The following is a 72,089-nucleotide window of genomic DNA, read 5'->3' as shown; positions in this document are numbered from 1 at the left end:
TAGGAGGATATTACATGTATGACCTGCTCATTTGCTGCGAGACGTCTAGGGCTTCTGGGACACTGTTTGTAACGCCCTGGTTACCCCAGAACAGTTACGGTGAACCGAAAATTTAACTCGCTACCCGAGTCCTTTGGTTAAAAATGTGATTCTAAGTGTTATTAACATGCTAAGGTGGAAAACGAATAAAAAAGAAAGGATATATTTTATTTAACACATAAAATTGTTCATGGGCCCATAAAAACATTTACGAGTTATTTACAACTCAAAATTATCAACCCGCCGACTTAAGCAGCAAAAATAGGGTAAACCCCCTAGTTCCTCTGAGAACTCCTTGGCCGTGGTGGTCAAGCAGCCGCATATGTACACATCACCACCTAAGCTCTCCACTCAAGGTTGGATGAGCTTTTCTTTCCCTTTACCTGCACCACATAGCACCCATGGCCAAAGCCCAGCAAGAAAACACCATATAGCATGAATATAATATCAACAATGATCGTAATAATCATTCAGGACTTTCAGTCCAAAACAGATGAGTGGCAGTCGCAAAAGTCACTAAGGTGGGTTCTGTTCCCATTAGCCATGTGACGATAGGGTCATCGAGGCTTTACAAATAAGTGAACCTTTCACTAGCTTAAACAGGATAGGTGCTTGATGACTAGTCACCAACATAACCTACCTCATGACCATAGAGTCATAACCATGGGATTCCGCTCCCCAGCCATGTGACAAGCTATCACCTAGGCCTTTGGCCCTGGCTCTGAGTAACTAGTCTTAGACTATTCAAGCGCTTATAAGTTTCATCGACCTTAGGGTCAGTCCAGCATTAATTTCCTTAGAGTCATTCAACACTGATATTGATTAGATCTAATCTTTATTCGGCCCTGTGTTTAGGATGTTTATGTCGTTTCTGACTCACAGGTCAGTCTTATGCGACCAGTGATGTCCCTGACTAATCAGTGCCATACACAAGTAAGCAAGCTCTGCTAAGCATTTAATATGCAATCAATGTCCACATTTAACAACCAACATGCCTCAACAACAATCATGCATGTCATATACACAGGGTGCAGTTTTCTTACCTCTGGTTCGAGTGAGAATTAATATAAGAACGACCCTTGAGAACGATCTGTCTTTTGTCCCTTAGCGGTTACCTGGTCATAACCAATTATGGGACTCCATCAATAAAATGAATAATAAAATATTCTTGGACTAAGACCTAGCCTTCGAGACATCGAATCCCACTAAACCGGGTAGTAGGATCGATCCCGAGGCCTAAGGTTTGAATCCCTAAGTCAAAAACACACTTTTGGCCAAAATGGCCCTCAAGCGCCGTGAACCTTCCCCAAGCGCCGCGGCCCTTCCCAAAAAATAGAGGCAACTCGCCTCAAGCACCTGCCTCAAGCACCGCGGCCCTTCCCCAAGCGCTGCGGCCCTTAGGCCTCTTCAGCACCACCTTCTTCTTCAACAAGCTTGGGCCGCGACGCTCTAGAACAGAGCCGCAACCCCACCCAAAACTCATCCAAAAACCTCTGTTTTTCTCCTTCAAACATATTTCAAAACCTTATAAAAACTCTCCCAATATCATTAAGCAATGCCACCAATTATTACCACAACTTATCCACCATATAACCATCAAAACCAAAGTGAACTTCTTCCAAAAACTTCCATTGATTCCAACTATTTATATCAAAATCCATAGGTTGTAAACTATAAGAAAACAGAGCATAACCAAGGTTTCATGGATAAAATCTTACCTCAAACTGGTTTTGAATCCCTTTCAATGAATGAACTAAGTCTACAACCTCCAAGCTTTGATTTCCTAGCTTGATTCTTCAATTTGGGATCACAAACTTCAAAGGAAGCAAGAGGAAAAATGATGAACGTGAGGGAGGAAGCTTGGCTCTGTTTTGTTCTATTCTTTGTATAGGTTTCTACAGCCAATAAATCGTATATATCCATGCCAAATGACCTTAATGCCCCTAGGTCATTTAAAAGCTTCTAAAAACTCCCAAGGGTAAAACCGCCCTTTTCAACCTTTCTTGTTAATCATAATTAACGCTCTCCAATTCCCGCTATTCTCAATATTCTCAAACACCAATTATTCTTATCCCGTTACCCTTTAATTCCCAGTAGCGCTCTAATCACCGAAATACCCCGAGCCCCGAGCTTAAACCTGTTATGACCAAATCGATAGTTTATATTCAGATATCGTCTCATGCCGAATAGCTCGAACAAATCTACATTATAATGTGACCTCAACAATTAATCACAAGCATGCACCAAAATATACAAATATGCCATCAACGGGCCAAATTACCAAAATACCCCTGTAATCAAATGTGGACCCACATGCATGCATTTAACATCATATTATAATATAATTTACATAAACATGCATATAATCATTTAATGGTGTAATAAAACAATTATGGCCTTCCCGCCTTGTAATGCCTCGAATTTCCTAATAGGGTTTAGGACCTTGATTAGGAGGCCGAGAGGGCCATAATTGATTTATCATGGTATTAAATGATCATATGCATGTTAATGTGAATTATATTATTATATGATGATAAATGCATGCATATGGGTGTATTTATAATCATAAGGGCATTTCGGTAATTTGGCCTATTGAGGGCATACTTGTAAATTGGGTGCATATTGTAATTTGTGGATGAGTTTTTATTATTAAAGAGATATATTCGAGCTATTCGGCATGAGATGATCATAGATTATGAGTTAGCGGTTTTGTCATAATGGGGTCAAGTATTGGGTAATAAGAATGTTTATTTGATGATAAATTGGGAGTATTTGAGATCAGGATGAAATTCTGGAAGTTTTGACTATAATGTCCCCGAGGGTGTTTTCGGGACCTCGAGCCTTAGGATTTATTTGAGGTTACTTAAGCTTGAAGTAGCTTGTCAGATGAGAACGTACGTTAGAAAGTCTCTCTCTCCCTTCCCGATAGCCTATTTTACCGTTCGAAGCTTTCTTAAAGGAATTTCGAGTTCTAGGAGTTGAAATCAAGCGAGGGTCGAGGCATAGCGATCCTAGGAAAGATTAGAAGCTTCTTAACCGAAGGATATGACGGAAAACAACCCAATCAAAGGTAATCTAAGTTTGAAGTTTTGAGTTTCTAAAGTTTTTAAGCTTAGAATTGGACTTTGTGAATTGTTGAGGTTTTTGTTGGTTTGAACCTTGGGTTTTGAGGGTTATGGAGCTTTGGGAAGCTTGGGAACTTTTTTTTGATGATTGGGGAATGTTTGGGTATGATTCTGGAAGCTTTTAGAAGTTGAAAATACGTTTGGGCATGGCCCAGGGTTGGGGGTCGCGGCCCTGTTCTTGGGCGCCGCGGCCCTAGCTCGATGAAGAAGGAGAAGGGTTCTGACTTGGCTGAGCGTCGCGGCCCTTGGTGGGGACCGCGGCCCAAGGTGCTAGGGCCGCAGCCCTTGCCCTGTTTTCACCTCGTTTGCTCGTTTTGACCCTGGGAACTTAACTATAGGCCTCGGGAGTGTTCCTACTACTTGGATTAGTTTGGATTGTTGTCCCGGAGGCTAGATTTTGGTTTGGTAACCTATGTTGATCATTTTATTGATGGTGTCCCATATTTGGTTATGATTAGGGGATCGCTAAGGGCTTAAAGGTTGATCGTTCTCAAGGGTCGTTCTTATATTGGTTCTAGCTCGAATGCGAGGTAAGAAAACTGCACCCTGTGTATATGTGACATGCATGGCTATTATTGGTGCATGTTGGATTGTTAAATATAATGCATATGATGCACGAGAAACATGTGATTAGGACATGCTTTACATATTGAGTATGATATTGTTCAGAGCTTGAGCCTCTGTGTTCGTGCATAGTCCTAATTGTACTAGTACATGTTAAGTAAGCATGCTGAATACCTTGGTTATGGATATTGGATATGTGATATGTGTTTGGTGGCATGAATTGCTTATGTATGGCACTGACTTATTAGTTAGAATCGGCAACGGTGTTAGATCCATCTGTGAAGCTGTGATTTATTAGTCAAGTTCACAAAGAGTTGAACACTAGTCGTGTTTTACTGACGTAAGAGTCAGAGATGGCATAGCGTCATGAACCCCGAGCTAAATGAAGATTAGATCTAATCGATATCAGTGTTGAATGACTCATATGGGGTATTAATGCTGGACTGACCAGAAGGTCGATGAAAATTATAAGCGGTTGGCTAGTCTGAGACTAGTTATTCAGAGCCAGGGCATACGACCCCGGTGACTGTTTGTAACATGGCTAGGGAACGCTGTTCCACAGTTATGACTCTAGAGTCAAGAGGAAGGTTATGTTGGTGACTAATCACCATGCACCTATCCTGTTAAAGCTAGTGAGATGCTCACTTATTTGTTAAGCCCTGGTGATCCTATCGTCACATGGCTAAAGGGTGCTGTTCCCATATTAATGACTTTTGATATCTGTTAAGCCCTGGTGATCCTATCATCACATGGCTAAAGGGTGCTGTCCCCATATTTGTGACTTTTGTGATAGTCACCTATTTGTTTGGATTGTTGGTCTTGAATAATTAATACAATCACTGTTGATATTATATCAAATTATGTTGTGTTTTCTTGCTAGGCTTTGGCTCACGGGTGCTATGTGGTGCAGGTAAAGGCAAAAGAAAGCTGGACCATCCTTGAGTTGGAAAGCTTAGGTGATGACGTGTACATATGCAGCTTCTCGTCCGCCACGGCCGAGGTTTAAAGGGGAACTAGAGTTAAACCCTTTTTTGCTGCATAGAACGACCTGTTGTAAATATTTTCTTGTAATAGACTCTGAAATTATAATTTTGGGATCCCAACATATATATTAAACGTTACATCTTAACCAAAATTTTAAATCCCTAAACTACTAATCATACCTAGTTACACGATTTTGGCCAAATGACTCGATTAGCGAGTTTAGCACTGTTTACAAGGCACACCGTAACGGTCCCTGGAGTTGGGGCGTTACACGGCCTACTAATCCAGCCATTAAACCACATTAGGGATTTCAGGGCATTACACTGTTCATCCCAATTCTGTCGATGTTGCTGCATGCTACCTCGACTAGCATGAGAGGGTTGACGCTGCTTGTTATTTCTACCAGGATTTTGAGGCTGTCTTTCTTGCTGGGCAGCTTGGTGTTGTTCCGACTGCTGTGAATTTCTCGGGTTTTGTGGGTTCGAAGGACATTGGTTATGCTTTGATCGTGGGTTTTGAGGAGGTTGAGGGTTCATCAGTAAGTTTGGTTGGGGGCTTTGTGCAGGTGGCAGTCCTCGAGTCAATTGAATGGCTGCTTCTAAGGCCACCGTCGCGTCTCTCTCTCAACAATCCATGTCTGCCTGTCTCTCGTTTAATTCTCGCCGATGCCGGTCGAGCTCCATCTATTGCATCACCATTGTCTCAGCCACGTTTTCTTGGTTAGCTTTTAAGTTGGCTAACTCATCCTACAACATTCCCAAGGCTGTTCGCTGGGTTTCAGCGTCCATCTCCTCCACTTCCTCTTCCAATTCCACCCGTCGTTCCTCATCTGTAACGCCTGGTGGAGGAGGTGGATTTTGTGGATTCTCCATAGTCTGTCAAGCTTGAACCATCATCCTAGTGTTCTTAGCCATTTGTTTTTCTTGATATCCTTGAGTTCATTCTCAATGAAAGCACCAAAATGTTGACCCTTGATTTGATCAACGACACGGAGTCATGAAAACGATGTGAAAAGTATGAGTTGAATCAAATATGACAAATGACACCAAGATTTTATAGTAGTTCGACCCCTATAATTGGTAATGACTTACGTCTACTTAGTGTTTTTATTAAAATAAAAGACTCCAAAACTCGCGATCAGTGAACTAGGAGTCAATGAGTTTCACAAGTTCTCAAGATGGATACAAAGATTGTGTATATAAACACCTTAGCTCTTCTGAGTACAAATTCTAGCGTCTGCAATAAATAAATCCTATGAGTCCTATATAAGCTGATGGATATACATATGGGTCATGGGTCGTCCTCTAACTTGCATTACAAACAATAATTTAAATAATACTTTTTACATTTAAATTAGAAAATATCCTTGAAATATCTAACTTATAATCGTATTAGAGCGTTTGTCTCGATCAAACGAAAAACTTTGACCACATGTTTTCATCCATCTTCTTTCCTTGATGCTTAGCATACTCTTTCGTCTATTTAGCTGCAAAGTTTCTTCTCATAACCTAGTCGTAGGTGGACTTTGATAACCTAATCGTAGGTCCACCAGACCTTTATTAATAATGAGTCACATGCTGTTCACAGACCTTTTTAATGCGCCTTGTCATCGTACTAATATTTAGGAAAACAATCTCATAAAAAAAAAAAAGGACAGATGGACTCACAAAAATATGTGAGTTCATCGTGGTATCCCATGCCCTCCCCTACTGTATCATCGTCCCATAAATATCGATATTCTGTACAGCTCCAATTCCAAACGTCTCCGAGTAAGGGTTTATCTTCTTCTTTTGGTTAAACTAAACCCAAGCCTTAAATCCCCTTTCCACCTTCACTGATGAAAACCCTCCTTTCACCTCAGCTATCAAGAATGATTCTCTATCGACCTGTTGTAGTGCTCCAATTTCGCAACCTATCGCCTTTATCGTCTACATCAAAGTTCCTCTCCCAATCCAGACACTCTTACTCATTTCTCTCCCGTTCTGTCTCACCATCTTCTTCTTCTTCTTCATCTCTTCGAATCTGCTGGTTTTGGCTGATAAAACCGCGCCACATACAGTGCAGGGCATTTGGCACGGCTGTTACAACTGCCTTCAACGACGGGGTGGGAAGTGATACGTTTTACGCCGAGGATAGCGTTTCATGGTCATCGCTCGGCGTTTCGGATAAGGTTTCTCGAGCGCTTTTCAATGCCGGGTTCGGTCAACCGTCTCTGGTTCAGGTACCTTTTTGGCTCATAATCATGTTCTGTCGTATCGGGTGTTTTTGCCCGCCACCTGTTTGGTTGCTGAGAAAATTACACGAATAACGTATTTGTTATGGTTTTCTTATTTGGTCATGCACATTTTCTTTTCTTTTTTTATTATTAGGCTGCTACCATACCGTCTATCTTTACTGGAAAGGATGTGGTTGTTGCCGCTGAAACTGGAAGTGGTAAAACGCATAGCTATCTTGTCCCTGTAATTGATAGACTTTGTAATGGCAAAGTTGATTCGGGGAATATTGCACCTGAACAAGCAGAGTCCCCATCCCATAAGCTTACTCTTGTTCTTTGTCCAAATGTAACATTGTGCGAACAAGTTGTTCGTATGGCAAATGGTCTTTGTGATGACAATGGCCAACCACTTCTCGTAGCTGCAGCTGTCTGTGGACGACAGGTGATTTCCTTTTTATTGTTCTGTTCTGGTACAGGATTACGTGTTTTCTGGTCTGGCCCGTGTATCTGTTAGAGTATGATTCTCATTCTCCGATGACGTGCGTAGTTGCGTTTTGAAATTGCCCGCATTTTAGTAATATGGTTCTCTCTGACTGTAGGGGTGGCCGGTCAATAAACCAGATATAGTTGTGACAACTCCTGCTGCACTTCTAAATAATATTGATCCACACAAACGTCGTCAGATGGCATTTTTACGTGGTGTGAAATATGTGGTAAGTTTTGTGCCATGTATCTCTGTTTTGTTCACTTCACATTGACGATACCATTTTAGCTTACGTGCGAGAGGGTTGATATTTTAATAATCAGTATGTGTGTGTACTATCCATTGCCCTGTTAGGTGTTTGATGAAGCCGACATGCTTCTCTGTGGGGGCTTCCAGAATAAAGTTATACGCCTTATACACTTGCTACGCTATGATGAAAAAAAATTGTCTTGGTCAAAAGAATCTACACCTAAATTGCCTATGCACTTGGTATTTGATAAATCATCAGAACACAATTCAGAGGATGATGAAGATTCAACAACGGGAATCATCTCAGATGAGGAGGAAACTTTTGAGGATGATGTTGATGACTTACCCGAGGAAGTTGATGCTGGACCTGCCAAAATGACGGAGTGGAGGAGAGTGAGAAAAGATTATGAACGCAGTAAACAGTACATTTTTATTGCAGCTACACTTCCTGTGAATGGAAAGAAAACTGCTGGTGCAGTTTTGAAAAAGATGTTTCCAGATGCCAACTGGGTCAGTGGGAACTACCTCCATCGTCACAACCCCAGGTTAAATTCACTTTTTGTTGACTAGTATTTTAAGTGGGGTATCATGATATCACCAACTTATGCTGTTTTTGAATGACCTCATTTGATCTGAAGAATTTAGTAACTTTTACTTTCACATGAAATAACCATTTGGATCTTTCTTATTTCAGATTAAAGCAGAAGTGGATTGAAGTCTCAGTTGATAGTCAGGTTGACGAACTGTTAAGAGCTGTGAATGAAGGTTCCAATATTAAATCTGTTGAAGGTGGTGGTCAACGAACCATTGTTTTTGCAAATACAGTAGAGGCTGTAGAAGCAGTGGCAAAGATATTACTAAGAGCTGGGATTGAATGTTACCGCTACCATAAAGATTGCTCATTGGAGGAGCGCTCAAAGACATTAAATGATTTTCAAGAAAATGGTGGTATTCTAGTGTGCACTGATGCTGCTGCACGTGGTGTTGACATTTCAAATATCTCACATGTTATTCAGGTCCGTCTACTTTTAGCAAGTCAGTTATGATCCTGCCTATTTGTTGGTTAGAATATTAGGCATTTGGAAAGCTCCTTGCAAACATAGGAAAAGAGGGAATTTAAGTGAATGTCTTAAAATGCTTTAGGAAATTTAAGTTAATGTAATAAAGGCTTTCTTATGGATGAAGATTAGAAAGGAGACATGCTTTCTTATGGCCTTAGAGATGAAAATGTGCAATTATGGTATATGGTAATTGGAAAGGAACATTCTTGAAGAAGGTTTATTAATCTAAAATGAAATTGAACTGTTGTATTTCTTTTCTTATAATACCAGGCAGACTTTGCTACTTCGGCTGTAGACTTTTTGCACAGGGTTGGTCGCACAGCTAGAGCTGGTCAATATGGACTTGTCACTAGCTTTTACACCGAGTCCAACCGGGACTTGGTTGCTGCAGTTCAGTCCGCAGGGGAACTTGGGCAGTCTGTGGTAATTCTCGAACTCACTATTCTGATACATGTGAAGAGGCATTTTTATCTTTAAACATTAGACAACTTTTAGTTTTCATATTTCCTTCTGCTTTGATTAAAATGGTGAATGGTTTTCATTGGTGTTTTCTTTCCTGCAACTTAATCTTTAAAATTTCAATAATTTTGTGTAGCTCCTGCTTGGGAACAACTTGGAAAATATTGATCGCATCTTTTATTTATTTTTTAATTTTTTTCTTTCTTTTCTATCTATAAATACTAGGTAAAAGGGGGGTGGGGTGGTTGGTGTGGGGGGCACAGAACTAATATACTAGAAAATTGTTACACAAGTTTAAAGGTCCAAAAGAGATTATTTATTAACATGTTGTCCGAATATATAAAAATTATGTGCTTCATATGTACATACAATGTATGAAATAGCGTTTAAAGAACCCATTGTTTCTTCGTATTGATGTGCATTTGTTCTCATTTGGCTAACAGGAGACAGCGTTCAGCAGGAAAAGAAGCTTCCGGAATAAACTCAAGAAGAGAGGTAAAGATTAACACTTATTCTTTCTTTATTTATTTTGGATAAATACTTTTAGGAAGAGTTGAACCTGCACTGCTCACTCACATTCTATGACCACCTAACCACTTGAGCTAACCTAAAAGGATGTTAACTGGGAGCGGGGTGGGGCTGGGGATTGCTCCTTCATCCCCACCACCCCATTCATCCCTTCCCTGCCTAATGATGCGTTGGGTACCTGATATATAATAATATTTTTTAATTTAAGCAAATTTTATATATAAAGAATATATATATATATATTTATATTTATACAACCATCTCACACAAGATCTTTTAAAGAAATAACACAAAACAACAGTCGAAGGGTATTCAAGAGACCCAATAGTACAAAGTAGATTTCACTGTTGGATAGTGAGATTGAATTGGATTAAAAAATACAAGAAAAAAGTATAAAAAAATAAAAATAAGTTTATTATTTGCCAACAATAAATTAGAAGAAAACAAGTTTGATGCAAAGTAGCAAGTCTTTTTTCTTACCATGGAAATTTCCATGAAGATGGGTATTGAATATGATAAAATTATACTAAATTTTTTAATGGGATTAAGTTACCCCAAACTAGGAAGATTATTTGGATTGTGGATTAATTTTTTCAATATCTTTTGATAACAAAATTACATTGTCCAATTCAATCACTCTCCAAACGAGACCTTAGAACCTTTCATAACAAACTACCTGCTTCCTGCCCAAAATTTCATGGTATGTGTCGTCCAATTGATGTGCATCACCCCAAGAATCTCTAGCCTCTAAATGTCCAAAATGACATCAATGCTACACATATCTAGTAAAATAAAATCCTTTACTTCGAGACCTTGCATCACCATCGTAATACCTTTACAAAAATGTCTTGAAATCTCATCGAAGTCCTAGTAACCAAGAATGACCCCATGTGGCAATTTGCTCATTGGAAATGAAATTGTGCACAATTCCACTTTGTTAGGCCACCTATTCATATTACTTTAGAAGGAAAGAAAAGAAATAGGTGCTTGTTGGTAATGAACGGTCTTTTAATATTAGTTAGTTGCCTTTAGTATTGGCCTAGGGATTATTTGTATAAATAGCTAGTCCTTGTTTGGTGGAAAAGTTGTTTACAAAATTGATTTGTCTAGGTCAAACAAGCCTCTCCAAAGCTTGGGAAGTTTGTCATTTTCAACCAGATCAATAAGTTCGTGACTGAGACATGAGAGTTTGACCTAGCTCTTGGGATTGCTAGATACTCTCTCATTTTGACACCTATTTTTCTTATAATTTATTAAGGGTATATGTTTGGAAAGCCATATTATAATTGAAATTGATTGAAATCGGAGGTAATGACTAGATTTAACATGTTTATTTTATTAGGTAACTATACTCTAATCATGTAATTAGAGGTAATTAAAGTCTTAATTACATTCTTCAATTCTCATAGTTCCACAATATTTGAGTATAATTACTAAATAATATCAGTTTTAAATAGTAATTATTGCAAAATATTATTTTATTATGTAATTAATGACCGTCTTGTCAAACATGACAATATGATTTCATATATAATTACCACTTGATATTAAATTACACCTTCTATTTTAAGATAGAGTGTAATTAGGAGCTTGTACACTCTTGTACATTTTATTCTAAAATAGAATGTTAGGATTTTCACATATTCAATTTATGTCATTTAATTAAAAGATAGTTATTAATTTTTAAAATTAAAGAATTAAAAATAATTTCTAGATATTAGATAGTTAATTAATTAGTTAGAATTTCTCTAATTCATATTTTGAACAACTGAAAATTAGTTAGTGATTATATCATTTTTAACCCTCCTGTTCTCATTTGATAAATACCAAAATATTATCCTATATTTGATAAATCGGTACAAGACATACTCTTACATATAATTTTTAATCCTATTTATTTTAATATTTAGAAAATATACATATTTTAAGTGCATAAAATATCTAATATATATATATATTTAAAAAAAATCAAAATTGAATAATAATTTTTTGAAAATTGAAATCTAAGTTTAAAGATAAAAATATTTAAATAGTTTTAATTAATTGAAACCTAAAATTTTAAGACATTAATAATTTTATTTATTTTTAAATTTGGATTTTCTTTGATACATTAAATTTGGATTTTAATTTTTAGAAAGTTAGTATTAAAATTTAATTTATTTATATATTACATTTTATGTAATTGAAATATGTATATTTTGGTAATATTAAAAATAAATTAGATTAAAATTAAATTAAGGGTATATTTTTAGTTTGATTTGTCATTATTAGGTAGTATTTTTGATATTTATAAAATGAGAGGGTTGTAAGTTGGTATTGAGGCAAACAAGAAAGTACTAAAGTGGAATAATCTCAATTATTTAGAAATCTTCTGTAAATAGTCAGTCAAAGATTCCAAATTCAAATTTGAAATTTGATCATTACATCTTTTTCAAATATTTAATTATATTATGTGAATTTGATTATTTAAACTAATTAGTTTTATACAAAATGATACATACTCATTATTGGAAACAAACTTTGTCTAGAAGTAATTCTTATCTGCAATGTTCTTGTGTAGTAATGTGTAGTAATTGGGAGTAATATGAACCTTTAAATTTATGATTGATCAAATTCCTTAATTAATTATTTAATTTACTAATTTCAAAGTTTCTCTATATTATAAATTAGGAATTCACTTTTGTTTATTATATTAAATTATACTCGGATCTGTTTAGTGATATGATTATTATATATATTTATACAGTTCAAACCTTTCGTAATTGGTTCATAATTAGAATTGTATAAAAATACTATTTTGTTCCTTTATTACTTCTTTATCATTATATTCACTATTGACTAGTTTAATCTATAAACTAATTAATTGTATATTAAAATACTCAAAATCTTACAGTTTTTGAATAACCATTTTTTCCAACTTTTACATGATGTGTTGGATTCCATATTTATAGAATACATATTCAACCATCGATCTCATCATAAAGCTTAATTATGATGCTTGTTTGTAAACAAAGCATAACCTATGAATTAAAATATCCTATTAGCATAAACATGAGTCTGATACTCAAGATTCAAATAGATATGCATATGATTGTATGACTTAATTTGAATTTGTATTACTAACGATATCTCAAGTAAGAATGCAATTCAAATATAGTCCAGTCTTATGTTAATCGCGTAACTCTCTACTTTAATGTCATTATATTAGTGATCCGCTTTAAGATCACTACATTCTTTATACCAGGGGACCACACTTCCACTAATAGTAATTAGTTAAAGAATCTCACTTTAACTTGTTAAAGTTTATTTTATAACTTTAATCCTCTTGTAAATTATATATACACTCAAAATTTTATGATATTTATATTATACAATAAACATATAATCAATTCAAATGTAAAAAAATTAACTTTAATTTATTTATCAAAAATAATACTGATATCGTCCTCGGAGTTTGTACCCTTGGGGAAAATTGATAACCCTGCTCTAAAAGTGACCACTTTAAAAAATTGAGATGAATAGTCAATTACATGTTATGTACGAGTAATGCCCCTCTTCAAAAAAATTTGCAGTCAGGTAGAGCTTTAAAGTCAACTTGTTGAAAATACCTACTTAATCATTCCAATCCAATTTGATTTGTTATGATTTTTTGTACGAGCTGTAACCAAAATGTTATGTTTTATAGCAGCGTCTGCGAAGATCACAGAGAATACAGCTTCTATTGGGGAGACTGTTATATCATATTGATTAGGTTCCGAGGAACTTGACACTTGAAAGTAGAAATAGGCATATGATGATATTAAAATCTTCATGACAACATGGGCCACATCGTGAATCTGTATCTCAAAAACTGATTTTGACAACTGGCACATTCACTGTGGAAACGACTTGATACCTTTGCTGTGGACAAGCAATCTTGTGCGTATTAAATACGTAGTTCACATTGGTCTAATAACAGTCTTCAGTATTTTCAAAGCATTGTCAGGGTCTCCTAGCCCTCGTACAAGACTGGGGTGGCTCCATAAATGTATTTATATAAAATTTACGAGTTCAGTACTTTCAGAAATTACGACAAGGCTAGTCGGTAGATATCAAAATTATATTTGTTTGGTCTCTAAAATGCCTCATTCAGGCTGACATGCAATTCAATTCGTACCAAGAAAGTTGAAAAATGTAATGACATTGCCTAATCTACAACTTTTGACACAGATGTTACCTTATTTAACTGTTTATTCATTAATTAATTTCTTTACCTTTTTACTGTTGCATTATTCTTCACCAACGAAGTCTTTTAATCCTCCTAGTCGTTTCCAAAGAGGGTAAATCTTTGGAAAAAGAATAAGCCCTTAACATTTACAAATCATTTCTCTTTTATTTATTTTCTTATTAACCATAAATAACTCAACTACTCGCTTTATTTAACAATTATATTTTCTCATTTACAAATATAGTGTTCGTTTTCCTCAATTTTTGGGAAATGATGTATTTTTCGAACTGCACTTGTAGTTTTTTAAAATATATCATACCAAATCAGACCCCTAATGTTGCAAAACCAAACCATTTAAGTGCAGCATTCGTTTGGAACCACAACTTCGACATCTTTTGTTATATCATATATTTCCTCTTTTTTATATTTTAAAATTATAATTTCTGAATTGACGATGAAGCATAAAAACTTGCCCGAGCCCACCCTAAACGAGCACTTTAAGGAGTTTAGCTTCATATTGTAATGCTTCAAAATGGTAAAGCATTTTGCTAGATCTTGAACATGTCCCCCAACCTTTTAAATTTGACTAACATATCATAAACACAGACCTCCATGTTAATACCTATTTGGTTCTTGAACATCATGTTTACCAATTGCTGATACGTCGCACCAACATTTTTTAGTCCAAAAGGCATTACTTTATAATAGTAGAAGCCTATGTCGGTTATGAAGCTGGTATGCTCCTCATTGGGAGGATGCATGCTAATTTGATTGTACCCTGAGTAGGCGTCAATAAACGTAAGAACCTCATGCCCTGCAGTAGCATCGACTAGCTGGTCGATTCTAGGTAAAGGAAAGTAGTCCTTGGGACATGCTTTGTTCATATCTATGAAGTCAACTTAGGTCCTCCATTTTCCATTGGGCTTTGGCACTAGAACAGGGTTTGAAACCCACTCAGGGTAAAAGGCTTCTCCTATGAACCCATTCTCCTTTAGCCTCTCAATTTCTTCTTTTAAGGCTTTTGAGTTTTCTTTGTCGAGCAGCCTCCTTTTCTGCTGTACGGGTTTGAAATTTTCCTTGTCAATGTTCAAGGCATGGTTTATCACAGTAAGGTTGGTGTCCACTGTAACGTCCAAAATTTGCTAATAAGGCTTAATGCCTTGAATAGTGTGCCGGGAGGGAAATAATTTATTTAATTATGTGATTACGTGATTAGTTGTGATGTGTGCATTAGTGCATGATTATTTTAATTAAATGATTATATGACTAGATATGCATGTGTTAGGTGAATTAAATATGCACGTGGGCCTGTTCTTGTTAATAAGGGCATCCTTGTAATTTTGGCCCGCTGAGTGCATAAATGTGATTATATGTGTGTTGTGCTTGAGACCATAGGATTGTGGAGATATATTTGTGATGTGTGATTCGAGACGGTTCTAGGGAGCGGAAAAGTCAAAGCGGGGTCGAATACCCAGCTCGGGGTGAGCCTAGGGGTATTTTGGGGATATAGTACGTGTTCGGGATTACCGGGTAACAGGTAGTGATTTATCGATTATTTGGGGATCTCGGGATTAAATGGGGATTTATAGGACTATTCGAGTAATTAGTGGGAATGTGGTAAAAGACAATTTCGCCCTTGATGGTGTTAGAAAGGCTATAAGGATAAGTTAGGGGCATTATGGTCTTCTTTTTAATCAAGAGATAGGCTCAACCTTAGGAACTCTGTGGAAAGAACCAAAATCAGAAGAAACAAAACTCTCTCTTTCTCTCTCAAACACCTCTCTCTCACTAAGCTTGGAAGTGTTGCTGAATTTTGAGGAGATTTGGCTGAGGATTTGAGGAAGCTTGAAGCTTGAAGCTTGAAGCTTGAAGCTTGAAGCTTGAAGCTTGAGGTGTTTGGATTTAGCTCAGGGTTGGAATTATAGTTGAGTTAAGGATTCTGTTATGATTTTTGATAGTATTTCTTCTATAGTTAGAAGCTTTTCTTGAGGTTCAAACTTAGGATCTGATTTTGGGTTTTGGATGAGTTTATGAGATAAGTTTTAAGGTATTAATACTGCTGATGTGTTTTGATATGAATCCTGGACATAATTCTAGGTTTAAGGTTTGATTTAGGTGGATTTTAGAGGATTGGCTCGTAGAAATTCATGGAATTTTATGGGTTTTGGGCTCGAGCCACGACCCTGTTCTTCATGTGTCGCGGCCTGTGTGTGCGAAGAGGCTTGAGGAACCTTTGATTTTGCCCAGGTGTTGTGGTGCAAGCAGGGCGTGCCGCGACCCGTGTCCCCTAGAAGAGAGCCTGGAGGCTCTCTGACTTGTAGCGCGTTGTGACCTTAAGGGGCTGGGCCGCAACTCAAATAGGAGATATTGGCCATATCAGGGTTTTAAGCTCGGGAAGGGTTCTACTACCTAGTTTAGTAGAATTCGAGGTCCCAGAGGCTAGAATTTTATTATGAAGTTCTTATTTGGTTTAGGGCTTGATGGATTGTTATTATTATTGCATTGTGACTAGGTTTTATTGCCAAGGCTCGGGTTTAGGGGATCGTGCTCGAGATCGCACTAGTTAGACAGTTCGGGACACAGATAAGAAAACTGTTTGTGCCCGTAGAGTAGGGCATGGTCCGAGTATCTGTGTTTAATGCTATGTATGAATATTTGAAATTGTTATGACATGTTTGTGTGATTATGATTGTACGACGAAGGCCGGGAATGACAAAGGCTAGGATTGACGAAGGCCGAGATCGACAAAGGCCGAGAATGACTATAAGCATGCTGAATGTAGGCCGCCATGGCATGGCCATCTAGGGTGTTGTACTCACCCGTTCGGTGAAGACCATGAACCCAATGCCTGGTAAAGCACCTGGGCCGACATTGGCTGTTATGTGAATAGTATGTTATCTGTTTAAGTTGTTCTTTTACTAGATTGAATTGTATATGCTATGTGCGTGAGTTTTCTTGCTGGGCTTTGGCTCATGGGTGCTCTACGGTGAAGGTAAGAGCAAAGGAAAGGAAAGGCTGACCAAGCATGCGTTAGAGGGCGTGGAGTGGCGCGTACATGTTCGACCTATCTGGCCGCCACGGTCGGGGTTGTTTGAGGGACATACTATAAACACTTAACTTTGTTGCTTAGGTCGACTATATAGTAACTTTTGAATTGTAAATATATTTTGCTATAGTATTTTGGGATTCCAGTGTATCAATTTTATAACTTTAATCGATGTCCAAACCTTTTATACATAATTTTGATTAAATGAGTCTTTATTCTGATTTAATCACACTTTTTAGTCTAAAATCTCGATTAGCGAGCTAATGGAACATTTTAAAATCACATGGTAACGACTCTAGGGTAGTAGGGCGTTACAACTTGGTATCAGAGTGTGCCAAGGTTTATCGTTCCTAGAGATTGACCGAACATGTACGCTCTTTGCCAGAGACAAACTCGAATCGGGGTTGGTCGGTATTATGTGAATTACCTTTTTAATTGCTTGTCTAAATTATCCTGTTTGCCTGATAATTATAAATAGAGCATGATGAACATATCTATATATATATTATGCCAGGGCATGACCCCTTTGATTGCTATATGTTTATGCAATGTGTGCAATATGTTGATTTGATGTGGTATCTGACTGATTGGACTGGGAGATGGTTTTTGGATGTTTTTGTCGTGCCTGATGTACAACGTCATTGATTGCAGGCATATTGAAGTTATGTCTTAGCAATCAATTAGATTTCATGACAATATGGCCGTAGATGACCACCAAGGTCAAGACCCTCCACCTGCCTCACAGAACTGGCAACGGATGTTTGCCGAAATGCAAGCTAGACTCCAGCAAACGAAAGATGAACTCTGAGAACTGAGGCAGCAGGTTCCTCCTCGGGGTGTTGGGTTACAGATTCCATAGGCTGTGGCACCAGTGCCAGCCCAGCCTGCGATGGAGAACAGGTGGGAGCCTTTGTATGAAAGGTTCAGAAAGCAACACCTTCCAACCTCTGAGGGCGGTCCAGACCCACTGCGGGCAGAGCAATGGATGAATATGACTTCTTCTATCCTGGATTTCATGAGGGTGGAAGGAAATGAGAGGGTGGCTTGTGCCAGCTACATGTTGAAGACGCCCGCATCTGGTGGGAAGTTGTGTCCCAGAGCAGAGATGTGACAGTTATGACCTGGGATTAATTCAGAGACGTCTTTAATGAGAAGTACTAAAGTGTTGCATTCTAAGCTGCAAAGATGGACGAGTTTACTAACTTGACCCAGAATAGAATTCCTGTTACAGAATATGCTCTGAAGTTTGGTCGGTTGGTGAAGTTCACGCCGAATTTGGTGCCTAGTGATATGGCACGGAGGGATCATTTTGTACGAGGGCTGAATGTGATGATAGCCCGAGATGTTAAGATAACATTGGATTCAAGGACTACCACCTATGCCCAGGTAGTGGAGAAGGCCCTTGCAGATATGGAGAGAAGGCACCACAAGGTGCGATGCTCGGAGGATGGTACCTCCCTTCACTGGTTCAAGTTGGGGTAGTGGCCCCATTGAGCAGAAAAGAAAGGCCCCAGATTCTTTTATTCCTCCTAGCCAAGTTAGGAGGGCACGAGGTGCTTTTAGTGGCTGTTAAGGCGAGGGAGAGAATTGGAGAATCTTCCCAGAGTGTCCACGATGCAGACGACGACATTTGGGGGAGTGCAGAGTTAGAGCATGCTTCATCTATGGGAGCGTCAATCATCTGAGGAAGGACTACCCACAAGCCAGAAAGGAAGAACCGAAGAAGAGTGACAACCTCACTCCAACTAGAGTGTTTACCCTGACCCAGACCGAGGCTGAAGCTAGCTCCTCGGTCGTGACAGGTCATATTCCTAGTGTCGATTCTTCATTTACTGTATTGATTGATTCAAGAGCTACTCATTTGTATGTATCTGCTAGGGTGATAGACTGTTTGTGTAGACCTTGTGATTTGTGTGCTAGGGGATTCAGGACTTTGTTGCCAACTGGGGAACTTGTAGTCTCTAGGAGATGGGTTAGAGCATTACCGGTAGAGATAAACAGTAGGGAGTTGTCAGTGGATCTTATTGAATTGGTGATGGATGACTTTGATATGATTTTGGGGATGGATTGATTATCAAAGTATAGGGTGACAATAGATTGCAAGCATCGGATGGTGACCTTTGAAATGGAAGGGGAGAAACCCTTTGTGTTTGTGGGGACAGTGAGTGGACCACGAGTGCCTATGATCTCTTCACTGGGGGCTAGAGACCTAATGCAAGAAGGTTGCATATGATTCCTAGCAAACATAGTGGATACCTCTAGGATCGTTTCAGTTGGACCGAGTGAGACTCGATCGATGTGTGAGTTTCTTGTTGATTCCCAATAGACCTGCCAGGGTTGCCACCACATTGAGAGATTGAGTTTGTTATAGAGTTGGCGCCAGGGGCGGAGCCAGTATCGAGGACACCTTACCGAATGGCTCCAGCAGAGTTGAAGAAACTAAAGATTCAGTTGCAAGAGTTACTGGATCTAGGATTCATCAGACCTAATTTTTTGCCATGGGGTGCTCCAGTGTTATTCGTCAAGAAGAAGGATGGGACATTAAGGATGTGCATTGACTACAAAGAGCTGAATAAGTTGACAATTAAGAATAAGTATCCACTACCTAGGATCGACGACTTATTTGATCAGCTACAGGGGAAGATGGTGTTCTCTAAGATTGACCTTCTGTCTGGCCACCATCAGTTGAGGATTAAGGAGGAGGACATACCTAAGACCGCGTTCCGTACGAGGTATGAACATTATGAATTCTTGGTTATATCCTTTGGATTAACCAATGCCCCCACAACCTTTATGGACTTGATGAATATGGTTTTCTGGGATTACTTGGATAAGTTTGTGATCACATTCATCGATGATATATTGGTATACTCCCAGTCAGAGACAAAGCACGAGCAACATCTTCGTTTGGTACTACAGTGGTTGAGAGAGCATAGGCTATATTCTAAGTTCAATAAATGTGAGTTTTGGTTGCCCCAAGTAACATTTCTGGGCCACATTGTGAGTAAGGCGGGGATTTTTGTGGACCCAACCAAGATCGAGTCAGTGAGAGACTGGCCCAAGCCGAGCAGTGTACCAGAGGTTAGGAGCTTCTTGGGATTAGCAAGGTACTATCGGCAGTTCGTTGAGAGATTCTCTAGAATAGCCACACCGTTGACTGAGTTGCCATGTAAGAAGACCAAGTATGTCTGAACAGATTGATGTGAGAGCAGTTTCAAGGAATTGAAGCAGCGAATGGTCACCTCTCTGATATTGAGCCTTCCACCAGACAATGAAAAGTTTGTAGTCTACTGTAATGCTTCGAGGAAGGGTTTGGGGTGTGTATTGATGCAAGCCGAAAAGGTAATAGCCTACACGTCGAGACAGCTGAAGGAGTATGAGCAGAGGTATCTCACTCATGACTTGGAACTGGCAGTGGTTGTATTCACACTGAAGGTATGGATGCACTACCTGTATGGGGAGAAGTGCAAAATATACAGTGACCATAAAATTTTAAAGTATTTCTTCACCCACAAGGATCTGAATATGCGCCAAAGGCGTTGGCTGGAGTTAGCGAATGACTACGACTATTAGAACGACTTATACGGTGGAGCACTACGCTGAATTGTATGTTAAGGAGATCATGCAACTCCATGGGGCTCCGAGGTTGATAATATCCGACAGGGACCCCACCTTCACCTCTAAGTTTTGGGAGAGCCTGCAGAAGGCTATGGGCACGCAATTGCGGTTTAGTACAGCATATCATCCTTAGATAGATGGACAGTCTGAGAGGACGATTCAGATATTGGAGGATATGTTATTGGCTTGTGTGCTGGACTTTGGGGGATCTTGGAGTAAGTATCTCCATTTGATTGAGTTTTCTTATAATAACAACTATCAGGCGACCATCGGAGTGGCTCCGTATGAAATGTTGTATGGGAGGAAGTGTAGATCACCCATTCATTGGGATGAGACGGGTGAGAGAAAGTACTTTGGCCTTGAGGCCGTTCAGAGGACTAACAAGGCGATTGAAAAGAATTAGAGCTCAGATGCTCGCCTCCCAGAGTCGAGAGATGAGTTACTCACACTTAAAACGCAAGAGTGTAGAGTTTCAAGTCAGTGATCATGTGTTTCTTAGTGTTTCTCCTTTGAGACGAGTGAAATGATTTGGAGTGAAAGTGTAACGACCCAACTATTATAAACTTGGACCATTAGAAACTACTATACTAATCTTAAGAAAACGTACATATGAAAACACCATAACTTTATTTAAAACTGTAAAGTAAAGGTTTTAATACATAAAAATCTCACTTAGGATATGAGATCCCATTGTTTTGAAAATAAAACAAAACGCAACTTAAATAAATTGGTTACAAAATTAAGTGCGGAAAAATAATACATAGAAATCATAACTAAAAGACTTAAAAACTTCATCCTCGAATCGAATGCGCAATCCACCAATTCCATCCTGCCTCAATACACATCCTCAAGCTGCCAAGAACCTTTCCGGCCGCCATAACTATTTTCTTGCACATATAAAACATAAAGGAATGAGCCTAATGCCCAATAAGGAAAATCTACTATAAGCATGAAACATATACATACACATAAACTATAAACTATAACTATAATCATATAACTATATAAATACAACATCTATTATAATGGCCATCATACTTCTTGGGACTTGCTAGCTAAGCAATCATATGCCCATAAATTTACAGGGTTAGTTATCTAAACAGGTCATATAAATTTATGGGGCTGTTATCTAAACAATCATATGCCCAAGGAATCTATTATTGAGACTTGTTATCCAAAGAAGTTATTTATTTGTTATCTAAACAAATTATGTGATTGTTATCTAAACAATTCATATACTAACTAAAATCATATCATACTTACAACATAAACATATATCAACAACATAAAAGCATACAAATCTACCCTATTTTCCTTACCAAAATACCGGGATGTGAGAACAAGATCGGGACTTTGGAACACTCCTAAAAACCATAATAGAGAGGTGAGTATACTAAGGAATAGAGATGAAAAGAATAACTACACCATCGAAATGATACTTACCAACAAGAATCTTATGTTCAAGATCTTAGATGCCTAACCAAGAATAGAGAATACGAGTTAGGATTTGAGTAGAAAAACTATAAGAACAATACAGAAAGGAACTAGAATTAGGAATACCTTGAATGCTTCTATGACCGAACTACACCTCGAACCAAAATATACTATAAACCTTACTTCCCAAGTGTTTATTAAGCTTATAATGATTAAGCTTATAACCCCAATCCAAGTGTTTAACACTCTAAAGTAATCCTAGCAGCTTGTAGGCTCTGAACTCAGCTTGATGAATGAAGAAATGGTTGGGTACCAGGTCCTATTTATAGAGTTCAAGAATGAAAAGATCTTCATTTAACTTGAATAAAACAATGGCTTTTTAATTGAAAAACATTTGAATAATCGTTCAGCAGAGGCTGAAGACTCGATCAGAAAGAATATGGACTTATCAAGAGGTTAAGGATTAAAATGAGCTCGGTTTCAAAATCGTTTGAAGACCATGCATCACAGCCGATATGTCGCTTGTACTGATGCTCCCAAGGCTTGTTGAGGTGGTCGTGCGAAGCTACGTGTTTTTCGTATTCCCGTATGGCGATATATCGCCCCCTAGAGTTGCGATATATCGACATACGCTGAAATATTATACACGTAATTACACTTTTTCAGCCTAATTTAAATTGAGTAAACAGCCTTTGACTAAGTCCTTTAACAATTTCAAAGCTGCTGGTAGACCCTAGGATGTTCAAATATTGCTTTTAATAAACTTATTCCTCAAAAATACTTAATTCTCATTAAACATACACAAGACAAATGTTAATATCTTATTGGGTCTATCTAAACCTTATAGTATAATAAATATCACCTTCATAATCAATCATATTAATTAAACCTTAGGTTATAATTAATATTCTTAAACTATAGGTTAAACTTAGAAAATCTACAAGTGTTACTACGAGTGTCCAACCAAATCCCAGCTTGAACCTAAAATCCACAATCATAAAAATACTACAACTATTACTAGCTATTACTATTACTACTACTATCTAACTAGCTAAGTAAAGTTCTTGGACTCTACAATTCTCCCCTACTAAAAAGAATTTTGTCCTCAAAATTTACTTACCAAATAAATCCGGATACAGGCCTTGCATGTCCTCCTCCAACTCCCACGTTGCCTCTCTTTCTGAACTATTACTCCATAGGACTTTGACTATTGGAATACTCTTGGACCGTAACTGCTTCATCCCTCTATCTAGGATGCTAACCGGTCGTTCCTCGTAACTCAAGTCTTTATGGAGTTCTATCGTATCGTACTTGAGGACGTGAGATGGGTCTGACACATACTTGCGTAGCATTGAGATGTGGAACACGTTGTGACTATCTGCTAGGGCTGGCGGTAGGGCTAGTCTATATGAAACTGCTCCCACTTTTTCCAATATCTCAAAATGACCTATAAATCAGGGACTAAGTTTGCCTTTCTTCCCAAACCTCTTTACACCTTTCATAGGAGATATCTTCAGAAAGACTTGATTTCCGACCTTGAATTCCACATCGCGTCACTTGGCATCCACGTAGCTTTTCTGACGGCTTTGAGCAGCAAGCATACGCTGTCTAATTAACACTACTACTTCTTGAGCTTTATCAGGGGTTCACAACATATTCCATGTTACGTATCAGATCCTACACATGTGCTGAGCTATGAAAACCTAGAGCTAGATCAAGAGTTGTCTTATGAGGAGAAGCCAATTCAGATTCTATACTGAAAGATAAAGTATTGCGGAACAAGACCATTGCCTTGGTGAAAGTGTTGTGGAGAAACAACAAGACAGAAGAGGCAACTTGGGAGCTTGAGTCTGATATACGGGGTCGATCTCCCTAGCTATTCAGGTAAATTTCGAGGACGAAGTTTCTATAAGGAGGGGATAGTTGTAACGTCCCAAATTTGTTAATAAGGATTAGTGCCTTGATTAGTGTGCCGGGAAGGCAATAAATTGATTTAATTGTGTGAATACGTGATTAATTGTGATATGTGTGCATTAGTACATGATTATTTGAATTAAATGATTATATTACTAGACATGGATGTTTAGGTGAATTAAATATGTTGTGGGCCCGTTCTTGTTAATAAGGGCATACTTGTAATTTTGGCTCGTTGAAGGCATAAATGAGATTATATTTGTGTTGTGCTTAAGACCACATGATTGTGGAGATATATTTGTGATGTGTGATCCGAGATGGTTTTAGGGAGCATAATAGCGGAATAGTCACAACAGAGTCGAATACCTGGCTCGAGGTGAGCCTATGGGTATTTTGGGGATATAGTATGTATTCGGAATTACCGGGTAACTGGTAGTGATTTAACGATTATTTGGGGATGTCAGGTTTAAATGGGGATTTATAGGACTATTCGAGGGATTAGCAAGAATGTAGCAAAAGACGATTTTGCCCTTGGTGGTGTTAATAAGGCTAAGGATAAGTTAGGGGCATTATGGTCTTTTGTATCAAGAGATAGGCTAAGCCTTAGGAACTCTATGGAAAGAACCAAAATCAAAAGACAGACACAACTCACTCTCTCTCTCTCACTAAGCTTGTAAATGTTGCTGAATTTTGAGGAGATTTGGCTGAGGATTTGAGGAAGCATGAAGCTTGTGGTGTTTGGATTTAGCTCAGGGTCGAAATTGCAGTTGAGGTAAGGATTATATTCTGATTTTTGATAGTATTTTTGCTGTAGCTAGAAGCTTTTCTTGAGGTTAAAACTTAGGATCTAATTTTGGGTTTTGGATGAGTTTATGAAATAAGTTTTGGGGTATTAATACTGCTGATGTGTTTTGATATGAATCCGGACATAATTCTAGGTTTAAGGTTTGATTTAGGTGGATTTTAGAGGGTTGGATTGTAGAAATGCATGGAAATTTTGGATTTTGGGCTCAAGCCGCGACCCTGTTCTTCAGGCGTAGCGGCCCGTGTGTGCGAAGAGGCTTGGGGAATTTATGATTTTGCCCAGATGTTACAGTGCAGGCTGGGCGCGTCGTGGCCCTGGTACCCCAAAAGAGAGCCCGAAGGTTCTCTAACTTGTAGCGCGCCGTGGCCCTAGGGGGATGGTAGTGGCTCAAATAGGAGTCATTGGCCAAATCAGAGTTTAAGCTCGGGAACCCAAATTTAAGGGCGCGGGAAGGGTTCTACTACCCGGTTTAGTAGAATTTGAGGTCTCGGAGGATAGAATATAATTCTGAAGTTCTTATTTGGTTTAGGGTTTGATGGATTATTATTATTGTGTTGTGACTAGGTTTTACCACCAAGGCTCGGGTTTAGGGGATTGTGCTCGGGATCGCACTAGTCAGATAGCTCGGGATACAGGTAAGAAAACTGTTTGTGCCTGTAGAGCAAGGCATGGCCCGATTATCTGTTTTTAATGCTATGTATGAATATTTGAAATTGTTATCCCATGTTTATGTGTTTATGACTATACGGTGAGGGTCAGGAACGACAAAGGTCAGGATTGGCAAAGGCCGGGAACGGCGATAAGCATGAAGAATGCATGCAGCCATGGCATGGCCATCCAGGGTGTTGTACTCACCCGTTCGGTGAAGACCGTGATCCCATTGCCTGGTAAAGTACCTGGGTTGACATAGGCTGTTATGTGAATAGTCTATTATCTGTTTAAGTTGTGCTTTTACTGGATTGAATTGTATATGCTATGTGTATGAGTTTTCTTGCTGGGCCTTGGCTCACAGGTGCTCTATGGTGCAGGCAAGAGCAAAGGAAAGGTCGACCAAGCATGAGTTAGAAGGTGTGTGGAGGCGCGTACATGTTCGACCTACCTGGCCGCCGCAGCCGAGGTTGTTTGAGGGACATAATATAAGCACTTAACTTTGTCACTTAGGTCGATTGTAAAGTAACTTTTGAATTGTAAATATATTTTGCTACTGTATTTTGGGATCCCAGTGTATCACTTTTATAACTTTAATGGATGTCCAAACCTTTTATACATAATTCTAATTAAATGAGTCTTTATTTCGATTTAATAACACTTTTCAGTCTAAAACCTCGATTAGCGAGCTAATGACACATTTTAAAATCATATGGTAACGACTCTAGGGTAGTAGGGCATTACACCCACCATGTCCTTGTGCGATCAGGTGAACATGTCTTGGTTCTTTCTCAAAAAACTTATAGGTTTAGACTTGACTTTCGCCACTGAGTTTTTTCTAATTTTTACTATCTTAGTTGGTTCGTTCTTGTCGAGTGGAACTTTCTCTAAGCCTTCAATTATTTTTTCATGTTTTGGATAAACAACAGGGAAGCAAACTTCAATTATCTACTTCCAACCTCTGGGACAAAGAAGTTTCCAAATGCGCTGCTCGTGAGGAGGAAGAGCTTGCTTCTTCTTCCCAAAGAGTCTTGGTCCAGAGATTTCCCTTAATCCTGAGGGCGACCAGGGTCAGGATCAGGTCGAGGATGATCCAGTCAACTAGTAAGGCGAGAGTTCCTTAATCGATTTTGTATATTCTAGTCACTCGGGCCATAAGGTCCGTGGTGCAAAGACAATAGCTGACCGAGCAGTGTTTAATCTCAGGTGTTATTGTTATATTTTTCTTGCATTATCTACAATATGCTGGTCGTTAATTTGACTAGATACAACAATAATTGTATATATGTTTTCTTAGGTACAACATTTTCATGTCATACTTGTCATTTTTTTCCTCTTTAGTGTTCGAACAAACAAACGAAGCACCAACACTTTATAAATTTTGAAAAAATTTATAAGTACTACTCAATTGCTCTTTTTACTCTTTTTCTTATGTTATGGCGGTATGTACCCTATGTGCCCCCCAAGTGATCAAGGAGGTAAGTCCTCGGTCACTTGCCATATAACCAAAGTCTGTTCGAACTTAACCCAGATGTTTGGAACATATCACATAGAAAATATAGAAAGACAGTGGAATCATACGTGTTAAGCAATACTTGTGATAATCATAACAGTTGGCAAATTGAATGTACTAGTACACTCCCTTGTAGATAACTTGTAATAAATTGGACAAACTCGTGTTTGTACAAACAACCAAAAATTAGTTTAGGCCTTATAGATAAATGATCATTTTAAAATGGGAAAATCGTACCTTTTGATAAGTTAACAATCATAAAAATAAATGGTCGATATAAAATAGACATTCGTGTCTTTCGACTAGTTTTGTAAATATGATAAATATATGGTCGCTTTGATGTGGGAAAAATCATGCCTTACGACCAGAAAAACTCAAAATAAAAGAAATATAGATGACTAATTGTTTACCAAGCGGGCAAAACGTGTCATACGATTAGAAAACTCAAAATAAAAGAAATACAAATAACTAATCGATTACCAAGTGGGCAAAATTGCCTTACGATTAGTAATCTTAGTCTTATAAAATAAAAATAAAAAACTGGTTGTTATAAATGGGCAAGTCGTGCCTAAAAACCAACTTTACAAAGTTTATATCACAGAAAAAGTAATTGATTGTTTGAAAATGGGCAAATTGTAAATGGGCAAATTGTGTCTTACAATCAGTAAACACAGACAAGAGAAAAGTAGCTGGTCGCGTGAAGATGGGCAAAAACGTGCCTTATGACCAGAACTTTTAAGAAAATAAAAATTACTAGTGGTTATTCAATGGGAAAAACGTGCCTTGCAACCAAAACATTCATGAAATTGATAAATTACTGGTCGTTTACAAAATGGGCAAAAATGTGCTATACAACTAGTAAATACAATAAAAATGGGCAAATCGTGCCTTGTGACCAGCCTTGCATTAACTCATAATAAATGGTGCAATTTCGCACTTGAGTTGTTTATGTATATCTGATCGAATTTGATTAGGCTAGTGCATCAGGAGTTCTTGCAGTAGCTGGATTTTGTTCAGTAGGTCATTGAATATATCTTCGCATGGCTTGATGATTTCGATGAATGAGTAATGCAATTTAATTTTTAAGTTGATTACACTCATTAGTGTCATGTCCATAATCATTATGGAAACAACAAAACTTGTTGGTGTCTCTCTTGCTTTTGTCCTTCTTGATAGGATTTGGTTTCCTATAGAGCACTTCAACATGTGTAACTTTATAGACTTCTGCTTGTGACCCTAAGAGTGTGTAGTAGGTTGTAAAACGAGGAGTGTATTCGCGTGGCTTATCATTGGTCTTTGCCTATTTATTGTTATTGTTATTGCCACTACTAGAATTGTTATTTCGTTTGTCACCATTCTTATTATTCTTGTTACCATTACCATTGGTTGTTTGGTTCTTTTTAGGTGCACCGGTATTTTTGGCTGGAGCAGCATTGGTGCCTGCTTGGTTAGCCCGATTTGCTATTTGAATAGCTTCTTTCAAATTAATGAACTCGTCAGCTTGATTTAAAAGCTCTCTAGTTAAGTAGACTGTCTTTCTTCTAAGATCAGTCCATAGAGGACCTTCTACTTGTATCCCATCCATGATGGCCATCCATTTTCCATCATCACTGATCATTTTTGACCTAGCAACTTCTTGCTTGAACCGCTGCACATAGTACTTAAGGGTTTGTCAGGCCCTTAATTGATGCCAACAAGGTCGTTGAGCTCAGCTGGTGGGATACGAGCAGCAAAGAATTGTGAGTAGAAGAGTCTCACAAATGTATCGCAGTATGTAATAGTTCCTGGTTCTAGCTTGAAGAACCATTGTTGAGCAAAATCAGCAGGGTAGCAAGGAAAATTCTAGAATATACATCATTTGTTACTCCTCGAAGTTCCGTTTGTATTTCAAAGTTGTTGAAGTGTGAAATGGTTTCTTCTTTTCTAGTATACATTTTCCCCATTCGCATCTTCAACATCAGAGGGATTGTAAGAGCATTGATCTGTTAAGAGAAAGGAGTTCCTTTTTTTTTTCTCTCTATATCAATATCAGTGAGTTTTGGAGCAATTAGCTCCTAAACCATCTGAGTGACGGCATCTAGTTGCGTTTGGATTGCCGGAGTAACTAGTGGCACAACTTCTAGAGCAGCGACAAGGATTGTAGCAGCTCCTACTTGTGGTGCAGGTGGGATTATTGGTGCAGCGAGTCCTTCAACATTAGAGCCATTGGCTTCCTGGAGCTAGTCAAGGACATCTCGCAGGTCGGGCCCTCTATTCTCAAGTCTATTGAAGATGCTTCCTCCTCTAGGTTGCCCTAACATTCTGGCTATCTGCTCGAGGAGGACCAGGAGGTGGTTTCTCTAGACAGTTTGCTGGATCTTGTTGCCTTGGTGGGACAAACAGTCCTTCAGGCTGCACATTTTCCATAGATGGGATATCTTGAGGCCCAGGTGGCCTTGGAAGAACAAATTGTCCTCTTGGATGCCCATCATTGTGATGGTCGTCATAATATTGATAGTCACGGGGTTGGTAGTATCGACTATCCCCCTCATCATCATAACCATCTCTGTATGTTGTTTGATATTTACTACTGGCTTCTTGATCATTCCTCCTTCTATTTCTTCTGTGAGGATGACCATAATTGTATCCAACATGTCAAGGTGGTTGGCCTCAGTTCCGGCTAGCTAGTCTTTCATTCCTTGGTTGTTTGAATTACTGACCAACTTCAGGATAAGGAGGCTATCCTCTCCTTGAGGCTGCATGCCTCAACTATTCATTAGCAGGCCTTCCAGTTCAAAACAATTTTCTAGCACAACCTTGCTCTTTGTTGGGCTGCACTTGCTCATCTTGATGGAGTTTCCACTGCACTCTTGGCTAAGCCCCCCTGTTGGAGTGATGAATCCTAGTTGTTCCAAGAGGAACTACTTGGTTTCAGGACTGTGCTGGTTGTACCGGGTTTGGATCTCGACCAACTAGTCGTTGGGTTTCAGGATTCGCCTGACCAGTGTTTTCAGGCTAAGGATTCACTGGTCGAGGTCTTGTTGCTTGATCCTGTGACAAGACAACCTCTAGTAACCTTGCTACCTCAACATTGCGACGATCAACTTCCTCTTGACGGGCCTCAAGGGCTTATTGCCTATGATCAATCCAGGCTTGGAAAACTTATCTGTGCTTATTGAGGGATTTTGCTTCAGCCTGTTGAGCTGCTTTCTCACTCTCATGCATGAAAACAAATTGAGCCTGCATTTGTCCCACGACTTCTTTAAGCTATTCAAGGTCGGTGTTCAGATCTTCCCCTAAGTCCACATGGGGTTCATCATGCCCAAATGGCTGGTGGAAGTAGGTTTCCAGGAGGAGGAATCGATAAGTGGGACGTAAAGGAGGGATTTGACTGCTCGAGGGGCGATCAATATGTCAAGTGTTAGGGTTCCCCCTTGTGGTTCTTGACTTTGGCTTCTAGTAGTGATAGCCAATATCTTAGATGGATCTAGTAAAGTGGGATCTTAGATTTCAACTCTCAATGAAAGCATCAAAATATTGACCATCATTTTGGTCAATGACACTGAGTCAATTTATACGATAGAAATTAATAAAACGAACTTAAATAAAGTAAGTGACACAAAATTTTATAGTAGTTCGGCCCCAAGAGTTGGTAACGATCTACGTCCACTTGCACTTTTATTAATAAAAGAATTCTTAGACTAAAGATCAAGAAGAAACATGGTTCAACTGAGTTTCTCAAGTCTTAGAGAAAAATAATACAATTAAGTAGGGTTTTGTATGTAAAGTGCACACAAATCCAGCCTCTTTTTCCATAATGACTGAGAAAGATCTCTATTTATAGAGTCTCTTGATGGGTTATGGGCCCTTATAAATTGATCTAGGCCCTACACGTGTAGTGTAGGATTGGTATAATTGATTACAAATTCAAATAATCCAGAAAAAATACATTTAAATATCATTTACATAAATATCTTGGGATGTTTTGCAATATCTCGTGAAATTCGGATCTTCAGGTTGAAACATCTCGTATGTTGAGCAAGTTTTTCGTCGAGCAGCTCCAAGGGTTGGCACCAACCTGCTTCTTCTCTTCAACCAGACTGCAGCTCTTCGCACTAATGATGTCTACTCTAGCAGCTCCATAAGATGGTATCAATTGTTTTCTCTTTGGGCAGACTTCTATTCTAGCGGCTCTAGAAGATGGTACCAACTATCTTATCTCGACCAACTTTTAGAATTTGACGTCGTTTACTGCCACATGTCCTCTTCAAATGCCACATCATCGTGTCCAAATTTGGATTAAACACTAGCCAAATCAATCACCATCCTAGTTTTTAGTCTTCTCTTCTAACCATTAAAAGTTTCCAGCGTTAATAATTTGGCATCATCTATGGGAAGATTTCCAAGAAGTCTTTCATGCAGTCACAAATCTTCGAGGAAGAGAAATGTAACTTCTACAATGGTGAAAAGGTCGTCTAGGCTACAAGACATAGAAATTATCGTAGATGACACTCAACTTTGCACTATGAGAAATGTACCACCTACTCCTCATGAATGAGTGACTTCTTCAAAAGACCCTTACTAGAACGAGGAAGATGTCCCTGGAAAGAACATAGGCCTCCCAGATATAGAGCTACCGCCTTAAGTCACTCCCATTCCAACATCTCATGCACCAAGAGGAAGACTTCAAGACCCATGACCATTAACTCGCAAGAATGGGAAAAGCCATCGAATGGTGTGCTAGGTGAGCTTCAGCTCTCGAATGCAAAGTTGTGATGTTGAGATAGAGGAGTTGTAGATGAGAAATATGTAGCTCGAAAACCACAATGGAGAAACATGCAAGAAGTTTTTAATTGCATATTCTAAGGGAAATGTAATGCCCTGCTACTAGTGAGAAGGCTCAATTGGGAGATAGCTTATGATAACAAAATTAGTATGATAATTCAAAATAATTAAACACAAGATAACCTCATAATTAATGGAAGAATAATAAAAATTAAGTCAAGGGAAAGAGAGGACCTTTATTGAAAGAAACCCTAGTTACATAAAATCATAAAGTTATAATTTTATGTGATCAAACAATGGAGATAAACATGAATGCTTTACAAAATAGAATTTTTACCCAAAAAACTCTATTCCTAGCCTCCTATAAAAGATTGCTTGAAGCTACTACAATTGCAGAATGAGTCTTAAGATTAACAAGCCTTGGTCTTTAAACAAGTCAAACTTTCTTGATGAAGATCTTGAAGAAAACTAGTAGTCTTTGTGAGTTAGAGAGAGAGAGAGAGGGGGTTTTAGAGAGAGTGAAGAGTGATCAATTAATCAAAATATCAAATGAACCTCTTAAATACTGTAGGAACTTGTCGTTAGTGTTAACCAATGAGATTAGAGCATTTTCAAATAAGTTTTGGAGCCCAAAACACTTAACTGTATGGGTTTGTACGGATGGCCCACGTGACGTCACCCTCATGCAGGCGTTGTGTTGCCTGTCTGGGTTGTCTTAAGCCAGGCAATGCATTGCCTCTCAATAGGTGATGCAACGTCTATTACACTGACTTTTGACCTCGTACATTGACCCAAAACACCTTAAAATGCCTCCAAATTTTGAGGGTGCTCTTATATACTCCAAAAAAAAAAAACCATTTGGATCCAAAAAGAAATTTTTTAAGTGCCTACAAAAAAATTCAACCCGCTCATGTTGACTTTAGTGAAATCGTTATGATTTTGTACCTCTTTGTGCATAACTAATTTTACTATGTATTTAACCAATCCCTCACTTGGTTAAATACATCCTCCACCTCTAACTCAAACGATATTAGTGAATAAAATAAAGTACCTTTCGGTTTGAACTTTATCTTAGTGAAAATTATACAAAGTTTTATCGAAATGCTAAGTATTCTTAAAATATTGAACCGAGCATTCCTAGTGATAAAATCAGTAGTATCTCACACACCTCTACCTGATTACTCATCTATTTCCCACTTTCCGTGCTCACCACTATTATGGCCTTGTGTTCATTCATTCATGAATCATTCAGAGAGAAAACTCCTACCCTCTTGAGAGGCGGCTCCACCTCTCGGTTCATATAAGTGAAATTCTTACATCATCTTCGCTACATTTAGAGAAACTTGCTTCTCTTCAACTTAATTTTATTAAAAGCCTTTGGCTTAACCTTCATGTCCGATAGCAACAAACATTAACTTATTCTATATGGGACTCTAATTTGTTGATGCTGTCAACTATTCCCTTATTAATGACTTGTTCTTACCCTTTGAACTCCACACTTGATGTATACAAGCTTTGAGTTGGGTTGCCATCATTGGGGAATATATTTGTTAGAGTTTTAGTCACATCCCTTTGTTTGTAGAACGAACCAAATCTCTCCCTAGAGGTCTAGTAAATGGATACGCTAAGTTCTCACACAATTTGACATACAATATTGATATGACTCTCTTATCAATCAACTCTCTCACGTGGTCATATCGTAGACTTATGTGTCTATACTTTTCATTGTATATTTTATTGTAAGCTCTAATCAATGTGACTTGATTTTCACAATGTATTGAGATTGTCGATACATCAACTGCGGTTAAAGGCATCTCCATCATGAGTTCTCTAAGCCACTCGACCTCTTTGCCCGTTGTTGCTAAAGCTACAAACTTAGAATCCATGGCTGAGTTACATATACCTGTTTGTTTGTTAGATCCCCAAGAAACCACATCCCACCAAGAGTGAACATCCAATCAGTTGTAGAGAGATTATCTCTTACACGGGATATCCAACTTGCTTTGGAATATCCTTCAAGTATCATTGGGAACTTTGAATATTGGCGGTATATTTTTTTGGTCCTTTTGAGGTATCCAAAACTTTTTCTATGACCTTCTAATGTTTGACACTTGGATTGCTATTAAACCTACTTAGTTTACTAAACTGCAAGTGCAATACCTGTTATTGTACAATGTGTGACATACATTAAACTCCTTATTGCACTTGCGTACTTTAATTGAGTCATTGCTCTGCCTTCATTCTTTTCAAGTTTTTGACTTGAATTAAAGGGTGTGTTTGCCTCTTTGATATTAAGATGAACGAATTTGTCAATCATCTTCTCAACATAGTTAGCTTGACCTAAGACATGTTCATTCTCATTTCTTCTAACTTTGATACCTACTATGGTATCAACCTCTTCAAGGTCTTTCATCTTGAAAGTAAAAGATAGAAAACTCTTTATTTCTATTATGCCTTTCATGTCATTACTTAATATCAACATATAGACACACTAGAATGACATAGTCATCAATAGTCTTAAAGTATAAGCACTTGTCCGTGATATTGTGTCTAAACCAATTCGAGACAATGACTTCATCAAACTTCTCATGCTATTGTTTAGGTGCTTGTTTTAAACCATATAATGATTTAACAATTCTACATACCTTATAATCATTTCCCTTTAGAACAAATCCTTTCGGTTGTTCCATGTAAACCTCCTCATCGAGGTTACCATTTAAGAATGCTATTTTGATGTCCATTTGATGAACATGAAAGTTATGTATTGTGATAGGATAGATTTTTAATACTTTTTAGTCTTAGTTTTTTTAGTTTTATTATTATTATTATTTTATATTTTTAGTTCTTTTTATGTTTCCTTGTATTTTTTAGGTTGTCATTTGTTAAATGAATATTTGAGAAATATTTCAAAACTTATTTGAAATATTATCTTCAATCAAGAGAAAAATAATATAAGATATATATTTGAATTGATTGGAGAAGATAAAGGAGTATTCAAGCTTAAATTGTTGGAAAAATCTGAGATATTTTGAAGCTTAGAAATTTTCGGTATTTTGACAATATCTCCTTACTCACATATCCGATTTATATGTTCTTGGTGACGTTGGAAAGCTTATTCAATGACCTACGAAAGTTTGTTTCACAAGAAAAGTCAAATTCAGACGTTTACTTGGTGATATTTGTCTAAAAGATTACACAAGATTGAGTTATGAGATTTGAAATTCAAATGAAGATATTTTGGAGCATTATGAAGTAACAAGTGGAAACATCTTAAAAATATTTTCACAATCTTATCACTATAAATAGAATGTTTTAGATAATTTTAGATCTCTCTCTTCTCTTTCTCTCTTTCTTCTTTTTCTATTCTTTTCCATGAACTAGTTTTTTTTAGGGTGTTAATGGATTCTTCTTGAAACCTTATGATTATTTAGGGTAGATTTTATGAATTTCCTATCAATATTGTGAATTGTTTGACTTGTGTTTAATGCTTGTGAATATTTGATCACCATTTGCATGATCTATATGATTTTAACCTGAGATATGCGAAGTGAAGGATAAATATGCTATAGTCAAATAATCATAGATTTATATTGGACGAGAGTACCTGTATGATTTGTGTAGCGTAGGGATTACGTGTTTAATGTCTGCAATATGTTAGTTTACCACAAAGATGTAGGATATTTCTTATTGTAGAGAATTATAAGTCCTAGTAATAATATAATTTACAATTGTAATATGCTATCACAATCCTAATCCTTAATTAATATTTAGTATTGAGTTCTCTATTGTTCTATTTTATTGTTTTAGTGTTTTAGTTTTATAAATTCGGAATTTATTATGTCAATCAATTAGAAATAAAGATTAATTTTTGGTAATTAGTGACAGTTCTCGTGGGAACGATACTCTACTTACTAATTTATTACTTGTTTACGATTGCGTGCACTTGCGTACATAATTTACCGATCAAGTTTTTGGCGCCGTTGCCGGGGATTTTATTATTAATATCAATATAGTTTATTTTTATTTTAACTTAGTTTTATGTTTATTTTTATTAGTTAACTTATGTTTCTTTACTTTGTTTGATTTGCGAGGTAAAAAAAAAGTTCCATCAAGATTATATTGTGGGTTTTCCCAACAACATGCAGAGCCATTTTACTCCGCTTGGAGAAGATTTAATGAATTGGTGGAGGGATGTCATCACAATTTCTCAAGGGGGTGTCTTATACTTTTCTTTTACAATGTATTAGAGGATGCAACAAGATATTGGGTAAACTATGGAGCAGAGGTAACTGGTGAATATTTATTAAGAAGATGTCATAAAGATATAATGGAGTTGTTGAATGATATTGCAGATTTTGATTAAAATTGGTATTGGGATCCTTCACTACAAGGTTGGAGTCACCAATATCCTCCATCATTCTAAGTTCCTAATATTATACCCCAACCATTCGAGCATGAAGAGCATAAACCAGAAATTGAAGAAGCACTGACTCAATTGAAGAACACTTATTACATGTGATTTAAATGATTAAAAGCATGTTTTATGATTACTTGGATATCTGTGATGCATGACTATGTGTATTAGTATGCATGTAGGCCCTGATAGGCTAGAAGGGCATATTCGTAATTTTGGCCAATTGAGGGCATAAATGTAAATAACTGTGATAAATTGTTGAGACCGCATTATTATGTGGATATATTTGTAGCTTGTGACTCGAGGAGATCCTAGTGAGCAGTTTAGCGAAAAAGTCACAACGGAGATTTATACTCGGCTCGGGGCGAGCCTAGGGGTATTTCTGGGAATTTAGGAAATATATTGAAGTCTATTTTGATATTGAGGAATATAATTGGTGATTAGTTAGGTGTCAAGAAGTAAGCGGTAAATATTAGAGACATTCGAGGAATTAGCGGGAATTGGGTGTAATGACCAAAATGCCCTTAGAATGATTTAATGGCTTAGGATTTATGGGAGGGCAAATTGGTCATTTGAGTTAAAAGTAGAGATAAGTATTATTTTGCTTTATTGTCTTAGTGGAATGTGTAGAAGGTAGTAGAGGTCTGAAAGAAGGATTGAGACAAAGGAAAAGAAAAAAAAAAAAGAAAGAAGGAAAAGCAGAGGTCCTCCTTTCTCTCTATCGGTTTAGGACTTCTTCCCCATTTCTTAAAGGAATTTGGAACTAAACTTCAGAGAAGGTTTAGGCTAAGGCTCAACACTAGGGTTCTTGATTTGTCTTGAGGAATTGGCAGTGGTTGTTCATCCATTTGAGGTAAGGTTTTGAGGTTGTTATTCAGTTCTTGGTTTTTGGTGTTGAACTGGTATCTAAGCTAAGTTTCTGTGGGAATTCTATGGAATTAAGCCTAAGGATTTGATGAGGTGAAGGCTAAGGAAGTGTGGAAGATAACCTAGGTCGAATTCATCCATTAAAGGTAAGAAGTTCTAGCTTTAAGTCTTGAGATTTCTGTTGCACTGCTGAGTTTTGAGCTTTAAGCTCAACAATGGTGATTTCTTTATTTTGGGGTGCATGTGATTGAGTTTTGTATGGTTGGGTCATATGGGGTGAGATATAGATGTTGGTAGGCTTGTTTTGGAGTTTGGTTGAGGTTTGGAAGGATTTTGGAGGGTTTTGGATTGAGGAAGTTCGAAGAGTTGAAAACAGGGTGTTGTCTGGCTGTGACTAGTGCTGTAGCGCTAGCCTTAGGGTGCTACAACGCTAGGCTTGGGTGCTTGGGGCATTTTTGGCTTTGTTTGTAGCGCTGTAGCATCCACTTTAGGGTGCTGTAGCGCTACCCTGTTCCCAGAAGGGGATTTTTGGGTTATTTCCTAGGGTTTTTGCCTAGGGGCTCGGGGTTTGATTCCACCACCCCATTTGGTGGAATTAGAGCTTCCCGAGGGCTTGGGATTGGTCCCGAGGCTAGGTTTTGGAGTTGAAGTTTGGTATGGTTCTAACTTGTGACTGTGACTAGGTGTATGCTAGGGGTCGGACGGGATCGTGCTTAAGGGTTGAGCTGAACAAAGCTATCGAAATCTAAAGGTAAGAAGCTGCACCCGGTTATGTGTTGATGATGGGACTAAGAGCTCCCTATACATGAATTGTGTCATAGATGGTATTATGCCATGGGACATGTGATAAACGGCCTAAGAGTGCCAGAATCAATATTTGCGCACAGGGCGCGGCTCGGCCACTGGTAGCTATGGACAGCTTAATATTCACTGAGCTCGGTTTAAGCGGGCCGAAGTCAGTGGGGTAAAAAAGGGGTGCGACCTAAGGGCGTCGACCCTGTTTATTATTTGAATTGGTTATAAATGTTTAACGATGAGTTTGGTATGCTGAATATCTATTTATATGAACCCTATGGATTGTTGGGTTTATGGCTATGCATTATGAGTTGCTTGATTGCTGATTTGCAACTTGATTGCTTAATGATTATGCTCTGTTATCTGGTTTCTTGCTGGGCCTTGGCTCACGGGTGCTATGTGGTGTAGGTAAAGGTAAGGGCAAAGTGGGCCAGTCTTGAGATTGAGAGCTTTGGGGATGAATATACATAGTTAGCTAATCGGCCGCCACGGCCGAGGAGTGGTACAGGACGAGAAAAGCCTAATTGTCTGTTTTACCCTTAGAGTGGCTAGTAACTGTACTTTTATCCTGAAATTTTGTAAAGTGTCTTTTAACGCTACTACTTTTGGGATCCCATGTAAAAATGTTTGATTATAAAAAATGAAACTTTTGAGACCAAAATCTTTTAACCCTAGTTCAACTGTAGTTTCTGTAACACATTTATAACAAAATGACTTTATTAGCAAGTCTTGCACATTTGTAAACACACAGTGTAACAGTTTTGGCTATCTAGGGCGTTACAACTTGGTATTAGAGCGTCCTAGGTTTAAGGGTTCCTGAAGACTGGTTGGACATGTACATTCGCCATTAATGACAAGCTCAACTCAGGGTTTGGTAATTGTGTATACATGATTATATGTTTAAATGATTAGAATGGAATATGACTGTTGCTATTTGCTTGATCAATAGGGAGCATGAGATACTGATAGGGCCTGGCCCTTGACTGTTGTGTGATGATATTCAGGCATGCTTACTAGCATTGCTATGCATGTGAATGGACATATATATGGATACTTGGATAAAGTGTTATATCTTGATTGTTTGTGAATGTTTGAGTCCCAGTGGTGGATCATGAAAGGATTATTACCCTGTCATCATAGTCTGACTGCCAAGTCGTTAATTGCAGATTAACTTGATAACTATGCGTCTAAGAAAATCTATGCGACTAGCCAGCACCAGGTCTGAGACTAGAGATGATGGCCAGGGCCAGACCCCTCTGCCTGTCCCTGAGAATTGGCAGCAACTTATGGCAGACATGCAAGCACGACTACAGAGCCAGGATGAGCAGATTCGAATTCTGCGATAGTAGGCTCCATCAGGGAGTGCTGCTCCTATTATGCCACCTGCAGTGGTACCAGTTGTACAGCCGGTAGAGGTTGGGAACAGATGGGAGTCGTTGTATAAGCAGTTCAGGAAACAGCAGCCCCCAATTTTTGAGGGAGGACCTGATCCACTGAAGGTCGAACAGTGGATGATCATTATTACTACTATCCTGAATTTCATGAGGGTAGAGGGACATGACAGAGTGGCCTGTGCCACATATATGCTGAGAGAGGATGCTCGTATCTGGTGGGAAGTGGCATCACAGACCAGAGATGTTACTACATTGAGTTGGGAAGGATTCAAGGACCTATTTATTCAGAAGTACTATAATGTTGCCATCAGGGTAGCAAATGTAAATGTGTTTGTGGGGTTGGTTCAGGGCAGCATGACAGTTACAGAATATGCCCTGAAGTTTGACAGACTTGCGAAGTTCGCACCAGATCTTGTGCCTACTGATGCAGATAGGCAAGACAGATTTATCAAAGGGATTAATGCTATGATAGCCCGAGATGTGAGGATTACAACAGTTCTTGGGGGGACAACATATGCCCAGGCTGTAGAGAAGGCTCTTAACGCTGAGGAAGCAGAGAACAAGATATGGAGGGAGAGTGCAGCAAGGTGGGAAGGCCGCAGGGCGATGCCTCCATATTCTGGGTCTGGTAGGGGCTGAGGCCCCAGTGATCTGAAGAGAAAGACCCCTGATGCTTTGACCGCTCCTGGTCCTGATAGGAAAGAGCGGGGTACTCAGGGTGGCCATCAGGGAGGCGGTGATACATGGAGAACCTATCCTGAGTGCACGAGGTACAGAAGACGCCATCCGGGCGAATTTCGAGCTAAGGCCTGTTATGTGTGCGGGGTGGTGGGACAACTCAAGAATGACTACCCAGCAGTGAAGAAAGGAGATGCAGGGAAGGTGGACAGCTTGACTCCAGCTCGAGTGTTCACCCTACCGTAGGCGGAGGCCGAGGCTAGTCCCTCGGTAGTGACATGTCAGCTTTCTAGCACTGGCTCTCCTTTTACTGTATTGATTGACTCTGGTGCTACACATTCATTTGTTTCTAGTAAGGTAATTGATAGACTGTGTAGACCTAGTGAGTATTATACTTTGGGGTTTGGGACTATTTTTCCTACAGGAGAACTGGTAGTTTCTAGGAGGTGGATCATAGCACTGCCAGTGATGGTTGATGGTAGGGAGTTGTCAGTAGACTTGATTGAGTTGAGTATGAAGGACTTTGATATGATTTCAGGTATGGATTGGCTGGTTAGATATGGAGGTACTATTGATTGCAGGAAAAAGATGGTGACCTTTGAGCCAGAGGGCGAGGATCCCTTTATTTTTGTGGGAGCGGTGCATGGACCCCGCATACCCATGATATCAGCGCTGAGAGCCAGAGATCTGTTACAAGGAGGATGTATAGGTTTTCTGGCTAGTGTGGTGGATACCACTAGGGTTTCGCCAACAAGACTGGAGGAGACCAGATTGGTTTGCAAGTTCTTGGATGTGTTTCCTGAGGACTTACCTGGGTTGCCACCGCCTAGGGAGATCCAGTTTGTTATTGAGTTGGCGCCAGGGAAAAAGCCAGTGTCGAGGGCACCATATAGAATGGCACCGGCAGAACTGAAGGAATTGAAGATACAGTTACAGGAGCTTCTGAATTTGGGGTTCATCAGGCCTAGTTAATCACCATGGGGTGCTCCAGTTTTGTTTCTGAAGAAGAAGGACGAGACATTGAGGATGTGTATAGACTACTGGGAATTGAACAAGTTGACTGTCAAGAATAAGTATCCCCTACCAAGGATTGATGACTTGTTCGATCAGCTGCAGGGTAAGACGGTGTTCTCCAAGATTGATCTTCGATCTGGTTATCACCAGCTGAGGATCAACAACGAGAACATACCGAAGATGGCCTTTCAGATGAGGTATGGGCATTATGAGTTTTTAGTCATGTCGTTTGGTTTGACCAATGCCCCAGCAACCTTGATGGATCTAAAGAACAGGGTGTTCAAGAACTTTCTGGATCAGTTCGTTATTGTCATCATCGACGACATCTTAGTGTACTCTAGTCCAAAGGCAGAGCACGAATTTCATCTCCGACAGGTTCTACAGAGGTTGAGGGAGCGCCAGTTGTACGCCAAGTTTAAGAAATGTGAATTTTGGCTACTAGAAGTGACATTCCTTGGACATATTGTTGGTGCTGATGGGATTAAGGTGGATCCATCTAAGGTGGAGGCAGTTAGGGATTGGCCGAGGCCAACGAACGCCTCGGAGGTGCGGAGTTTTCTTGGTCTAGCGGGTTACTACAGACAGTTTATGGAAGGCTTCTCGAAGATAGCGGCACCAATGATAGAATTGACACGAAAGAATTTGAAGTTTATCTGGCTGGACAAGTGTGAGAAAAATTTCCAAGAATTGAAGCGACGACTTATTACTACACCTGTGTTGAGTCTTCCTTCGGGGGAAGGGAAGTTTTTTGTCTACTGTGATGCGTCAAGGTTGGGTTAGGCTGTGTGTTGATGCAGAACGAGAAGGTCATAGCTTATGCATCACGACAGCTGAAGGAGTATGAGCAGCGGTATCCTACCCATGATTTGGAGTTAGCAGCGGTGCTATTCGCACTGAAGGTTTGGCGGCATTATCTATATGGGGAGAAGTGCGATATATACACCGATCACAAGAGTCTGAAGTATTTCTTCACACAGAAGGACCTGAACATGAGGCAGAGACGTTGGCTAGAGTTGGTGAAAGACTATGATTGTGATATTCTTTACCATCCGGGGAAAGCCAATGTAGTGGCGGATGCATTGAGCCGGAGAGGCCCAGGTCAGTTATATAGTTCAACCCAGATCTCGAGAGAGTTCGCTGATGAAATGGTCAGGGCGTAGATAGAATTGGTGGTACGCCGATTAGCCAATATTACTCTACAGTCGACTCTGCTAGAGCGGATTAAAGAAGGTCAATTGGTAGACGCTCAGTTACAAAAGGTTAGAGAGAATGTCTTAGCGGGAGTAGCTAAGGACTATTCTATTTCTGAGGTTGGTTTGCTTCGGTATCAGGGACGGATTTGTGTTCCAGCTGATGAGGGGATCAGATGAGAGATATTGGATGAGTCACATATGACGCCGTACTCACTTCATCCGGGTACCACGAAGATGTTCCAGGATATACAGACATTATATTTGTTGCCCGGGATGAAGAAGGATGTGGTGGAGTATGTAGCCAGATGTTTAACCTGTCAGCAGGTGAAAGCTGAGCATCAGTGACCGGCGGGGTTACTTCAACCTTTGGGTATTCCCGAGTGGAAATGGGAGGATATTACGATGGATTTTGTGGGAGGTTTACCCAGAACAATAGGGCTTCATGACTCGGTGTGGGTGATAGTGGAAAGATACACCAAGTCAGCCCATTTTCTTCCAGTGAGGTCGACATATACTATGGATTAGTATGCAGAGTTGTATGTGAGGGAGATCATACATCTCCATGGGGTTCCTAAGTCTATAGTGTCAGACCAGGATCCTATCTTTACCTCCAAGTTTTGGGGTAGTTTGTAGAAGACTATGGGAACTCAGTTGAAGTTCAACACAACCTTTCATCCTCAGACTGATCACTACTACAAAACTGTACTTAGATGACACACACGAGACGACGATTTTAGTAGACCTGTCTTCTTATGTTAAAAATAAACATACGACGACTGACTCTCTAGAACCGTCATGCCATGCACAACAAAACTTACATTAGACAACAGTTCTTAGAAGAATGTCGTCACGTGTTTATTTTTAACACAATTAGATAGTTCTACTTAGACTGTTGTCTTATGTGCGTCGTCTTATTATTATTATTTTTTAAGGCTTGTTGAGATTTTTTCCCCCGAACTATTACTAATCCAAATCGTGCCCCCCGAATTTTTTAATTGGTTAAAAATCCCCCCTTAATTATTCACGTTACTGAAATGTGGGGCTTCCTTCCAATTTCGCTAATGGAATGGTGATGTGGTAGTTTGGTGGCCGATGTGGTATTGCCACGTCAATGCTTCGTTTATAATATAAATAATAAATAGGATTCTTGCCCCCGAACTATTACCATTACTAAATTGTGCCCCCTGATTTTTAAAAATTTACAATTAAACAATCTTTTGAATATTAAAAAAATGAAAAAAATCATTAAAATTAAAAAAAAAATTGATGGTGACAAAAAATTGACTTGGGTGTTGGACATGCGTTAGAATGAGGGTAGTGACATCGTCGACAGACTGGGCTCATACGGGTCCCTTGCGACATTCAACTTTGGTGTCGCCTATGTCACCTTAAGTTTTTATTTTGTATGATTTAATTTAAAAAAAATGATTTTTTAGTTTAATGTTTTTAATATTTTCTTTTAAATATTCAAAATATTTTTAAAATTTTAAATTTTTGAATTCGATGGGGATAATTTGGTAACTGTAATAGTTTGGGGGGTAGAAGCCTATCTATTTTTTAAATTATACACGTAGCAATCCACATCAGCACTCCAGTGTCGCCATATCACTATTCTGTTAGCAAAATTGGACGGAAGTCCCGCATTTCAATAACATGAATAGTTCAGGGAGAATTTTTAACAGGCCAAAAAATTCAGGAGGCACGATTTGGTAGTCGTAATAGTCCGGAGAAAACTCCTAATAAGCCTTTTTTTTTTAAAAGGGTATTAATATATTTAATATTATTGGATCACGTATATATTTTAATATTTATAAAAAATATTGTCTAGACATATCTATTAATACTTTAATTAGTTGTTAAATTTTTATATATAATATTATACTTTTAATTAATTATATTATATTAATAATACTTAAAACTTAAATCAAATAAAATCATTATATGTCTAATATTAAGATATGCTACTCATGCATATGTTTCTTATTATTTTTTAAACTAAAAATAATTTATATATAAAAAAAATTTAATCCACTTGTAACAAAAAAGATTATTCCTTAAAAAAGAAAAAAAAATGTTTGCATGTTTAATATGTGACATAATTTTTTATTTGAAAGTAATGAGTGACATAAATTAATCGTGTATTATAAAACAAATGAGATTGAAATACATAGCCACTTAGCCCCAATTGAAATTAACAAAACAAGAAAAATCCCTAATCTTTTTATTCTACCAGTTGGCTACTCTGAAACTCACTCAAAATCAGCCTCTCAATCGTTTTTCTCTCACGCTCACCTGCTCACGCGCTCGATCTATTCTCTCTCACACTCAGCCCTCTCGATTCGTTCTCTCACTCAGCCTCTGCAAGAACTCAGCTCTCGTCTTTCTCTCCATAATGTCGAGCTACTCTCTTTCACACTCAGCCTCGGCAAGAACCAGGCGACCCCGCCGACGCAAGAACTAGGCCACCATGGGGTAAACTAGGCAGACCTCCAATTGTTTATGAGGTAATTTTTTTTTTAGATTCAATTTAATATGGAGAAAATACTTTAAATATAGTCATTGTATTTTTTTGTGTTGGAATTATTTTTAATTAAGAGAATCACTCTGCAACCGAGAGTTTTATGTGTACATAAAAGATTGAAGTGTTGGTTCTTGTTGAGTTTTAAAGTACTTGTTTGAAGAGTTGTTGTTCTTAATTCTTTCCTGTGCATACCAGTTGTTTGTTTCATTGTTTGTACTGAGTTTGAGTGCATAAATGTTTATTATTGGTGCTAAGGCGTCATTACAGGATCTTGATATTGTGTAGGAATTATTTTTGGGTGTTCAAGGTGTCATTACAGTTGAGAGTTGTCTTGACAACACCAAGATTGATTTTTTTCTTCACTGTTTTGGAACAAATGTTTTTTTCAAAAATTCAGAGCAAAGGGATCAAAGCTGATACAATAAGAGAGACAATCTTGTTCTTTTTGGATTTTAAGGCATTTGTTTTTAGCTCATGATTATAGACCATAGAGACAACCTTTATTCCTTTTGCAACATTTTCCCAATGATCATTACCACCTTTCATTTTCCATAGCAGTTCAAATTATGTACTTTCTTACTTCATGGTTATTCAAGCCCTTGCCATTTTCTTTTTTCAAGTGTGAATATGTGTTTATATGAAGCATACATTAGCAAGAAGGATATTCATTTGTAATTGAACAACATAAGGTTATCAATACGGCTTTAATCCAAAGGTAAACACACTTTTGTTTTGTCCTGTTGTTTCCAATGTTGCTTCTCTATTGTAATCCGTAATAATGAAGAGGTACTACTCCATTATTGTTTTTACTTTAATTCTCCATTTTTGTATTGACTGTACTTCCTAGCTGGTTTCCAAAATTTACATCTTTGATTAAAATATTACAGAGAATTTAATGGAAGGAACATGTGGGGTATTCATTCATTTTTATTTGTGGGTTATAATAATATTATTGTTCATTGATATGAGTAAGTCATGAGGTTTAAAACAAAGTGTAAGAATAAAGATTTGATCACCCTTTTTCTTTTTTCTTCATGGGAAAATATTTTATTTGTGAATTGTGATTGAAGCCATTATAGAATTCTAGAAACACAAAATGTCAAAAACTATTTGACGTGCAAGCAACTTCTTTGGTTTTTTTATCTTGTTCTCTTCTGAGAAGAATAAGTTCGAGGGTGACTTTTACATGGCAGTTTATTTGGTTTGCATCTTTCCAAGTCTCTTGAAAACTAAAAAGAAATTTATTGTTTGTTTGTTTTCTTGTTTCTTGTTTGTTTGATTTTCTTACACCTTTTTTTCTTCTTAACTTTGACACATTCATGATTAATCTGGATTTATGTCCTTAATTTGCTCTGATGAAAAGGTCAGAGGGTTTTGTTTATTTTTTCTTTTATCTTTTTCAAGCCATGTGATTGTGAATAACTTGATTGAATAAAATTGTAAGGCTTTGTATGAGTAAACTAAATTTGTTTTATAGGCCAATTTTTACATATAAATCATCTTTCTTTTTCCTACTGTTATTTCTTGATGCAAAACTAATTGAAACCACATCATATTGAGTTAGAAAAAAATATACTTTCACATGGTATTCCTTTGAACAACAAATGAAGTTTAGCTGATTTTTTATGATGGACATTTTCCTTTTTTCTTTTTCTATTTTTTCTATTTGCTATCTTTGATGCCTTTTGTTATGTGTTACTTTATTTGGTTTGGTTGTAATGTACTTTGTTTTTTGTCATGATAGCTACTATAGTTAATTCAATGAATGAGTTTCGTCTCCTCTGCTACTACCTCAGGTTTGTATATGCATGAATATCCTTTTGCAATGGCATCTTTAAGAGACTAAAATTAGATTAGAAGTGAGTACCATATAAAAAAGTAAGAGAATGAGAATTGGTTTAGTGTTCTGACTTTCCTTGCCTCTAAAAGTTGTTTTACTTAAATTTTCCTAGAATTTTTAATGGTTGTCAGTAGATTAATATGATTACCATTACCATATGTATTTACATTTTCTTTCTTCTCATTGCTACATTATTAATCTGGCAGGTTCTATGTTACATTTCTGTGACCTTTAGTTATTGTTCTAAGAAAAACTGTTAATTATTCACTAGCTCACTTGATGTGATTTCTCTTTTTGTTTCTTAGACATTCAAGAAATGAGGTCAATTCCATGTTCAAAAGATTCTTAATGCATTAATCCATGTTTCAACCATTTTATCTGAGAGAGTTTGGATTATATGTATGGAGGAGAGATTTTATATCTAAAAATTGTATTTCTTATTTTCATTTGGTATTATTATTTTGGAAGACGAGTTAACATGTTCTTGTGAACCTAAGTTTATTGTTATTTTAATGGAAAATCTAAGTTAGTTATTTGATGATATCAAACTGGTATTTTTGGCTCTGTTTGTGCTTGTTATAGCATTATGTTGTGTAGATGCTTACTGCTTTAATGATACTACAATAAAGAAAAATTATAAGTGTTATCAAAACTAATATATTATAATAATTCAAACTCTTATAAGCATAAAATTGTGTTATGCAAACTATTTTTATAGAATGTAGAAAATGTGTTATTATAAAGTGTACAATAATACTGTTTTATTAGTACAAAAGAAGGGTTATATAATTTATTATAAAAAACATATTGAAGCACTTGTCTATTAATTAATGTAATACTACAAGTATATTGTTGCAGTAATTTCTTTATTTTAGCACATTCAAAACAACAGTTTTATGTGATAAGACATGGTTTTAATGATGGATAAATTGTATGACTGTTGTAACATACTTTCTTTTTTTAATTGTAATTTTTTTTCTACAATGGGTGGAAGTGTTTATAAAATATCTATTTTAGTTATACATAAAATGACTTATATAGTTGAATTATTTGTAACATCTAATTTATGGTTCATGTTTAGTATAGTGAGGTTGAGACAAAAACTTGTATTGAAGATTGGTTTGGGCATAGAAGAATAAAACTAGCATTATTTTGGTAAGTTTACTAAACTATGAATTTACTTTGATTTTATCTAAGGTGCACATTATGTATGGTTTTGGGAATTTTACTTTTAATACTTGATTATATTATGTATTGTTCTGGGAATTTTCCGTGTGCAGGAAGTTTTTATAAAATATGTATAGGGGAGATGATGCCTAATTATTAAATTAGTTGATGATCATTATGATGATATGTTGTAATTGAACATGTGTCCTGGGAATTTTATGTGTGTAAGAAGGTTTTAGTCAAACTTATAGAAGAGGTTTCGCCCAAATTTTCAAAAAATGAGTAGGAGTTGGATGGCGAAAGATAGGTTATCAAAAGAATATGAAGATGGAGTTGAGAGTTTTATTGAAATAGCCTTGAAAAATACAGTGGATCCTAAGAGAGTTCATTGTCCATGTCAAAAGTGTTCTAATTTGAAAAAAATAGATATAAAGGAAATAAAAAATAATTTGTATTTCAATGGAATTGACAAAACTTATGTTAAGTGGATATGGCATGGAGAACAAGTTGAGCCTACCCCCACAGTACACAATGAAAATAAATAATTTGCTCAAGTGTTTGATGACCCTATAGAGATGGTGAGAGATGCAGATGATCGATTTGTGGATAGGCCAGAAGAATTTGTAAAGTTCTTAGGAGATGCAGAGAAACCAATTTTTCCAGGGTCACCTATGTCAAAGTTGGTTGTTTTGGTAAAATTATACAATTTAAAAGCTGGTAGTGGTTGGAGTGACATAAGTTTCACAAAGTTGCTTGATTTGGTGAAGGAGATTTTACCAAAAGACAATGAGATGCCTTCTTCCCTCTATGAGGCGAAAAAAACTCTGTGCACTTTAGGAATGGATTATAAAAAGATACATGCCTGTCCTAATGATTGTGTTTTATACCGCAACAATTTAGAAAATGCAACCGAGTGCCCTACGTGCAAGACATCGAGATGGAAGAGAGGTAAAGAAGGTAAGAAAAGGATTCCCGCTAAAGTATTATGGTATTTGCCACCGATACCAAGATTTATACGTTTGTTTCGGAATCTAGAACATGCTAAAAGTTTAAGATGGCATGAGGATGGAAGGATCAAAGATGATAAACTACGACATCCAGCATATTCATTAGCTTGGGAAACTATCGATGAGAAATGGCCTGTAATAAAAAAGGATCCTAGGAATCTTCGGCTTGGTCTTTTAGTTGATGGCATCAATCCATTTAGCAGTATGAGCTCGTCTTACAGTTGCTGGCCAGTGATATTATGTATTTACAACCTCCCTCCTCACCTTTGCATGAAAAGAAGATTCACAATGCTGACTTTGTTAATTTTAGGAAGTAAACAACCTGGAAATGATGTAGACGTCTATTTGGCACCGTTGATAGATGATTTAAAGTTGTTGTGGGATGGAGTGGATTGTTATGATTCTTTTAGTAAAGAAAGTTTTATACTGAGAGGGTTACTTTTATGGACAATTAATGATTTTCCAGCTTATGGAAACTTGTCGGGGTGTTATGTTAAGGGTTATAAAGGATGTCCAATATGTGGGGAACAAACAAGTGCAACAAGATTGAAGTTTTGTAAAAAGACTTGTACATGGGGCATAGAAGGTTTCTACCTGCAGAGCATTATCTTTGTAATCAAATGAAAGCCTTTAATGGTAAGCAAGAACTACGAGGACCTCCACCAATAATGACTGGTGCAGAGATTTATGAAGAGATTCGTTTGATAAATAATAGATTCGGAAAACCAGTCATAAATACTGAAGAATGTGAAGACATTGAAAGTAGGGTCAAATCAAAGGGTAAAAGTAAGATGAGTAAGAAATGAAAACGTAGCAAGAAACATCAAGTGAGCAATGATGATTCTGTGAATAATACACGTTGGAAAAAAGAAATCAATTTTTTTTGAATTGGAGTATTGGAGACATTTGTTAGTCAGACACAATCTTGATGTCATGCATATTGAGAAAAACATATGTGATAGTTTGATAGGAACTTTACTCAATATTCCTAGAAAAACTAAAGATAGTATATCTGCTCGTCGTGATCCCGTTCTAATGTCTGAATCGAAAAAAGAGCTGGCTCCTAAAGTAGAAGAGAATCGAACATATTTACCTCCAGCATGTTACACATTAAAAAAAGATGAGAAACACCAATTTTGTGAAACATTGGCAAAGATTAAGGTGCCAGATGGTTTTTCATCAAATATTCGAAATTTGGTTTCCTTGAAAGATTGTAGACTACAGGGTCTAAAGTCTCATGACTGTCATGTGTTAATGCAACAAATGCTTCCAATAGCTATTCAAGGCTTATTAGAAAACCCCGTGAGAAATGCTATAACCAGAATGTGTTTCTTCTTTAATGCCCTTTGCTCTAAAGTTATTGACGTATCAAAGTTGGAGGTTATTCAGTTGGAAATTGTGAAGACTTTGTGCTTTTTCGAACAATATTTTCCTCCATCTTTCTTTGATATAATGGTTCATTTGGCAGTTCATCTAGTTAGAGAAGTTACCTTGTGTGGGCCGGTTTGTTTTCGATGGATGTACCCTTTCGAGAGGTTGATGAAAGTTTACAAGGGTTATGTGCGAAATCGAAGTCGTCCAGAGGGTTGTATAGTTGAATCTTATATAGCTGAAGAAGTAGTTGAATTCTGTTCTGAGTATATGGTCAATGTTGACTCAATTGGAATTCCAATAAGGGCAAGAGAGGGAGTTGTATAAAATAAGGGTATCAACAATGGAAAACCTACTTTAATGGAAAAAGAAGATTGGGAGGTTGCTCATCAAAATGTCTTGGAGAATATAGTTGAGGTTCAACCTTATATAGAGTAAGTACATTATTTAAATTAATTTTTTTAACTTAAACAAATATTTTTAGTGATTATTATGTTGTAGTAACAATATTATTCAATACAGAGAAAATTTGCAATATCTAAATAAGGAAAATCGAACAAAATCTAGAAAGCAGATTCAAGATGAGCATCATTGTACCTTTCGACATTGGTTTCTTGATAAGGTGATGTTTTACTTTAAAATGAAAACTCCAATATAAACCATTTTTAACGATTGTTTGCAAAATGTAATTAAGGTATTATTCATTAATGTAGATTCAGAAAGAGTTGATTGATGAGTTGCATGAAGTTACCGAAACTTTGAGATGGCTTTCATTAAGTCCGACTTGATTGGAAATTAAGCACGATGTGTTTATAATTAATGGTTGTAGGTTCAACACTAAAGCTCATGATGATGTTAGGGTCACCCAAAATAGTGGTGTAAGTATTGTAGCTCAAACCTTGCAAGTCTCTAGTGTACGTGAAAAGAACCCTATATATGGTGAGATGAAATTTTATGGTGTCATTCAAGAAATATGGGAGCTTGATTATCGTGAATTTAGGATGCCGATGTTCAAGTGTGATTGGGTAGACAGCAAAAACGGTGTGGAGAAAGAGAAGTTAGGTTTCATTAAAGTTGATTTGAATAAAATAGGACATAAAAAAGACTCATTTATAATGGCAAGTCATGCTAAACAAGTGTTTTATGTTGAGGATCCTACTTCATCAAGATGGTCAATAGTGCTTGCTTCACAACCAAGAGACAAAGTGCATGATGACGATCAACAACATGACTTTTGGTGAATTACAAACTTTAGAAAAAGAGTGTGGTTTTATCCCTGAGTTTGAGGGAGTTGAAGCAACTGTTGGGCCATATGTACGAAAAGATGGTGATGGAATTTGGATAGTAAGATTTCATCTTTATGAATGACATATAATATTATCTTTTACTATAAATTTTCTTCGTTGATCTTAATATTTCTTTTACTTAAAAATTTACTTAATTGATTTTTACATTTTCTAATAATTTGTGTTTCATGTGTTGACAGGATCATGGACCCATTTGATGAGCACCTTGAGGAGTACCTAGAGGGTGATGATGAGCAAGCTGATGTTGATTCCATCGATGAGCAGACTGATGGTGGTTCCATGGATGTTAACCACGAGGAGGAGGATAATAATAAAGAGAACACGGAAGATAAAAAGAAAACACATAAGCGGACATGAGGCATAGTGCGACTGACGAAGATCATAGTAGATAAAATTAAAGGAATCAATCGCCATTTGAGGTTCAATAGCAGGGGGCAATCGATTGGGACCCCAAACAGAGAGCTTCAATGTTATTTAGGAATGCAAGCCAAAAGTATGGTGCCAATTAACATTGACAATTGGCGCGAAGTTCCTAAATCTATATTGGACAACTTATGGAAGGATGTCAATGTAAGACATTTTACTATGTTTTGAAATAAATTGACGAGTTTTATATTTTCTTTTGCTTACAAAGTTTCTTAAACTATTTGCAGCTAGCTTTCCACCTAGATGAGAATATGCAAAAAAATATTATTGGCTCAGTGGGTAATAAGTGGAGACAATTCAAATGTAATTTGAACAAGAAGCTTATAGTCCCTTACCTTAATGACCCATCTCTTTTGGAAGCAAACCCTCGTGGTCTCGATAAACCTCCACCAAGCTATCATATAGAAGAAACACATTGGAAATAATTTTTCAAGAGAAGGACATCCAAAGAGTTTCAAGATTTTATAAAATTATAAAAAGAAAGACGTAATCATTTACAATACCCTCATAGGACTTCACGCCATATCTATACTGAATTGGAAGCTGATTTACAATACCCTCATAGGACTTCACGCCATAGCTATACTGTATTATGCCTGATTTTATGTTTTCTTCATTTGATGTTAAAATTGACCTAATTCTATTACATGCAGCAAGCTAAGTGGGGCACAACAGAGCAAATAGATTGATCTATACTCTGGAAGGAGGCCAGAAAAGATTCTTCTGGCAACTATGTCACCGAGCGTGACAAGGTCAAGGGTGAGGCCATCGTAAGTTGTAAAATGTTAAATGACTTTTGGTAATTGTTTTATATTTTAGTAACAAACATATAATTGATTAAATTTTGTACAGGAAGACATGCTTGAGCAAAGAAAAGAGGGCAAACTGATTGAAGTCGGAACAAATGACATCCTAACACAAGTGTTAGGTACTGCTGAGCACCCCGGTCGAGTTCGAGGCCAGAGTCGAGGTGTCACACAAAGAGACTACTTTCATAAGCCTGTTGGGGGGGGGGGGGGGTCTAAGAGGGTTGCAGAAAAAACAAATTGAGTTCGAACGACAATCCAACATACGACATAGGGAAGAGATTGAAAGGTTGAAAGAATCGTTCATGTCTAAGCTTGAAGAATTATCAACCAAGATGGCACATATCCAAGCTAACCATTCTAGCTTTGGCAGCCATTCTAGAGTCAATACAATAGAAGTTGAGGCACCAATTGACACTGCTCCAGAAGTTGAGGCACCGATGGACACTACTCCAGATGTTGAGGCACCAATTGACACTACTCCAGAAGTTGAGGTACTGATGGACACTACTCCAGGAGTTGAGGCACCTATTGACACTAGTACTTTGTATGAGACACCTACACCTACACCTTCACCTTCTATTTATCCTGAGCCACTAAAGGTAAATTCTCTTATATTTTGTAAGAAATGATTATTTAACTTATACTAACTATAACATCATTGCAGAAAGATGTTAAGTGCAAATTATACATTGGGCAAGGTGGTGATGTTGTGGCTCTTGGACGGGTGGTGGCTACGAAAGGCAATGTACATGGGAAAAATTTAGCACCTGGTAACTATCGCATGGTTGTTGATAGATGTCTAGATGGGAGTGCAAAACTACCTGTCTCAGTTGGGGATGAGATGAATCTTGTGGTTCATGCGGTCAATAGTTATGTTGCTTGGCCATCGCATCTAATCATTACTTATGATCATGAACAGGTAACTTTTAGTGTGCTGTAAAAATTTTCATCTTGAAAGATCCATAAATGTTTAATTTCATGGAGAGAGAGAGAGAGTAAATTGTGTAATAGATGGGGATTTTGACAAAGAAATATATGGTGTGGTACTGGTAAGGAGCCATGTGCCAAAGGAATTGACATAGCATACTTAATTAGTCTCTTAAATTATATATTTACATTATTGGTTTTGGTTGAAATACAACCTATAAATTGCAAATGCTGCTGTAGACATATAATAAAATAGTATGTTAGAAACTTCTCTTTTGCGATATTTTCAAAATATCTTTCTCATTATATACATAACCCATATATATGTATTATTACAAGTATAATATTAATATCTATAATTCTTTCCCATGGCATTGACAATGGATAAATATAAATATAATACGTTCAATTCTGTGATAAATTGGCTTTTATTTTTATTTTCTTAATGACCATTTCTTGGTCTTGGCGTGGTTATGCCTCCCATGTACAACCATATATGTTCACACTCCTAAATTTACTTTTTTTAATACATTGGTTCTCACCTACTACAACTAAAAGAATTATAGCCCTCCATGAAGAATATTATATATATTTATACATGTATATATGAAAGGAAGAGATCAATTTTGGACGGACATTTGCATTGATAATAAATTGAATGTATTTTGTGATTTTTTTATCTAACTTTTCTATGTTAATTGTGAAGGAACCCAAGAGACTAAAGAGAAAGAGGATTTCAGCAGCTTGTTCGCCAACACAAGACCTAAAACATCCTCCACAACATCTTCCCACTACTCAAGAAGAGGCAGGATCAAGTATGGCTAGTAAGTCGCCGATTATCTTCAAGGTTTCCACTAGACTTCCCATGTTTTTGAAGATACTTCTAGGTTCAGTTAAGTACGTAGAACCAGGATTCATGATTGACATTCTTATGGAGACCAATATTATGGGCGAACAATATACCTTATATATCTCACATGAGGATATAGTACACTTTGGACTTATGGAAGAAATTGGTGCGTCTTGCATTTCATTCTATATTAGGTAAATTTTAAATTAATAAACATTATATATTTTAGTTTCTTTTTAAGTATAACTATAATATCATTAACTTTCATGTATGTAGTATAATATATTCCGAGTTGTGCGATAGAGAGATATCACACTTTTTTGGTTTCATTGAGCCATCGTGGTCATCGAGAATTGGGACAAATATGGATAATCGGGCTGAAATTATCTCAGAGCGTATCAATAACATAGTAGTGGGTCAAACTTTGTTAATGCCATACCATTTCTTGTAAGTAAAATTTTCATTTAATATTAATTTTACTTATACCTTATGATGTTTATTTTAATAACTTTGTTTAAATGCAGACGTCACTGGATGTTAGTGATCATTGATCCAGATGACCATACATGTTACTATCTTGATCCACTTAGAAAATCTCCTCCAAATGATTTGAAGACCTTATGAACAAGTAATACATTTGAAACTCATTTTAGAATATAATATGGTTATTTGATATGGAAATAAAAAATTATAATATGCTCTTCATATTGATGTATATATAGTGTCTCTTCACACATTAAGTGAAAGACAGGAAGGAGTGAAAAAAATTACAAGTGAAAAATAGTCAATTGCCCTCGTCAAACATCGTCGGTAGAATGCGGCTTTTATATCATAAGGATGATGAAGGACTATTGCTTGAATGAGACACCAATGCGATGGCTAACTAGTAATGTAAGTGTATTTATTATTATTGAACTACAATTCTATTGGATTTAATTTCTGACTTAGTTTTTTATTTTGTATTTTGTAGTGTGGTGGAAAGAATACATATACACTTGGAGAAATTAATGAAACTCGAAATGAATGGGCAGCCAAGCTTCTTGAGCGGATGAGTCATAGCTAGAGTAACTTTTGAAATCAGAATTAAAAAATATACTAATTGTAGTATTTAGTTAGTACTTACATAGTTATTCCAAGTGTATATTTTGATATTGTAATTTTTAGATTTGGAACATACTGAGTTCTATTGATTTTGTCTGCCTAATGATTATGTCTGAACTATGTTGTAATTACACAAAAAATTATGAATGAATATAGTGGTTGAAAATAGGGAAATGAAAAAATTCTCATATTCTACATGGGACGTCGGTCTCCACGAACTTGTCGTCTTATGTATTGCAGGGGATGATGCTTGCACATAAATTGTCATCTCATGTACTGCAGGATGATGATGCTTTAGTAGGAACTGTCATCTCATTTATTACAGTGGATGACACTTGCACATAAATTTTCGTCTCATGTACCACAAGAGACAACGTTTGTATAGGACCCATCATCTCATGTACGACAGGAGATGGCACTTTTATTTCAACTGTCGTTTTATGCTTTACATGGCATGACATTGCATGGGACGACGGTATTAGAACCGACATATGAGAGTCCATACGACGATTTAAAACCATCATCCCATGTCAATTTTGTAGTAGTGGATGGATAGTCTGAGAGTACGATTCAAGTATTGGAGGATATACTCAGAGCGTGTGTGATCGACTTTGAGGGGTCATGGAGTAAGTATCTCCTGTTGATTGAATTTTCATATAAAAATAGTTACCAATCAACGATTGGAGTGGCTCCCTACGAGATGTTATATGGGAGGAAGTGTAGATCACCCATTCATTGGGATCAGATGGGTGAGAGGAAGTATTTGGGGCCGGATATGGTTCAGAGGAAAAATGAAGCTATTGAGAAGATCCGAGCTAGGATGCTCGCCTCACAGAGCAGACAGAAGAGCTACACTGATCCCAAGCGTAGGGACGTGGAGTTCCAGGTTGGGGACCACGTATTTCTCCGAGTTTCACCATTGCGAGGGGTGAGGAGGTTTGGGAAGAAGGGCAAGCTAAGCCCTAGGTTCATCGGACCTTTTGAGATCTTGGAAAGGATCAGTCAGGTGGCTTACAGGTTCACCTTGCCACCATCGTTGTCAGAAGTCCATGACGTATTCCATGTTTCTATGCTCTGGAAGTACGTCTCAGATGCGACACATGTGTTGAGGTATGAAGACTTGGAGTTGCAGACAGATTTAGCTTATGAGGAGCAACCGGTTCAGATTTTGGATCAGAAGGATAAAGTACTACGGAATAAGACGATTCCTCTTGTTAAAGTGTTATGGAGGAATAGTAGGGTCGAGGAGGCGACCTGGGAGCTTGAGACAATGATGCGGGATCAGTATCCCGAATTATTTAGGTAAATTTCGAGGACAAAATTCTCATTAGGAGGGGATAGTTGTAACGACCCAAATTTACTAATAGGGCTTAAGGGCCTTGATTAGTGTGCCGGGAGGGTATAACTGGATTATATGTGATTTAAATGATTAAAATCATGTTATATGATTACTTGGATATTTGTGATGCATGACTATGCGTATTAGTATGCATGTAGGCCCTGATTAGGTTAGAAGGGAATATTCGTAATTTTGGCCCGTTGAGGGCATAAATGTAAATAACTGTGATAAATTTTTGAGACCACATTATTATGTGGATATATTTTTAGCTTGTGACTCAAGGCGATCCTAGTGAGCGGTTGAGCGAAAAAGTCACGGCGGGGATTTATACCCGGCTCGGGGCGAGCCTAGGGGTATTTCTGAGAATTTAGGAAATATATTGGAGTCTATTTTGATATTAAGGAATATAATTGGTGATTAGTTAGGTGTCAGGAAGTAAGCGGTAAATATTAGAGACATTCGAGGAATTAGCGGGAATTGGGTGTAATGACCAAAATGCCCTTAGAATGATTTAATGGCATAGGATTTATGGGAGGGCAAATTGGTCATTTGAGTTAAAAGTAGAGATAAGTATTATTTTGCTTTATTGTCTTAGTGGAATGTGTAGAAGGCAGTAGAGGTCTGAAAGAAGGATTCAGACAAAGGAAAAGAAAAAAAAAGAAAGAAGGAAAAGCAGAGGTCCTACTTTCTCTCTATCGGTTTAGGACTTCTTCCCCATTTCTTGAAGGAATTTGGAGCTAAACTTCAGAGAAGGCTTAGGCTAAGGCTCAACAATAGGGTTCTTGATTTGGCCTGAGGAATTGGCAGAGGTTATTCATCCATTTGAGGTAAGGTTTTGAGTTGTTATTCAGTTCTTGGTTTTTGGTGTTGAACTGGTTTCTAAGCTGAGTTTCTGTGGGAATTCTAGGGAATTAAGCTTACGTATTTGAGGAGGTGAAGGCTAAGGAAGTGTGGAAGATAACCTAGGTTGAATTCATCCATCAAAGGAAAGAACTTCTAGCTTTAAGTTCTGAGATTTCTGTTGCACTACTGAGTTTTGAGCTTTAAGCTCAACTATGGTGATTTCTTTATTTTGGGGTGCATGTGATTGAGTTTTGTATGGTTGGGTCATATGAGGTGAGATATAGATGTTGGTAGGCTTGTTTTGGAGTTTGGTTGAGGTTTGGAAGGATTTTGGAGGGTTTTGGCTCGAGGAAGTTCGAAGAGGTGAAAACAGGGTGTTTTCTGGCTGTGACTAGCGCTGTAGCGCTAGCCTTAGGGTGCTACAGCGCTAGGCTTGGGTGCTTGGGGAATTTTTGGCTCTGTTTGTAGCGCTGTAGCGCCCAGTTTAGGGCGCTGTACCGCTACCCTTTTCCCAGAAGGGAATTTTTGGGTTAGTTCCTAGGGTTTTTGCCTGGGGTCTCAGGGTTTGATTCCACCACCCCGTTTCGTGGAATTAGAGCTTCTCGAGGGCTCGGGATTGGTCCCGAGGCTAGGTTTCGGAGTTGAAGTTTTGTATGGTTCTAACTTATGACCGTGACTAGGTGAACGCTAGGGATAGGTCAGGATCGTGCTTTAGGGTTGAGCTGAACAAAGCTATCGGAATCTAAAGGTAAGAAACTGCACCTGGTTATGTGTTGATGATGGGACTAAGAGCTCCCTATACATGAATTGTGTCATAGATGGTATTATGCCATGAGACATGTGATAAACGACCTAAGAGTGCCAGAATCAATATTTGCGCATAGGGCGCGGCTTGGCCACTGGTAGCTGAGGACAGCTTAATATTCATTGAGCTCGGTTTAAGCGGGCCGGAGTTAGTGGGGTAAATAGGGGGTGCGGCCTAAGGGCGTCGACCCTGATTATTATGTGAGTTGGTTTTAAATGTTTAACGACGAGTTTGGTATGCTGAATATCTATTTATATGAACACTATGGATTGTTGAGTTTATGGCTATGCATTATGAGTTGCTTGATTGCTGATTTTGCAAATTGATTGGTTAACGATTATGCTTTATTATATGGTTTCTTGCTGGGCCTTGGCTCACGGGTGCTATGTGGTGCAGGTAAAGGCAAGGGCAAAGTGGACCAGTCCTAAGATGGAGAGCTTTGGGGATGAATGTACATAGTCAGCTGATCAGCCGCCACGGCCGAGGAGTGGTACAGGACGAGAAAAGCCTAATTGTCTGTTTTACCCTTAGAGTGGCTAGAATTGTACTTTTATCCTGAAATTTTGTAAAGTGTCTTTTAACGCTACTACTTTTGGGATCCCATGTAAAAATGTTTGATTATAAGAAATGAAACTTTTGAGACCAAAATCTTTTAACCCTAGTTCAACTGTAGTTTCTGTAACACGTTTCTAACTAAATGATTTGATTAGCAAGTCTTGCACATTTATAAACACATAGTGTAACAGTCTTGGCTATCCAGGGCGTTACAGATTGAGTGTAAGGTTGATGAACAAGAGACCCTCGAAGTTATATTTACTCTAAGTTGGATACTTACTTGGTAGATAATGATTATGGTGTGGTAAATGAAGTAAATTCCTTCCATGATCATGAAGTTGTTGAAGATCAAATCACAAGCATGTTTACGAATAGCCGAGTGGAGAGTGAAAAAGAGTCAGAAGGGTTATATGAGGAATTCACAAATGAGGATGAGGAGAATATGACTTTGGAGGATGAGGAAGCACCTGCAATCATTGATTTGACTTCATCAATGGTACAATCATATATAACTCTAGTGGATCCATATTTTAAATTGATGACACCTTCACTATTCTACATCCTTTCTGGGCTACTAAAGTTTTCTCCCCAAGCTCATCACTGAAAGTCTTGTGTTGTTAGTGCGACGTGCAGATTAGATTCATATCTTGCCAAGCTTGAGGAAATTTACAATGACAACATTCAAGTTGTCTTGTATGACGCTTATTATGGGCGTCAACTACTCATTGACGTGTTTCGACATATAAAACATTGAGGAGGACATAGATGAGAGTTAATACAATGGAGAAATGCATTGGATTACAAGGAAGTTTTCTTTTCCTTTTCTTTTATTTATACATTGGAGAAAATGTTTAGATTAAGTTTAGGAGAAGGGATTTGATTTTATTGCTTTTCTCATTGTAGATATCTTCATTTGTTTAAGTTTTGTTAGGTTTACATTTATTTTTATTTTTATGTTCTGTTTAGTTTTTGTTTAGAGTGTTGTTGAATCAAGTTGACAATGATTAGCTAATGACAATATGTTGAATGATATGTTGTATAAATTGAATGGGAATGAAACTATAAAATTCAGTGTGCTTGGTTGAATATTTATTTCCATTTTGACGTTGTCTACTTAAATAATTGAGAGCTTAATCATGATTTTTAATAAATTTTAGGTGGTTGAATATTATTTATGCTTGCTGAATTTTTAAAATAAAAATAAGATTAAAATATTCTTATCGTAGACTTGTTTGCTTGCTATTTGAGACGAAATCCTAGATTATGTATGCTTAGGAAGATGATTTAGGCAATACTTTGGACCGATTGAGCCTTTTAAGCCAACCATGATGTATGAAATATTTAGTTACCCATTGTTGAGCTTAATGTTGTTGACGCGGTTCTTCGCCAACAGGTAATTAAGAAAATAAGAGGAAGGGATTAGTGCTTTACAATGAACCGAAATAGAGGAATGATCTTGTAAATGGACGGGTGACACAATTATGTTTTTTAGGTGGTTCAAAGGTTAAAATCCTTCTACTCCACCAGCTAATATTATTGCTATATGCTTGATATTCTTTTATAGGGTATTTCCTTACACCATCGAATCCAACCCTTTGCAACTCCCAGGGTCTCCATATTTATAGGAGAAGGCACCTGGGAGTTGGTAAGGATGGTCATCCCGTGACCTTCTTACCTATCATGTCACTTCTGTGACATTAATGATTAATTCCTAAAACTTGACACATGAAGTGTGGTCTAATCAATAGGTAAGGGGGATAATGGGCCGCACGGCCCAACCCAATCGTGGGTGCCTGAATACGCATGTTCATGCTGCGTGTCCGAGAAGTCAGGGATATATCAGACACATGATGTCTGATACATGCACGTTTACCTTGCGTGGTTGACTTTATAAAAGGTCATAGCCTCCAACTCTAGCTCGTACCACGAGCTGGATGCTTCCTCGACCTGTGGCCTTCACAATCCAGACTCAGTCCTTAAGTAATCTTGGTGAACCTTTGGATACCCCGAGCTAACGAGGTAGGACCTGACGACAACAGCTCCGGTCATGGGGGATCCACGTGGCTGATACAATTTAGGCCGTATCTCAGCTCGCTAATAGCCCGCAGGAAAATCAGGGCGTACAAATGTGAATTTTTTTTGTATGACACTTATTTTGAGCCTATTTGAAACTTTGTTATTAGTTTTTTTCTTCCCTTTGATGTATACCATGAGCATATGAAAAGTGACTGGGGGATGGTTTGTAATGAGGTTTATATTTGGAAATTTGTGTCAATAGAAGAAGAAAAATTGAGAGAGAGAAAAAAAAGATTGAAAATAAACTACACTCCAATTGAAAATACAAAGAAATAAGTTTGGGGGAGTATAGTATCATTAGAAAACAATGAAAAAAAAAATCATATTTATGATTTCTCTCTCAAAGCAAGAAAGAATGAGAAATTTGGGATTGTTTTGGGTTTGTAAGTTTGTCATAAGATTGGTTTGTATTCTTATAGTATATTTGAGCCTAAATGACTTCTTCATCTACATTTACCTAAACCATTCAATTATAAGTCATGAAAGTCCTGTTGATTTTTGACCATGTGTTGTCTACATCAGTGGAAATTAGGAAGTACATCAAGCTTACGGGATAATAATTGATTAATTGACTGTAATGACAAAAATTGGTGAGCATGAATTGATTCAAATGCATTTTATATATTAATCATGATTAGGAGAGCTTTTATTTTTGTTTGAACCTAAGTAAGTTGGAATAATGTTTTGACTGAAATTCTGGATTAGGGGTTGATTTTCCTGAAGATTATATAAGCATGTTATTCATAATATTTTGAGACTTATATTGTTGTTGTTGGCTTGATTCACTTGTGTTGGTTGTTTTAGGTTTTTAGTTTGGTTTTTGTTTGTCTTTTGTGTTCTTTACTTGAAGGTGAGTAAAGGTTTAGTTTGAAGGAATTTGATAGAATAGATTTTTAATATTTTTTAGTCTTAGTTTTTTTAGTTTTATTATTATTGTTTTATATTTTTAGTTCTTTTTATGTGTACTTGTTGTATTTTTCAGGTTGTCATTTGTTAAATAGATATTTGAGAAATACTTCAAAATTTATTTGAAATATTATCTTCAATCAAGAGAAAAAAATATAAGATATTTATTTGAATTGATTAGAGAAGATAAAAGAGAATTCAAACTTAAATTGTTGGAAAAATCTGAGATATTTTGAATCTTAGACAGTTTTGGTATTTTGACCATATCTTCTTACTCACATATCCGATTTACGTATTCTTAGTTGTGTTGGAAAGCTTATTCAATGACCTATAAAAGCTTGTTTCACAAAAAAAGTCAAATTCGGACGTTTACTTGGTGATATTTGAGCTACAAGATTATACAAGATAGAGTTTCGGAATTTGAAATTCAAATGAAGATATTTTGGAGCATTATGAAGTAACAAGTGGAAACATCTAGAATTTTTTTTTTACAACCTTATCACTATAAAAATAATTTTTTAGATTATTTTCGATCTCTCTCTCTTACTCCTCTCTCTTCTCTTTCTCTTTTTCTATTCTTTTCCACGAACTAATTTTCTTTTTAGGGTGTTAATGGTTTCTTCTTGAAACTTTATGATTATCTAATGTAGTTTTTATGAATTTCCTATCAATATTGTGAATTTTTTGACTTATGTTTAATGCTTGTGAATGCTTGATCACCATTTGCATGATCTATATGATTTTAACTCGAGATCTGCGAAGTGAAGGATAAATATGCTATAGTCAAATAATCATAGATTTATATTAGACGAGAGTACCGGTATGATTTGTGTAGCTTAGAGATTACGTGTTTAATGCTTGCTATATGTTAGTTTACCACAGAGATGTAGGAGATTTCTTATTGTAGAGAATTATAAATCCTAGTAAGAATATAATTTACAATTGTAATCCGCTAGCACAGTAGAGATAGGAATTCTTAAATTCACATTAGAGAGGCATAGGTGGATAGTTGATGAAATTAATAAGCCTAATTCTTAATCCATTGAATTAATATTTAGTATTGAGTTCTCTATTGTTCTATTTTATTGTTTTAGTGTTTTAGTTTTATAAATTCTGAATTTATTATGTCAATCAATTAGAAATAAAGATTAATTTTTGGTAATTAGTAACAGTCATCGTTGGAACGATACTCTACCTACTATTTTATTACTTTTTTACGATTGCATATACTTGCGTACATAAATTTTACAACATATTGATGATAAAGCAAACAAAATTTTATTGAAGTTCTCGTTGCCACCGATGCCTAGGTATTAAAATAGTATATGCCTTCCTTTTGTCTAAACCCTTTCGCCACCAAGCATGCTTTAAGGACTTGGATGGTCCCATTTGTGTGATATTTTCTTCTAAATACCCACTTACAACCTATTGGTTTTGAGCATTGTGGTAGATCAATAATTTCCCAAGTGCAGTTAAAAATAATTGAATCCATCTCATCATTTATTGTCTCCTTCCAAAATGTGGAGTCTATTGTAGACATAGCTTATTGGAAGGTTTTAGGAACATCATCTACTTGAAGTACCATTGGATACTTCCAAGTGTCTCCTTTGTGATTACCATCTACTAAGTAAAGAATATCCACTTGTGAGCTCTTATCTTGTGATCCTACCTCTTTTAGACTTTGACTTCTTCTAGGCAATAATGGTTGCACTACCACCCTTGAAGGTAACTCCTCTTGAGTTTCTTCTAATATATGTTCTTGAGGTCTGTTGTCACTATACAACAAGTTATCAAAGAACTCAATTCTATTGATTCATTTATGACACTAGACTCCAAGTCAAATAGTCTATATGCTTTACTAATTGAGGCATAGCCTACAAATACACACCTTATTGCTCTAAGAGCCAACTTGGTTCTTTTAGGTTCCGTGCCCTTGCAATAACCAAGGAACCCTCACACTTTGAGATACCCTAGGTTAGGTCTCTTTCCTTTCCATATCTCATATGGTCAAATTTCATTCTTCTTTAAATGAATTCATTGTAAAATATGACAAGCGGATAACAAGGCTTCTCCCCATAATGTAAAACTCAAATTTTCATGTAAAAGCATATCATTTATCATTTCAACAAATGTTCTATTCTTTCTTTCTGCTATACAATTTTGTTGGGATGTATAAGGGGTTGTCCATTTATGTATTATACCATCCATTTCACAAAACAAATTGAATTCATTGGAAAAATATTCACCGCCCCTTTCACTTCTTATTACTTTGATTTTCATTTCTAATTGATTTTCAATTTCAGCTTTTAGATTTTAAACATGCTAAAGGCTTCATCCTTATTCTTAAGCAAGCAAGCATATGCGAACCTAGATTAATCATCAATAAAGGTAATAAATTATATATACCCACCTCTAGTTATCATTCCATTCAATCATATAAATCACTATGTATCAAATCTAACAGAGTATTTTCTCTAACAACACTAGGATAAGGTTTCATAACCAATTTAGATTTAACACATAATTCACATTTATCATGCTCAACATCATCACATGCAATTAAACCACATTTAATAACTATTTTACTTGTGTTATAATCTATATGACCAAGTCTATAATGCCACAAAGTAGTAGAGTTTAAGCCAAGCATATAACATGAAAATGTAGATACATTATTGTTAATATTGGAGTCTTGAGTACATAATTTAATCATTCCATCACAAAAATACCATTTCCCCACAAAGTAATTACTTTTGGACAAAATAATCTTACTAGACTCAAACACTGCTTTGATGCCCAGTTTGCTCAACAAGTTTCCACTTACAAGATTTCTAGCATATGCAATGATGTTGGCAAGTAAGATATGAATGGAAAGGACCATTCCTGGACTTAACAAAGAAGGTCACCGAAATGGACAACCCTCAAAGGGGGCAAGTAAGATAAGAATGGAGAGACCTACAGAGGTCCCCCGCGACATCGCTCACATGAAGATGTTATATCAACTTCCGATTCTGTGATTTTAGGTTCACAGGCAAAGGATGAGAATCTTAGAGAATTTGAGGTAGATTTGTGGAATTTTGAAGCTGAATCAAGTACACTAGATTAGAGAATTGAAATAGACAGAATGATTGTTACGACAAGAAATATAGCAGAGCAATCCAGGAAGGAAAATTATAAACTTGCAAGGGATAGATCAATGAGAGCTATTAAGCCTCAAGTTAGATTAGAAAAGCTGATTTGATAGCATATGCGTTAGTAGTGGTTCATGATGAGGATATACCAGATCAACATGTTATGAAGAAGCCATTTGTGAGTATAAGGAGAAATGGAATTCGACTATGAATGAGGAAATGGATTCCTTATTGAAGAACAAGACTTGGGAATTGGTTCCTAAATAAGAAAAACCATTAGGTGATTGCTTGTAGATGGTTGTTCAAGGTGAATGTAAGAATTGACCATGTTGAACCAGTGAGGTTTAAGACCTCAGTTGGTGGCCAAAGGGTTTACACAATTCGAGGGGATTGATTATACCAAGGTGTATAGTGTGACATATCAATAATTTTAGTTAAGTGGGGGCTTGGAATAAAAAATATATACACTAAGAACCATAAAAATTACAATTGTCTACTTCAAACAAAAATTACAATACTTTTAGTAAATTTATTTATTTTTTTGGGGCTTAATTATTATAAAATATATTTGTAAGGGATTTTTCTAATATTTTGGTAGATAATTATCAAATTAAAAATAAATATATGAATTTGTAAGTATTTTTTTTTTCACTGGACCATTACTAGGTCCGTCAAATGGTGTATTCCTTAGTGGTGAAATTCAAGACCATAAGATTGATGTTAGATAATGTTGTGTAGCTTGGTCTTAAGGTGGAACAACTAAATGTCAAGACAACATGTTTTGAGGGGTTTCTTAAAGAAGTGATTTATATTCAGCAACCCTTTTGATTCAAGGCGAAACAAGGAAAGAAGAAAATGGTTTGTTTGTTGAAACAATCACCTAGGCAATGGAACAAGAGATTCAACTCCTATTCTCAAGAGATAGGCTTCCATAGGTCCATGTTTGATCTGTGTTTGTATTTCAAGAATTGGAGTCATCTGCAACTATTTTTTAACTGCTATATGTAGATGACATGCTGATATTTGCTAGAGATTAAGTTATTATGCGAACTATTAAGAATAAACTCAAATATAAATTTGACATAAGAAAGACTTAGGGCAGGTCAAGAGAATTTTGGGGATTTAGAACTATAAAAAGAAGCTTAAAGGAAAAATGATGATTAGTCAAGCAAGATATATAGTCTAAGTTTTGAATGGATTTAGTATGAATGATGCAAATACTACTATAATTTTAATGGCTGGACATTTCATGTTATCTTCTAAGAAATGTCCAAAGAGTAAAAAAGAAAATAAGGAAATGAGTAATGTGCTTTATGAAATAGTAGTTGGTTTTTTTGAAATATATATTATGGTATGTGTTAGACTCGATATTGCTTATGATTTGAGTGTTTTGAGTAGGTTTATGTCAAACCCCAGTCATGAACATTTGTGTGCATTGAAGTGGCTGCTAAGTTATCTAAAGTGGACTGCAAACTATGGTTTAATGTATGGGAAGACTTTAGGGAAGGTGAATTTGAGTTGTTTTGTAGATTCAGACTATACTTGAAATAGAGATACTCAAAGGTCTTTCACTTATATTTTTATGGTGAATTGTAATTGCATTTGCTGGAAGTCTTAAATACAACATGTTTTAGCTTTCCAAACTATAGAAGTCGAGTTCATGGCAACAACAGAAGCATTTAAAGATTTAGATACAAGGTATTTTGAAAGAATTGAAAAAGTGTTGAAGGACAAGGGTACCATTTACTCCGATAGTCAATAAACTATTCATTTGTGCAAGAATTCGTCCTTTCATGAGAAGAGTAAGCATATAGATATATGTCTATATTGAATTAGAGAGAAAATAAATGATAAAGGTTTTAGAGCTTGAGAAAGTACTCAAGGAGGACAACCTATCTAATTTAGGCATTAAAGCTCTTCTCACTACTACAAAAAAACACTTTACAGTCAATTGCACATTCACTACAAAGGGTTTGTGCGTCTATAGTAAATCTAATGCAGTAACCACGAGATTCTTCATCAACTACACAGACATGGAAGAACCTTTTGTTTCAACGCAACTAGCACGAAAGAGGCTATTTTCCATCAGTGTGAAACTAATGCAAAATAGCTTATTTTGCGTCAGCGTGCATTCGACGCAAAAATAGCTTTATTCGCGTCAATCACCCAATGACGAAAAATACCATTACTAGGGGAATGGAAATTTTTTTATGCTAATTCTCTTGGCTTTTATTTGATACAAACACAACATAAAAATAACAACAAAACAACAAAATGTAGCAGTTAGCTAAAATTTATATGTTAATAATCCTTATATACAAAGTGATTGTAATTAAAATTTATTAGTCAATAATCCAAAACTATAATGAAAAAATTAAATCAGCCTATTAATGTTGCATCTCGTTGATTTCATCGGTTGTATACAGTGTTCTACTCGTGAACTAAGAATTATTTAAAATCACAAGTTTGAAATAAATTCAATAAAATTTAAAATTACTAATTTAAATATAAGTAAAGTGTAAAATAATACATTATCTTTCAAGTAGACCTTTGGTCGAGGGTTAGAAATCAAATCATTAGCATACTTTAAAACACAATCCCTGCACTCAATAGGACCATCTTGAGTTTTCAGCACCGTTAAGATAATCATCAAAATGTATTAGATAATTTATATCATATTTAATAATCTTATATTTAAAAATGTACTTAAATTTTTAATAAGGTAATTACTATTTTACTTTAGGAGAACACAATTTTAGTTTAACTCTTTGTCCATTTTGTGAGTTATATAGAGAACACAATAATATTTATGCAATTGTTATTTGTATACATATTTATGATCACATAATGTACAAGTGATTTTGTGCAGTTTTGCAAGGGAATATTGGGTATTTTGACATTTTAACATGAGAATATCAATAAAAAAATGATTAGAAATGTTTTTGGTAAGTTTTTTGGAGCCCTAATCATAGAAGAACACATTGGAGGCTATTGGAGAAAATGATTGGATTCATCTAAGAGTTTTTCTTTCTTCTTTTTTCTTTATGCACTCTTATTTGACTTTTGTTGACGTGGTTTTTCGCCAACAGTTGATTAAGAAATTCGAAAATAGAGATATTATGGTTTTACTAAACTACAATTGGATAAATAAAAAGTATTAAGAACACACACACTTTTTACATGGTTCAGTGGTTAAAATCCACCTGATCGATGAGTCGCTCTTATTAATCTGTTTTGTTCTCAACGTGAAATTGTTTGTGACAATTTCACAGAGTTTTAGTATATACAGAGTGTCAATCCCCCTTTCTACCCATTCTCCCCCGTTTTTATAGGGAATTCATCCTGGACAGTTTTGGGTAACCGTGCATAAATATGGTAACATAAATTTTTGCGTAACATCCCATTTGCATAAATACATTAATGCCTATCGATTCTATACCCCCAATATCGGGTAATAAATACATAATAGTATCTGAGCATTAATGAGTATATAAGGAATCTCCAAGTCTTTTGGGATCCTTCACTGTGCATCATGATCAGGCTTCTGCGAGCTGAACACTTCCTTCGAGCTGGGTATCAAGGAACTATTATGAACTGATACGGGTTACGCTCAGAATTTCACGAAGGCAATCAGGTTCTCTCGCATCTCGAACTAAGTTGTTGGCACAAGAGGCGATTTGTAGACTATTTAGTTGTCGTAAGCTCTCAAGTTTGACTCGAGCTGCTCACTCTAGAGCTAGCTAGATGCTCTATTTGTACGCTTTCTTCATACGCTTGTCTTCCAGCTGTACCCCTTGTTGAGTAATTCATCTCGTATTTTTTACCTTAGCTAGATAAGCTGTCATTTTAATTCCTTGAGCGTGATACTCCCCCAATATCTAATTAACCATGACTTGGAAATCACTGTAACATTGGATGACCTTTACTTTCAGTTATTTTGTTACTCGTATTCCCACCAATAGAGCCTTGTACTCTGCTTCATTGTTGGATGCTTCAAAACTAAACCCCAGGGTTGTGTGGAATTGATGTCCCTTAGGAGAGATCAGAATTATCCCAGCTCCGGATCCATTCTCGTTAGTTGATCCATCAACGAAGAGTTTCCACAACTTCTGCACTGATTCTTTCATTGGTTCATCTTGGAAACATGTGCATTCTGCCACAAAATCAGCGAGCACTTGACTCTTGATTGATGTGCATGGCTTATATAATATCTCAAACTAACTGAGTTCGTTCGTTGATTGATGTGCAGCACTCCCTGATGGAGCCTGCTGTTGCAGAATATGGATCTGCTCATCTTGGCTCTGCAACCGAGCCTGCATATCTACCATGAGTTACTGCCAGTTCTCAGGGACTGGCGAAGGAATCTGGCCCTGGTCATCACCCCCAGTCCTAGACCTAGTGCCGACTAGTCGCATAGATTTTCTTGGACGCATAGCTATCCAAGTCAATCTGCAATCAACAACTCGGCAATCAGACCATGATGACAGGGTAAAAGCTTCTCCAAAATCCACCAATGGAACATAACCACACATAAACAATCAACATATAAGTATTTATCAATAAGCATGCCCCAATCTCATCACACAACAGCTATGAAACAAGCATTCATCCATACACAATATGCAATTAATCATCCAAATATTCATTTACATGCATGGCGATGCTAATAAACATGCCTCAATATTCTCACACAATAGTCAAGGGCCAAGCCCTATCAGTATCTCATGCTTCCTATTAATCCAACAGACAACAACAATCATAGTTCATTCCCAAGCATATAAGCATATAAACACATATACACATTACCAAACCCTGAATCGAGCTTGTCTCTAGTAGTGAATGTACATGTCCAGCCGGTCTTCAGGAACCCTTAAACCTAGGATGCTCTGATACCAAGTTGTAACACCCTGGATAGCCAAGACCGCTACACTGTGTACTTCTAAAGGTGCAGGACTTGCTAATCAAGTCATTTAGTCAAAACGTGTCACTAAACCATAAATGTGCTAGGGTAAAATTGGTTTTGGTCTCAAAAGATACATTTCATATATTCAGACAAATTTACATATGGGATCCCAAAAAGGAACAGTGTTTAAAAGTTGGTTTACAAAATTTCCAAAATATAGACTACCGTCAGCCACTCTAAGGCAAAACAAATATTTATAGCTCTTCTGTTCCTGTTATCCTCTCAACCATGGCGGCTGAGCAGCTGGTCATGTACATTCCACCCTCAGAGCTATCCAAGTCAGGGCTGATCAAGTTTTCCCTTGCCTTTACCTGCACCACGTAGCACCTGTGAGCCAAGGCCCAGCAAGAAAACATAATACACATCTCAACAATCATAACAAGAGAATAATCCTTTAGAATGATGAAACACTTAACATTCCACATTAATCACATAGCATGTAATTAGAAACAAAGATGCAACCAATCATTAATAACAGTCAAGTCACATAATAACCAGGGCCGAAAACTTAGGCCGCACCCTCTGTTTACCCCATTGACTCTGGCCTGCTTAAACCGAGCTCAGTGCATAATAAGCTGTCCTCGGTTACCAATGGTTGAGCCGTGCTCTGTGCCCAAGTCTAACCTTTGGTACTCTTAGGCCGTTGGTTTACTGTTTACATGGCATAATACCATCCTTTCCAAATCATACATATTAGGGAACCCTTAGTCCCATTACAAACACAGAACCAGGTGCAGTTTTCTTACCTTTGGCTTCCAAGTGTATTGACTACGAGTGATGCCCCTTGAGCGTGATCCAATCCCTGAGCCCTAGCTTAGCACCTAGTCACAACCAAGATAAAGAGTACCATCAACAATCTTAAAAGGGCTTCCGGACAAAGGTCTAGTCTCCGGAACATTGAACCTCACCAAACATGGTAAAAGATTCAATCCCAAGCACCGTAGGTTAAATTCCCAAGCCTAGAATCTCAAAATCCCAAAATCTCTTAAGGGTCGCGGCATTAGCCACCCATGCCGTGGCATGGCCCCAACCAGAGGCTCCCCAATGCACAAAAATAGACACGGGCCGCGACCCTACCTAGACCATGTCGTGGCCCGCCCTCCTTCCTCAGCATACACTAGCTTCGAAGGGCCGCAGCTCTCAAAGAACTATTCCGCGGCCCGACCCCTTCTAACGAAGAAAAAACCTCCATTTTTGACTCCCAAATCTACACCAATTTCACAACTTAATTACCCAAAGACTTCCCACAAGATTCCAGCAACACAACCCAGCTGAAACCTAAACTAGAAACCCATCAAAAACCCATTTCAATCATTGAAACTTTCTAACTCAAGAACACCAAACCCAGCCATGGAAACACTATAACTCAGCCATTAAACCTTAAATTAGAGCTTACCTCAACTGCAAAACCAATCCTCCAAGAGCTTTCTGGGCTAACTTCCAAGGTTCTAGCCTCAATTTAATCTTCAAATTCCAAAACCCAAAAACCACTTAGAACACACTCAAAATCACATAATTTCAACCACAGAAAGTGGGATTTAATGCTTACCTCAGTCTTGGTTGAGTTCCTTTGATAATCCTTGAGCTAATCCTCTAAATCCCAACTTTAATCCTTTGAATTCCAGCCAAGACCTCTAAATTCCTGTGTTTTTCCTTTGAGAGAGAGAGAGAGAGAAAAGAGAGGGTCGATCTATTTTTATGTTCTACTATTTTCTGAAGCTTCCTAAGTCTATCCTTAGGCAATTAAGCTGATCCCCAAAACTCGGGGTACCGGAAACGTCCCCGAAGGCAAAGTAGTAAAATTCCCCAATATTCCCACCTAGACTATGTAACCTCAAATATATCTCCGATTATTTATTTTCATAACCCAATAATCCAAATAACCGTCTAATACTTGAAATACCCCTTGACTTATCCAAAGTCAAATATTAACCCCGTTGTGACTTTCCCGCTACCTAGCTCCCTAGGATCGCCTCAAGTCGCCTGCTGCAGATTTACCCACATAATAATGTGGTTCTCACAAATATAACATTTAACCACATTTACATTTATATAATCATACAAGCATGCTTATCATGTAATCATGCATTAAATCAATAAATTCACACATAAACCAATTATGCCCTCCCGACA

The 72,089-nt window shown here is 37.2% G+C and overlaps 4 protein-coding genes and 2 long non-coding RNA genes across 10 annotated transcripts; all 6 read left to right on the top strand.

Moving 5' to 3' along the window:
* Positions 1–6,381: 6,381 nt before the first annotated feature.
* Positions 6,382–26,003, top strand: LOC133823201 (DEAD-box ATP-dependent RNA helicase 22). Of its 5 annotated transcripts, none has more exons than XM_062255830.1 (8): positions 6,382–6,933; positions 7,082–7,369; positions 7,527–7,640; positions 7,766–8,205; positions 8,355–8,676; positions 8,992–9,144; positions 9,624–9,675; positions 25,761–26,003. In XM_062255830.1, the coding sequence occupies exons 1-8, from the start codon at positions 6,550–6,552 to the stop codon at positions 25,790–25,792; spliced, it is 1,785 nt and encodes a 594-aa protein (XP_062111814.1). In that variant the 5' UTR covers positions 6,382–6,549; the 3' UTR covers positions 25,793–26,003. The 5 variants fall into 5 exon arrangements, with proteins under 5 accessions (XP_062111814.1, XP_062111813.1, XP_062111812.1 ...); XM_062255829.1 differs by having other exon boundaries at positions 25,745–26,003; XM_062255828.1 differs by lacking the exon at positions 25,761–26,003 and adding an exon at positions 10,819–11,059.
* A 20,272-nt stretch (positions 26,004–46,275) lies between these two features.
* LOC133821394 (uncharacterized) lies at positions 46,276–46,906 on the top strand. The gene is made up of 2 exons (XR_009887535.1): positions 46,276–46,329; positions 46,679–46,906. It is a non-coding gene; the product is annotated as an uncharacterized LOC133821394 (long non-coding RNA).
* A 1,209-nt stretch (positions 46,907–48,115) lies between these two features.
* On the top strand, positions 48,116–50,245 carry LOC133825119 (uncharacterized). The gene is made up of 4 exons (XM_062258107.1): positions 48,116–48,749; positions 48,858–49,133; positions 49,175–49,342; positions 49,461–50,245. The coding sequence occupies exons 1-4, from the start codon at positions 48,116–48,118 to the stop codon at positions 50,243–50,245; spliced, it is 1,863 nt and encodes a 620-aa protein (XP_062114091.1).
* Positions 50,246–51,157: 912 nt separating this feature from the next.
* On the top strand, positions 51,158–52,090 carry LOC133821393 (uncharacterized). The gene is made up of 3 exons (XR_009887534.1): positions 51,158–51,262; positions 51,405–51,795; positions 51,879–52,090. It is a non-coding gene; the product is annotated as an uncharacterized LOC133821393 (long non-coding RNA).
* A 461-nt stretch (positions 52,091–52,551) lies between these two features.
* Positions 52,552–53,439, top strand: LOC133821391 (uncharacterized). The gene is made up of 2 exons (XM_062253715.1): positions 52,552–53,059; positions 53,125–53,439. Exons 1-2 carry the CDS (start codon positions 52,763–52,765, stop codon positions 53,398–53,400), a joined length of 573 nt encoding a protein of 190 aa, XP_062109699.1. The 5' UTR covers positions 52,552–52,762; the 3' UTR covers positions 53,401–53,439.
* A 688-nt stretch (positions 53,440–54,127) lies between these two features.
* On the top strand, positions 54,128–54,861 carry LOC133825118 (uncharacterized). Its single transcript, XM_062258106.1, has 3 exons — positions 54,128–54,431; positions 54,514–54,684; positions 54,762–54,861. Exons 1-3 carry the CDS (start codon positions 54,205–54,207, stop codon positions 54,859–54,861), a joined length of 498 nt encoding a protein of 165 aa, XP_062114090.1. The 5' UTR covers positions 54,128–54,204.
* Positions 54,862–72,089: the final 17,228 nt, after the last annotated feature.

This window comes from Humulus lupulus, chromosome 3 (assembly GCF_963169125.1).
Source record: "Humulus lupulus chromosome 3, drHumLupu1.1, whole genome shotgun sequence".
NCBI lineage: Eukaryota > Viridiplantae > Streptophyta > Magnoliopsida > Rosales > Cannabaceae > Humulus > Humulus lupulus.
This window is presented reverse-complemented; position numbering and strand designations above follow the sequence as displayed.

Bases quoted from the DNA above. Each gene is read 5' to 3' on its own strand.
- LOC133821391 (XM_062253715.1), top strand. From the start codon at position 52,763: ATGTCTAAGCTTGAAGAATTATCAACCAAGATGGCACATATCCAAGCT. The intron at 53,060-53,124 runs GTAAATTCTCTT...ACATCATTGCAG, and splicing joins TTTATCCTGAGCCACTAAAG to AAAGATGTTAAGTGCAAATT.
- LOC133825118 (XM_062258106.1), top strand. From the start codon at position 54,205: ATGGCTAGTAAGTCGCCGATTATCTTCAAGGTTTCCACTAGACTTCCC. The intron at 54,432-54,513 runs GTAAATTTTAAA...TCATGTATGTAG, and splicing joins TGCATTTCATTCTATATTAG to TATAATATATTCCGAGTTGT. The intron at 54,685-54,761 runs GTAAGTAAAATT...GTTTAAATGCAG, and splicing joins TTAATGCCATACCATTTCTT to ACGTCACTGGATGTTAGTGA.
- LOC133823201 (XM_062255826.1), top strand. From the start codon at position 6,550: ATGAAAACCCTCCTTTCACCTCAGCTATCAAGAATGATTCTCTATCGA. The intron at 7,370-7,526 runs GTGATTTCCTTT...CTCTGACTGTAG, and splicing joins CAGCTGTCTGTGGACGACAG to GGGTGGCCGGTCAATAAACC. The intron at 7,641-7,765 runs GTAAGTTTTGTG...TTGCCCTGTTAG, and splicing joins TACGTGGTGTGAAATATGTG to GTGTTTGATGAAGCCGACAT.
- LOC133825119 (XM_062258107.1), top strand. From the start codon at position 48,116: ATGGTGAGAGATGCAGATGATCGATTTGTGGATAGGCCAGAAGAATTT. The intron at 49,134-49,174 runs GTTTCTACCTGC...ATCAAATGAAAG, and splicing joins TTGTACATGGGGCATAGAAG to CCTTTAATGGTAAGCAAGAA. The intron at 49,343-49,460 runs GTAAGAAATGAA...GACATTTGTTAG, and splicing joins AAAGGGTAAAAGTAAGATGA to TCAGACACAATCTTGATGTC.